The 64,815-nt window shown below is 40.5% G+C and overlaps 7 protein-coding genes across 9 annotated transcripts; 2 read left to right on the forward strand and 5 right to left on the reverse strand.

Moving 5' to 3' along the window:
• Window positions 1-3,426: 3,426 nt before the first annotated feature.
• p3h1 (prolyl 3-hydroxylase 1) lies at window positions 3,427-17,261 on the reverse strand. Its single transcript, XM_029502227.1, has 15 exons — window positions 16,716-17,261; window positions 11,837-11,989; window positions 11,337-11,526; window positions 11,127-11,258; window positions 10,099-10,238; window positions 8,772-8,861; window positions 8,622-8,674; window positions 8,412-8,539; window positions 8,196-8,323; window positions 6,242-6,337; window positions 5,932-6,082; window positions 5,705-5,822; window positions 5,533-5,608; window positions 5,275-5,415; window positions 3,427-4,900 (listed from the first exon to the last, which is right to left on the reverse strand). The coding sequence occupies exons 1-15, from the start codon at window positions 17,175-17,177 to the stop codon at window positions 4,376-4,378; spliced, it is 2,583 nt and encodes an 860-aa protein (XP_029358087.1). The 5' UTR covers window positions 17,178-17,261; the 3' UTR covers window positions 3,427-4,375.
• A 4,655-nt stretch (window positions 17,262-21,916) lies between these two features.
• c5h1orf50 (chromosome 5 C1orf50 homolog) lies at window positions 21,917-24,024 on the forward strand. Its single transcript, XM_029502696.1, has 5 exons — window positions 21,917-22,053; window positions 22,445-22,560; window positions 22,646-22,732; window positions 22,835-22,966; window positions 23,265-24,024. The coding sequence occupies exons 1-5, from the start codon at window positions 22,005-22,007 to the stop codon at window positions 23,448-23,450; spliced, it is 570 nt and encodes a 189-aa protein (XP_029358556.1). The 5' UTR covers window positions 21,917-22,004; the 3' UTR covers window positions 23,451-24,024.
• Window positions 24,025-24,599: 575 nt separating this feature from the next.
• Window positions 24,600-28,636, reverse strand: ap5b1 (adaptor related protein complex 5 subunit beta 1). The gene is made up of 3 exons (XM_029502533.1): window positions 28,382-28,636; window positions 27,140-27,934; window positions 24,600-26,650 (listed from the first exon to the last, which is right to left on the reverse strand). Exons 1-3 carry the CDS (start codon window positions 28,517-28,519, stop codon window positions 24,707-24,709), a joined length of 2,877 nt encoding a protein of 958 aa, XP_029358393.1. The 5' UTR covers window positions 28,520-28,636; the 3' UTR covers window positions 24,600-24,706.
• A 2,255-nt stretch (window positions 28,637-30,891) lies between these two features.
• On the forward strand, window positions 30,892-36,488 carry nuf2 (UF2 component of NDC80 kinetochore complex). Its single transcript, XM_029502719.1, has 13 exons — window positions 30,892-31,090; window positions 32,380-32,454; window positions 32,789-32,865; window positions 33,337-33,398; window positions 33,515-33,612; window positions 34,014-34,087; window positions 34,547-34,640; window positions 34,727-34,789; window positions 34,906-35,043; window positions 35,129-35,269; window positions 35,431-35,606; window positions 35,702-35,837; window positions 35,938-36,488. The coding sequence occupies exons 1-13, from the start codon at window positions 30,968-30,970 to the stop codon at window positions 36,043-36,045; spliced, it is 1,365 nt and encodes a 454-aa protein (XP_029358579.1). The 5' UTR covers window positions 30,892-30,967; the 3' UTR covers window positions 36,046-36,488.
• A 922-nt stretch (window positions 36,489-37,410) lies between these two features.
• pdrg1 (p53 and DNA-damage regulated 1) lies at window positions 37,411-41,601 on the reverse strand. Its single transcript, XM_029502722.1, has 5 exons — window positions 41,489-41,601; window positions 40,227-40,302; window positions 39,959-40,033; window positions 39,052-39,132; window positions 37,411-38,413 (listed from the first exon to the last, which is right to left on the reverse strand). The coding sequence occupies exons 1-5, from the start codon at window positions 41,570-41,572 to the stop codon at window positions 38,331-38,333; spliced, it is 399 nt and encodes a 132-aa protein (XP_029358582.1). The 5' UTR covers window positions 41,573-41,601; the 3' UTR covers window positions 37,411-38,330.
• A 623-nt stretch (window positions 41,602-42,224) lies between these two features.
• Window positions 42,225-46,144, reverse strand: LOC115043890 (uncharacterized). 2 transcript variants are annotated; one of them, XM_029502660.1, is made up of 4 exons: window positions 45,745-46,144; window positions 45,580-45,628; window positions 44,546-44,613; window positions 42,225-44,466 (listed from the first exon to the last, which is right to left on the reverse strand). In XM_029502660.1, the coding sequence occupies exons 1-4, from the start codon at window positions 45,831-45,833 to the stop codon at window positions 43,110-43,112; spliced, it is 1,563 nt and encodes a 520-aa protein (XP_029358520.1). In that variant the 5' UTR covers window positions 45,834-46,144; the 3' UTR covers window positions 42,225-43,109. The 2 variants fall into 2 exon arrangements, with proteins under 2 accessions (XP_029358520.1, XP_029358519.1); XM_029502659.1 differs by having other exon boundaries at window positions 45,580-45,631.
• A 2,197-nt stretch (window positions 46,145-48,341) lies between these two features.
• On the reverse strand, window positions 48,342-60,686 carry aldh1l1 (aldehyde dehydrogenase 1 family, member L1). 2 transcript variants are annotated; one of them, XM_029501529.1, is made up of 22 exons: window positions 60,560-60,686; window positions 59,646-59,880; window positions 59,396-59,561; window positions 59,193-59,294; window positions 58,852-58,941; window positions 58,236-58,373; window positions 56,817-56,942; window positions 56,626-56,717; window positions 55,702-55,849; window positions 55,490-55,609; window positions 54,586-54,713; window positions 53,849-53,999; window positions 53,674-53,744; window positions 53,245-53,350; window positions 53,069-53,156; window positions 52,898-52,991; window positions 52,714-52,813; window positions 51,858-51,956; window positions 50,600-50,765; window positions 50,393-50,498; window positions 50,094-50,293; window positions 48,342-48,412 (listed from the first exon to the last, which is right to left on the reverse strand). In XM_029501529.1, the coding sequence occupies exons 1-22, from the start codon at window positions 60,684-60,686 to the stop codon at window positions 48,357-48,359; spliced, it is 2,709 nt and encodes a 902-aa protein (XP_029357389.1). In that variant the 3' UTR covers window positions 48,342-48,356. The 2 variants fall into 2 exon arrangements, with proteins under 2 accessions (XP_029357389.1, XP_029357390.1); XM_029501530.1 differs by having other exon boundaries at window positions 56,626-56,713; window positions 56,813-56,942.
• Window positions 60,687-64,815: the final 4,129 nt, after the last annotated feature.

Below are 64,815 nucleotides of genomic sequence, written 5' to 3' on the forward strand. Positions count from 1 at the left end.
TAGCACTATGGCCACACTGCGTTCGAATCTTGATAATGCTGCCCCCTCAAAAAGAAATATTCAATCTGAGGAGGATGGCTCCCTGGTTACCAAATCCGTACCTTGAAGCAGACATCAAGGAAATAGAAAGAAACTGGCGTTCCAGTAAGTCAGAAGAGTCTCACAGAGCCTGGAAAGACAGCCTAAAAATGTATAAAAAGCTCTCCGCAGTGCTAGAAGTTCATATTACTCAGCATAGAAGAAAACAAGAACAACCCGAGTTTCTCTTCAGCACTGTAGCCAGGCTGACAGAGAGCCATAGCTCAGTTGAACCAGTGATCCCCTTAGCTCTAAGCAGTATGATTTTATTATTTTTTTTTCAGACAAAATTCTCACGATCAGAGAAAGAATTTATCAGCTCTTGCCTACGTTAGATAAAAATCCCCTTCTGAAGACGGCAACTGCTGAATCAGCTGCGGCGCCTCTTTTACATCTGGAATCATTCTCACCTCTAAATCTCTCAGAGCTAGCTTCTATAGTTTTCATCACCAGACCGTCAACCTCTATTAGACCCCTACCACTAGCCTCTTTAAAGATCTTTTATGTAATTGAGCCGTTTATTCTAGATTTGGTAATCTGACTTATTTCTGGGTTATGTACCTCAGGCACTTAAGACTGCGGTCATCAAACCCAGCTTAAAAAGCCTAATCTTGATCCAGATGTTTTGGCAAACTATAGACCCATATCGAACCTTCCATTTATTTCTAAAATCATTGAGAAGCTGTAGCAAAACACTACACACGAGCATCTGGATGGAACAGTTTGTTTGAAGAGTTTCAGTCAGGATTTAGAGCCCATCATAGCACAGAAACAGCGCTGTTAAAGTCTCCAATGACATTCTAATGGCCTCAGACATGGATCAGCCTCCATACTTCTCCTTCTAGATCTTAGTGCTGCATTCGACACCATAGATCATAATATTTTACTACAGAGACTGGAACATGAAATTGGAATTAAAGGAACTGCAATAAAGGTGGTTCAATCCTACTTATCAGATAGACATCAGTTTGTTCATGTAAACAACAGCTCCTCCTCATGTACTGTAGTCAGTCATGGAGTCCCGCAGGGTTCGGTACTTGGACCATCCTCTTTACGCTTTACATTAGTAATTTAATTTAGTAATTTTTGTGACAGCGATGGACGGGCACCTGTCCAGGAGTGACCCCGCCTTCGCCCAATGTGAGCTTGGATTGGCACAAGCAGCCCCGTGACCCGGAAACTAAGTGGTAGAAGATGAATGAGTGAGTGAGATTATAAAAGTGGAAACATTGTCTTTCAGAAGTTATGTCCTGTGCTTCCACCTGTGAGTTACAGGTTATTTTGCATTCTTATGTCAAGCACCTGGTTCGGTTGAGCTCAGGCAGGCAAAACAGACACTGTTTACTGTATTCAGCTGCTGTATGTGTCTCTGACACGCTCCTGCCCAGGGAACCATTAGTCTGTCAGTAGTATGTGTAAAAGACTAAGATTAAAGCTATCATGTGGGTCTAGGATTGACTGATAAGATGAAGTGAAATATCAGTTACCCCTCCTCCTCAATCTATGTCATGAGGAATATGAATATGAATATGAATATGAATATGATTCGGGGGTGTTGATTCATTTAGACGAACACAATCATCCTGCTGCAGCACAGTTTGCCTGATGATACAGAATGGATCAATTAGATGATCATTTGGATTTAGATGATAGTGATCTAATAAGTGATTTAATAACTCACACTTAATTGTGTTATGTATTTTTTTGTTGTTGTTTGTTTGTTTGTTTGTTTGTTTTTCCTCCAAATAAATGTAGGTGGTTGGGAACAGAAAGTTTCTAGTTTTATAGGATTCTGGGCAAACAACCACTCCAACTGAGGTACAGTGAATCACGTCAGACTGCAACTCTGCCTCCTGTTGTCAAGTCTGGAACACTAATTCACTTCTCTACTGAATTCTTTCGGATTTTTAGATATGTAGATGCCTAAAGTCCCAAAAGGTGTTTTTTTTTTTTTTATCTTGTGCACACAAGTTAATATTTTGTGAGAACAAGATAACTATCTTGTGTGAACAAGTTATTGATCTTGTGTGCACAAAATAATGATCTTGTGGGAACAGGTTAAAAGTAGGCTAAAAGCGTGATAGGCCTATGCTTTGAAGACCACAGGGGTAAATTGCGTTTATAGCTTAGAATAATTTGTTGATTTCTCAGGTATATTTGAAACATGGCGGCGTTCATTGCTTTATCTGAATGGTCAATTTCTTAGGTGGGTGAGATGGTTGAAGATTATGAGCTTCGGAGCCCCTAAAGTCCCAAAATTTATTTATTTTATGCACACAAGTCCATGAAAGAAGTTATTATCTTGTGCAAACAAGATAATTATCTCCATGGAAAATATTAACTTGTGCGCACAAGATTAAAAAAAATACCACCTTTTGGAACTTTTGGGGCTCCGTAGATATGTGAGCAGCACCAACATGGTGGGATGAATCCAATCTCTCCTAATCAGACCAGGTCTCCCCCCGGAAAGTCCTCCAGTTGTCTATGTAGCCCACATTGTTTTCTGGACACCACTTCAACAAGCAGAAAACTAGACTCCAACATTGTCTTTGCGTAACACATCAACTCCATATTAATCTTTGGGACCTTTGACTGGTGTCATTACCGACAACATGAATTTCAATTCTGCTATATTGACACTTATCATTCGTTAGCAGGTTCAAATAAGATAAAGGATACACTAAATTATGGTGTTACTAGATTCATCTTTCTCAGAAAAGAACTACCTATCACCAGATTCTGTTTCTCCAGGAGTGTGTCAGGTGGTCAGGAGGGAATGCTGCCTACTATGACTCTTGGCGCAGAATGTCACCCAGCTGCCTGAATACATCCTGACTGCTCAAGAGTTTTTAGGGCACGATACTCTAGGTGCTATACTCTGAGCTACTCTGTTAACCTGCTCTGACTACAGGGGACTGGCTCCATTTGATGTACCTTTAGCATTAAAACAGGCAGAGAAATAACTGAACATGGACACACAGAGCAGGAAAGAGGGAGAGGGCATGGATAATCGCTCAGGTCTGTCTCAGAGATTATGGTTCTTCTGTTGGGAACACAAAGAAAGTGCCCTCACTGCCCTAAAGTCTGAGGACCATTTGAGTTAATAAATGCATTTAATAAGTTAAAGATAACAGCTAGTTCTATTCTGCAATATAGGCTTTTAGCTACTGTACTTTGGTAATTAAGCTGTTTCTCACATTGTACAGTGCTCACTTTGGCGTGGTTTAAATGTATGTGTATGCCATTTCTACGTGTGCATGGAAATTCTTGTGTACTGCTTTATGTTTTATTTCTGCAATGTACCAGCTTTACAAACAAATCAATAAAAGGGAACAAGTCTTATTACAGTACTTTTAAAAGTGGTATGAAAGGGAAGCAAGAAAAAGCTAAAGTTAGTTCATTAATGGACAGAAGAGTTTTATTTTGTTTTTCAAAAGAAAACTGCTTAGTGAGCTCTGTGTAATGAGAATGTTTTGTACCAGGCGTCAAATGTTAGTCAACTTTTTGAGACAAAGCATGAGAGGACTTTCAAAAACCAAAGAGACTGTTTCAGAGTCTTTTCAAATGTTTAGCAAGCTGCTCATATTCAGATGAGGGTCAGGATTAGACTATTTTATTTGTACTTCCCCTACCAAGCACGCTATGTTGTTTTCACAAATATGGGCATGAACGTCAAAGATGCTGTTTTACATTAAACAACATATTTTCAACTTTTCAGCACTGACACAGCAGGGCAGCAGTAAAATTCAACATATGCATAAATTCAGTACCTGAATGTTTCAATCTAAAGTGAATGTCTTCTATTAAATGAGCTGTTTGTCACAACTGACTGACTAGAACTTTTATGCTGCCACCCAGTGTCACCTTGGAGTGTTGCATAATAATAAAATCTGCTCATATTAACCCCCCTCCTTGTTACCCATTCAGGCTTTCTCATCACATTGCAAATAAAAGGACATTCAAAGAATTCAATCTGAGATGAAAATATGTCTAATCTATACAGATACACATCTTTGGATGCCAACAAAGGTGTTTACAGTGATTAAGCCACATTTGCAGTTTGTCTCCAAGAGTATACTTGGTTTTAAAGTACTCAAGTAGTAATTTGATTGACATCTGCAGTAAAACAGCAGTCCCTTGGTATCATTCACCACAACTGAGTTGTTTAAAGACAAAAAAAATTTTAGAGATGTGGATACCATTTCCATTCCATACCATTTCGATCAACGACAGAGAAAACCTTGGAGGAAAGATGAGAAAAACAGACAGCACATACATAATCACGGGTGCCATTTGATCACAGCTCATCTTTGCCATTGGGAGAGTCTGATGCTGACATGCTGTCAGCTTTTTTGGAGTCCTTCTTGGTAACAGTTTTTGCAGTCTCTGTCTTCTTTGAAGCTGGTTTTGTGTCCTTTTTGTTGACATGCTTAGTTTGTGTCTTACCTGTCTGTTTTCCATCTTTTTTTGCAGCAGGTTTGCCTTTGCCTACGGTCTTGTCCTTTCCCTTGTCACCAGCTTTGGCAGTTGCTTTGGGAGCAGCTTTGGCCTTGGCACCAGTGGCTGCCTTGCTACCTGGTTTTGTCTCTGTTTTGTCCCTTGATGAGTTAACTGATTCGTCATCTTGTGTGCCAGCTGCTGCATGTGTTTTCTGTGCAGCTGGTGTATCATCTTGTTTTCTATCTGTTGACTCCTGGTCAGCCTTTCCAGGAGGCTCTGGTGTCAATGGCTGGGTTTCTGAAGTGTCTCTGTCCTCCTCACTGAAGTCTTTATTCACAGGTGTAGAAAACATTTTCAGCATGTCCTCAGCTTGGATTCTCTCCTACAGAACCAATGGAACATTAATAAGAAACAGAATCCAATCAGGAATCAAACTACTGCAACCTGAGTCAAATGTGGAGAGTATTTTATATTTTATTTTTTCTGAAACGATGGTAGTCTGTCTAAAAGACCCACGGCTGTGCCTGTGGGTCTTCCACTGCATTCATTGGTATTTTGTTATATCATACTGTATAAACAGAGAATCTACCATCTAATTTTTGTATGCATTGTCTCTTATAGATAGTAATAAACCAAAAAGTGCACGTAGTATTTTACAATATCTTTGTGTATATTCTTATGTATTTTCCTTATGAGTGTGGCACATTATTACATCACATGAAAATTTCTATTGAACTAATTGCTTGTCATCCAAACCTTCTCCTCATGAGCAGGATCCAGCGTGAACCACAGCGCTATAGCACACCTCTGACCCTTAGTAACTGCTCGTACACCATGGGGGTTTTCTTTCCCTGAACCAAACCCAACCACTCTGCCACACTGTGGACGCACCTCAGCCTAGATAAAAGCAGAAAAATATAGAATACATTTAACAGTGGCTTGAATTTATAGATGCCTTTTATTTGGATTTATTACACAATACTACATACTGCTGAGGTCAGATTTTGCATTTACCGTGACTGTTTTGGCATCCAACTCAGTGAAGATGAAATCGCCTCCTTCAAAATCATCATTTAAGTAGAGAATTGCACTGCATGAGGGAAAATGTTGAGATGTCATATGGGTGCTTAGCATCAGATTTTATGATTGATAGAATAGACAAAGCATTTTCCTTGCATGTGCTCACCTGTAGTCTCTGTGTGTGTATGCAGGAGGCTCCTTTATACACTCGTTCATTTCAGAGACCAGCAAACAGTTGTCCACATGAACAGGGTGACTCAGGTCATTACGCTCCTCCTGCTTTGCTGATTAAAAAGAGTAAAGAGAGAAGCTGAATTTTAGGCCAGAACAAAATACATTTAATTCTGTCTTTTCCACACACACACAACGCCAGCAAAAAATTGTTCGACTTACCATCAATGGCAGAGCGACACACCAAGTGGGAATAGGAGAAGTAGAGCTTTGTGGCCAGATTAAAGTACGACTCTAACACTTTCCTCACTCTTTCACTCAGGTCAAAGAACAAGCGAGCACTCTTCAGCGGGACCTTCCCCTCCTGCCCGAGCTGTGAGAAATCGAAACATCTTTCAAAAACAGGTACAGGGAGGAAATGTGGTTCTTAAATGTGACTGCCCTCACTGGCATGCCAAAATTGTGACTGAGAACATCACCGGTTTGACCAAACACTGATGGTTAGTGCTTTAGATGCAGCAGAGCCACAGACCTTTACAGCCTTCAGGACTGTGACTCCCTGGAACGTCTCACTGGGGGAGTGGGGAGAAGTGCGCCCCCTGTAGCCATCTCCTTTCAGGGCCGCTGCCTGGAAAATTAGAAAAAACTTCAACTCTGACACACAATGGAAAAAACACAGGCACACAAAAGAACCACAGATCCAGTGACACAAGAAAAGGATCTTTGATTATTTTTGTAAATATAGGCATGTTTGTATTTTATTCTGACAAAATATCACATTAATGGCCTTGAATAAACAGGCTGCTCTTATATAGACCTCCTCTAGTCCTATTTTCCATTCTTTGCTGCACAATACAAGCCATAAGCTCACACATACATTCAAGCTCCTCTTACAGCAGTTTTTGCCACATATACAGTACAAACCAAAAGTTTGGACACACTTTCCTTTTCATTTGAATGAGAAGGTGTGTCCAGACTTTTGGCCTGTGCTGTACATCTGTTATATCACATAAAGATGACGAAATTTAGGTTTCAGTCTATTTTCCAAGTTTATCAAAATGAAATCAGATACAGAATCAACTAATCAAATAGCTCCAAGATTTTTTGATAATCTTACTATGGTAAACATTATATATTTAAAAAAAAAAAAAAAGGAAGGGCAGCACAGCAGTATGTTAGTTGCCGGGCACCAAGAAAGTTGTGGGTTCTTGCAGCTGCGTGGGTTTACTCCAGGTACAGTCCCAAGAGGTTAATTGTTAACTCTAAATTGCCTGTAGGCATGAGTGAGAGTGTGAATGTGAGTGGCTGTTTGTCTTTATATGACTTTATCTGTTGGCCCTGTCATAGACCTTTCGCCTGAGATCCCAGCTGGGATTTGCTCTAGCACCCACTACCCTGATGAGTAAGTGGTTTAAAATGAAATTAAGTTATGCAAGTCACAGTCAGATAACCTTTTCCTGGCTTGTAGTACTGAATTTGGGTGCAAGAAAACAAACAGAGTGCCAAGAGATGCTTGGATGCTTCATCCATCCATCCATCTTCTACCGCTTTTCGGTTTCCTGGCCACGGGTGTTGCTGGAGCCAATCCCAGCTAACTATGGGTGAGGGCAGGGTTACCATGGACAGGTCGCCAGTCCATCACAGGGCCAACACACAGAGACAGACAGAGACTAACAACCACTCTCTTACCAATTAAACTAAACATGATATGCTTGGAGTGGGGGCTAACCAATATGCCGCCGTGCTGCCCAAGATGCTTCATAGCACTCCAAAATAAGAAGAACCCCTTTGATATTATATATCTGATACAGAGTTAATAAAATATTGATTTGTGCAAATGTAGAAGTTTTGCCGTATAACCAGTGTGACATGCATGTGTTGCCAGACGGCATGATTTTGGATGTTAGCTGTGTCGATGCTACCTATGACAGAAGCTTTATCAGTTTTATCAGAAGTAAAGCTTTTTCTCTGAATCAGCTTCAAATTTCCTGACTTTGGATCAACTCACAAAGGTGCTGTGTTTTAAACGCCAGTAATCCACAAGAACACAATCATAGGAACTGTTGTCACACACTTTTAACTTTGATTGTTTTCAGTTACTTAATTGTGCATTGATTCCTTTATTTATTCATCTTTCAAGTTAGTCATCGTTGGAGGTCCCTACAAGGCCCTGATTTGAAGAGCTTCATTATTAAAATTCATTTATAAAACTAATTAATTTATAATTGCACGAGCCCTGATACAATACAATACACAATATCTGATACATATTGGTACTTTAACTTTAACTGTCTGGTCTGTAATTACATGTAGTATTTTGAACTATTTTAATATCTTTCTATACAATATTTAATTAGTCCACAGTTATATGTTAACCCGTCCGCTTGTTAATACACTACAAAAGACATTTTTGAATAGGTTGTATTGTGATGGTAGTAAACATGAATTTAACGAAATGTGAAGAGCTAGATCATACTGAAACTCACATTGGAGAGGCGGTGCAGCTCTCTGCACTCATCCTCACTTATCACCCCATCCAGCAACACGCGCTGAGAGCCATTAAGCTGCTTGGACACCATGGTTACTTTGATGTCATCGTACAACAAACTGCCGCCTAGAGGAGGGATGTCACCGTCACAATGAAGCATACTTTTGATTTATACATTTGAATACCATTTCAATTCTTTGGGTGACATGTTTACCTTCTTGAGGAACTATAATCTTGGCCATGTCCGAAGAGTCCTTCTTTTTCTCCTCAACCAGAGTCTCAATCTCCTTCATTAGGTTTCCTATTTCCTCTGTTATCCTCGCTGCAGTCTCCCTGTCAGCTCTAAGGAGAAAAGCAATGGCCATAACTTTACGTTCATACCTTCTTAGCACAAATGTGTTTGTGGCAGTGTGCTCATTCTTACTTCTGCTTGTCTCTCAGTTTCTTCGGCATGACGTCTTCAGGAGTCCATATGTCCTAAAATGGCAGTAACATGAAATGTCCAGTACCACCTTTTGTTTTTCAGCACTGCGTGAAATGTGCACAATCGATAATAAATGATTCATTCACTCACTGGATCTACAAAGGTGATTCCAAAAGCTTCATATCCAAAGTACAGGAGTTCTTTCTCTAGTATGGACTGCTGAATGTACTGTTTCACCACCTGAAGGTAAAGAAAATCCATCATATTTTGACTCCAAAGGTTTTATTCTATTTAAAGTCTATATTATAATTATGTAAAGCATACTCCATTTTTAGGCAGATGTTTTATGACTTCATTGCTATAGCCAATGGAAGGATGGCAGGAATCAAGGGGACAGGCACCCAACTATGCAAATCAGTGTGTCAGAGTGTTTTATTTCTGTAAAGCACTTTGTGTTTCACTATTGTGTGAAGGGCCTTGTACAAATAAATTGATTGATTGGTACAATTTTAATGTTACAGGTGTTACTATGACATCAAAAATGGTCCCATTGTAAACCATGTCAGTGTTCACACTGAAATACAGTACCACAACCTGGTACTGCAACCTGATGCATTCATTTATACTAAACTAGTGCTTTTTATGCAAAAATTTATTCGATTAAAAAAATGTCTCTGACAAAAATTACAGAAGTCTAATGAGCATTGATATTAATTTGCATTGGCCAAGATTTGCATTTCCAATTTCTAAATATTTACAGGCAACAACATTTAAATTGGCTAATGCTTGTTTTGGCTAAGAAATGATTTTTTGGCCCATTCACACCTACATCATTGTTTTTATTCTAAAACTGGCAATAGGAAGAAAGTGGGTTCAGCTGCGAATGATTGCATCTTAGCACCATGAGAGATAATCAGAGTGATAAGTATTGACCGGTGGTCCCATTGACCAAATATGAATACTCGATTATGTGACCATTTAAAGGCTGGGGCAGTAACAATCATATCTACTGCTTCTGCTCAAAGCAAAAGCCCCAATTCATGTGCTTCTTTAAAATGTCTCTTTTATGCCATAGATTATACTAGTGCTAAAGGAGGCAGTTTTTCTGCAAGCACATGTTGTGTGAATCAGACATGAATTGGAATAACACATATGAATATACATTATTAAATAAATAATAATTTCTTGGTATCTGTCTGTGTGACAACGTAACCTGAGACACACATTTCACTGTGCTGCACTGTGAATCCACAGTGACAAAAACTTGCATATATGAGGTGAAGATTGAGATTTGAGATTTTTTGTGTGATTTGAGCATAACATCCGGTCACGTCCAATCTGATAAATGCATTGTTTTGCATGGCAATGGATGTGCGATCAATGTACACCTCTTTTCTAGCATATGGTCTCTTAATAAATGAAGGCAATGGAATGGTGCTTTGGAGGAAATCTTGTACGCCATATGATGCTACAGTACCTGTCTGGCTGATATTTTTTCAGCTTTTTCTTCACCCAACACGACAGAATAATAGGCCAGGTTCTGGTTCATCACTTTGTCTTCAGGGTGGAACAAAAGGTAGGTTTTAGCACACTCTATGGCCTGCTCATACTTCTCACCTGAGGGAAGAGGACAAACACAAGAGGGAGATCATAAAGTATACAGTCTGAAGAGTTTTGCTAGTCAGAAAAAATGCAAGCAAATGTATCTATCCATCTAAATTTAAATTATATGAACATTAATGTATTTACTCTAGAGCATGCTGTGTTGTTTAAAGAGTTTTTCACTCTACTAATTTTACTCATCACACTGATCTTACCAGGGAGAGTATACTCAATCTGTATTAACAGTTTTAGTGAGTTCCAGTAGTTTGATGAAGTCTGGAAAACCCTAATGATGTAAACTATGAATCTTGGTGTTCACCTAACAATGAGTTTGCAAATGAGAAAAGATAGATTATTGGTAGTGTAGAATCAAGTGTTTATGGAGCTTGAGTAGGATTTGGACCCACAGCTGTAGCTCGGGCAGCTGTGGCTTTGGGGACACCCATTAATCAGAAACCCAACGCCATGATTAGTCTTCTCTAGAGGAGTGATCCAGTGTTTAAGGAATTACACCATCACACAGATGATTATCTTAATGGTCCTGTGTCAGTACCACAAATATATGGATCCATAGCTAGTGTTTAAGTTCTGCCAAAAGGGTTCAGTTTACTCTCATTCGATCAGAGAATCAAAAGAGTTATGTAAAATGTGCTCCCTTAAACAGGATCATTGACATGCTTGCCATTTGAGAAGCAAAACAATAAAGTGGGTTACGGTTAGTCTTGATACACTGATGAAAAGGCAAGTGGACCTACAATCCCATGCCTTCTCTGAGTACAGTGACGTCCCAGATTCCAAGATAATGATTAATCCATTAACAACAATGGGTGTCAACAAATATTTCTTCACTGAGCTAAGGCGCACAAAAACCCGGGCTAATGAACAAAATGCTATGAGACTCACTGTTGTAGTAGGAGAATTGCAGGTAGTTGAAGTGTGATGGGAGGAAATCTTCAAAGGGCTTGTCTTTACCGGCAGTAGAGGCCAGCTCCACAGAACAGTGCTGCTTACAGTTCAGTACCTGCATGTAGTGGTCTGACACAATCACATGGCGATCAGTCACCAAACTCTCAACATTTCAACTCAGAAACCAGCAAAGATGTACAGTCTCACCTGTCACGGTCTGGAACAGGTCAGCAGTGTACTCCATGTAGTTGTACCCATCATAGTTGTAGACTCCCTCACATAGAGCTCTGCACTCCTTATTGGCTATGAAGTAGTCATCTATGGCCAGTTCAAAGTGCTCAGATGCCAGACCAAATGAATCGTCGCTGTAGTAACTCTTTCCCAGGAGGAAATTGGCCTGGAGCAAATGAATATGTATTCTCAGTTGAGTTATAGATATAAACCAGTCCTTTTCTAAGGAATTGTCATAATTAGTCCAAGTTCATTTTCATTTTGCTAGTCAGATAGGCAGAGGTACATGCATGTCTACTCAGCTTTTATTTGACATTTTATTCACTCTAGTGATAACACATCCAGTATGTCAAGTTTTCTGAAGTAAATTTCTAAAAAAAATATAATGTGAGCCAAATATAATTGATATGTGAACAGACAAGAAGCTGATTCTTGGCTAAATGGACAAAAATGACATGTAAATCATTTGCACTCACCATATGTGGACTGGCCTCCAAATCTTTGAAGTCCTCTGCCTGTACTCCTGCCATCATTTTGTAGTAATCCAGGTTCTGTTTCATCTCCATGTGGCCGGGATTGGCCTGGAAGAAGGTGTTGGCTGCTGCCACTGCTTTGTCCAGTTTATTGATCTGAAATAATACGAGTTCATGTCATTCCTCTGAGTACTTTTGCTAATCAGCAAACTAGCTGGAAGGGAAACACAGACACTCCAATTTCCTGTTACATGACTGTTTACTATTGTCAATAAGATTTCTGTGTTATTCTGTGTAAATGAACATATTATTTGGTGGATTATGAGAAGCAAATCAAGCTATAACAGTTGACACAGTAGAGTAGGAACAACATTAGTATTTATTTGGAGTCCCTCTGACCAGGAAAATATAATATTCATCTATACTTAGCTCAGCCCTTAATGAAAATGTCTGGTTGATTTAGTAAATAGTACACCTCATTCAGTTCAGTAGGTAGCTGGGCAATTTCCAAGCCTTGTTGCTAGCAGCTGGCTAGATGAAAGGTGTAGTATATTTTAACTGATTTCTCTGGTTTTTAGTAATGGGCGGAAGTTGAAAGTCGTTCTCTACACACAGCCACTTTCATATGAATTATTGACTAGTATGGTTTCTATAGCCATATTGGGCAGCATATAATCTCACTGATTCTTCTTCTCTGTAGTACTGTATGACAAAACTGAGTATGTGTTCATTTGTTCACTCATTTAGTCAAACTTAAGATATTTACACAAAAACTCACAACACAGTGAAGTAGTCTCACATTTCATTTGAGAGACAACCGAGCTCACTTCAGGCTGGTTTTCAAACCTTGTTGATATCAAGCATCCTTACACTGACACACACTGTTAGCCTTTTATGTATTTTTTTGAAGTACAAAAAAGTACCCTAAAATGTAAAATAAGCCTACCATAACTAACCTTCACAGCAACTTAGTGTAATTTGCCTAATATTATGTGTATAATGCCATTATTTACGGTAACCCATTTTATTTTTTGAAATTGTGGTAATTTACTGTTTACACATTTGCATTTATATGTTATTGTGCTGTGAAAGGATTTGAAAGATCTCACAGGCTGTTTTTGTAGCCTATTGTTACTGAAATAAAAGAATTTCATTGCTACAAAGATCTAGTTTTAGATTACGCCATACTTCCTCCTAACATTTCATGGCTGGTTGAAAAAAAAAAAAACATTTATTCCAGTGGTTCAAGGTAAGAAAAGACTTATTTTTAGCCAGTGTGAGTTAATAGATAATAATCGTTCTCCCTGATAAAAGGGTCCATTCCTGTGAACTAAACTGGTTTTGTTTTTAAAAGAGCAATTTCAGAGAAAGGGTAAGCGGGTGGCTTACAAAAAATTGTAAGCGTTAAAGCAAACGCCACAGAAAATGGAAAGGAATGGGCGATCCAGTAATATAGACAAATGTTACTTAGTCTGGAAAGAAATCCTAAAAACATATAAAAAAGCTGGTCGCATTGCCAAAAGCTCCTACTATGCAGCATATGTAGAAAACAAGAACTATTCCAGGTTTTTCTTCAGTACTGTGATGGAAAATTTCTGACATTTAACTGTTCTGCTAGTTATTGTAATCTTCATCGTATGTTCATGTAAACATAAATTACTTGTGTAATCCAGCAATAGCATTGTCAGACACAGAGAAGTGATGAACTAAGTGCCCCTGAAGAGACCCCAAAAGTGTTGACTGACTGTTCATGCGGTCGTATGTGTGTGAGTCTGTTTACTGAATGCTATTAAACTCAAGAAAGACAGCTGAAGTGTGCAGACTTTTTCCAAAGGTCTTTGTCAACGTTTTGCTGCAACAGCACTGTAGCCAGGCTGACAGAGTCATAGCTCAGTCTTTAGCTCTTAGCAGCAAGGATTTTATGGGCTTTTTTTCTAATAAAATCAGAACAATCAGAGCCAAAATTCAACAGCTTTTACCTCCGATTGGCAGTAATCTACTATCAAATGTAGCAGCTTCTCAATCAGCTGTTACTGCTGCTTTTTATTTGGAATTTTTTTCACCTTTAAGTCTCTCTGAGAGTAGTTTCTATAGTCTCATCAACTAAACCACCCACTTGTCTTTTAAACCTGATACCTACCAGGCTATTTAAAAGATGTTTTTCAAATATTTAACATGTATATTCTCGATCTGATCAGTGTGAGTTTATCTTTCTGTGGTTATGCACCACAGTCTTTGAAGATTGCTGTTATTAAATCTCTCAAAAGACCTAATCTTGATCCAGATGTTTTGGCTAATTATAGACCCACATCTAACCTCCCTTTCATCTCAAAAATTCTTGAAAAGGCAGTTGCAAGCCATGTTCAGACCAATCCTTTTCCTCCTATCCTTCCCCGAGACAATATTATCCGGAAGCACAGCATCAATTTTCACTGCTATGCAAATGATACTTAGTTATGCTCGTCAATGAAGTCAAATGAAACTAATCAGCTAATCTGACTTCAGGCATGTCTTACAGACATAAAGACCCGGATAACCTGAAACTTTTTACTTCTGAACTCAGACAAACTGAAGTTATTGTACTCTGCCTTAAGCACCTCAGAGAAACTGTATCTGATCATCTAATTAGTCTGGATGGCATCACTTTGGCTTCAAGAAGATGCAGAAAAACTAGCCCATGCATGTGTTACCTCTAGACTGGACTGTTGTAATTCATTACTATCAGGATGTCCCAACAATCCTCTGAAAAGCCTTCAGATGATTCAGAACGCTGCTGCATGAATATTATCAGGAACTAAAAAGAGATCACATCTCTCTTGTGATAGCTTCTCTACATAGGCTGCTGGTAAAATTCAGAATGGAATTTAAATTCCTTCTCCTAATGTACAAAGCTCTTAATGACCAAACTCCATCATATCTCAGAGAGCTCAGTGCCTTATTGTTCCAGGAGGTCACTTCACTCTCTGGATGGAGGTTTTCTTTTTCCTCCTAAAGTCTCAGAGAGTAAATCAGGAGGCAGATCTTTCAGCTATTAGGCTCCTCTTCTATAGGACCAACTCCCAGTACTCCCTGCAGTGCACTCTGTCACAGCTTTCCAGATCTGAATAAAAACCTTCATTTATGACAAATTCTACAGTTAAACGTTTACAGTTTAATTTGTATTTTTCTTTGAGTTATATATAGTTCAAAGCTGCTGGAGGTTGCTTTCTCTCCCTCTCACTCTGGTGGACTGGCTTATGTTTTAGCATTTTTATTGTCGCAATAAAACAAAGCGTCATTGCACCTCCTCTGCAGCAGGTGGCAGTGGCGCTGCCATTAAACGGATGGACATGAAGAGAGACCCGTGTGTGTCTGTTGTGTCTGAAAACTCTGGCACCGCACAGCATGAAGCCAAATAAATTAAGGCGGCACAACCCGATCAGGCCGATAAACCACTTAAGTTTTGCCATTAATCCTATGAAAGATCTCATCGTTTTGACTAGAAATCAGCGACGTTTCTTCTTTTAATGTTAAGGTGTTTTATTTGCATCCGGCATAAAAAAAAAAAAAAAAAACTACTACCAAATGAATCAAGCAAATCACCTAGATGACTTTAGCAACACCGATCAGGAAAAAGCTGAGAGGGGAAAGAAAGAAAGAATTAATTAACGAATGAAAGAGAGAAAAAGTAAGAAAGCGTTTAAAATGTTTTATTTCTTGTGCTCCTGGGGTAATTATGCTGATAAATTGTACTTATTACTTCATAAGTTTATTTTGCACAACAAATGGTTCAAACAGTTGTTGTAAGTTTATGTTATAACTAATTTCCTGCAGATTGATGCAGCAGTCTCATTCATCTTGTTGGTTTAAAGTGTTTAAGGTTTAAAAAGATTTATCTTTGTCAAAATGAATGGAAATTGATGGACTTTTAGCCTTTTCTGAAATGCACTCAGACTGAAAAACAGGGTGAATAAAGTCGATCGTTTTGTAAGTGGCTTTTTATTTGTTAAGCTTTAATTATTTTTATTTTGAATTTTCTTTCATTTTAATAAGCATACAAGGGTATGCAGATGTGAAATTTAAGATTTTTTTTTTTTTTACAAATACAAGTCTATAATATTACTTGTATAGTAAGTAAGTAATACTACACTACAATGGAGTGGGGTGGGGGTGGGGTGCCGTAAAAGAAAACATTTGAGAACCACTGCATTAAAGGAACTGTTGGACCAAAGTGTGGCCCAACTTACTTGGTTTTTGTTCAACCAGATGCTTATGGATAAGCTTTGTAATGTAATTAAGCACACTAATGGCTTTTCTGACCATCAACTTTGAAATGCTTCCAATTTTACAATACCTACTGTTGCAGTTGCAGATTGAAATTCTGTACCAACTTTTTTCACTATTTTGGTGCTTTCAAGTTCTTTTCTGAAAGCTTGACCTCCCAAAACCAACAAAGAGAACCGTCCAAGAAGAATATGAATGAAATATTGAAAGCGACGTGATTGTGGAAGCTTACAAAAATGAAAGAAAACAGCTTCCCGTGATATTTTAACGCAAAAATCCCTAAAGTGAGGCACTGGAACCTTATTTCTTCTTTGACACGTATGAAGTTAAGAGTATCTTTAGAAAGTGGCGGTTTGGGCCTTTAAATCCAAAATCTCCATCCTCACGTCAGACCGCACAGATGCTGACTCCACCTTAAGACGTGGCACGGCTGTGTTAGGGGGCTAAGGAGTGGGAGTATCCACATCAGAGACACAGTTTCAAAAGAACTGTAACTAATATGAACTGAAGCTCTCTCCATTCTTGGCATAAATCAGAACAAACATTTGTTGCACTGGACTCTACGGAAGCACCAACACTTAGACTTGAAGCTCTCAAACCACTGAACTTAGTTAGATACCTTAAAATAAGCAACTTGGAGGTAGTTGTATGGGGTCCTCTTCTTGAACTCCAGCTCCACTTCTTCACTGACTAGATGCAGATTCGGCGAACCGAGTTTCTCAGCCTCACAGGATTTCACGCAATCCGCCCGTTTCAGTATTTTCTGAAAAAAGCCCAAGTCATCCAGGGACCCGGCTCCCGGTACGGGAACTCCCAGACCGGCCATAGGGTCAGCAAAAGCGGTGTGGTTGGCGCAGCTCAGCCGGCAATGAGCCTTCACATTGCGCACTGTAGCTTTGTTCCGGAGAGCCTTCTCCATGTTGAGGATCACCGACAACCAGTCCCCCTTATAGTAGGCTTCCACCGCCGTGTCGAAGAGGTAATCATACGGCTCCAGCACCAGGCGGCTGCTCTCACTGCTGTCTGCTGAACACGATCGCAAAGCGAGGCACAGCAGCACAAGCACATAACTGAGTTCCATGATGCCAAAATGTGAAGGCTCCGTACGAGAGCAGGGACAAGAGCCTGGTCCTGGGACAGGAACCGGCAGGGAGAAGGGGTACGAATCGCGTCTTCTTCCGACAATCACTTGGCTGGAGGTGGGGTTTGAAAAGTTGTGTCCCCCCCGGTAACACCTCCTCATCCAGCCATTCACATATACGTGTAGAGAAATCCCTATAATGGCATAGGAAGGTCCTACTGTGAGCCTGTGTGAGAAAAAATACGTACTATACTGAAATGTTATTTGGGATGACCCAAAAATCAAATCAAGCCAAACCATCGTCATTACTTCCCTCAGGGCCAAACAGCTCCTTTCACTTGTTTCCAGATGAATTGTCTAGTATAATAAAGTTACTGAAATTGTGGTGATGCCAAACATGGCAAATCTGTGAAACTGAACCTCCAACTGACACAAATATTTTAGTGACACCATAAAAATTTGGTTCAGAGCTGCTGTTTCATGCATTTCCTCAAATGTGGCTGTTTTTGTACAGCTAGGATATCAAATTCAAAATTAATGAAAAAACAACTTCCATTGGATTTCACATGGAAGTGAGACACCAGTGTGTGAGATCCTGCATAATAAGTGACTTCCATGGCCATGGACGTGTCCGCAGATGTAAGTTTAAATTGTTTATCAAGTCAGTCTTTATTTGTAATATGTCAAATCATAACTGAAATTATCTCCATATATTTTGATCAAACACAGCTGGTTTTCTCTAGGATATTATTAACAATGACACAATAGTTATCCCCGAGAGCTTTCTCTCTTTGTTTCTTTTTTCTTTCTTTTAAAATTTGTAGTTTTTGCCAGGTCTGAAGTTGGTGTTCGTATTTTTTGTTCCTGTTCTTGCCCACTTTGGCTTGCTTTGGAGGCAGTCTGTCCACTGAGGAATTTGACCTTGTGTTTCCCGTTTTCTCTCTCTCATTTAAGTACAAGAAAGACTTGAGACATCTACAGCTACACCAACTCATCTTATCAAAAACTGAAAAAAATGGGTGCCAATAAGTTAGGGTAAAGGACGTCAAACTGGTACAGACCATAAGCTTTGCTAAAGTTCAGCATATGATGATTAGTGTCGTACCTGTGATATTAAAGGACACTGGTCGAAGGAAGGAAGAAAAGGCAGTAGCAGAAACATTCATAACCCAGTCACTGTTAGAGAGGTGAGTCTCGACCACCATAAAATAAATACTAGAAAAGCATTTACCAGCACCAGCCGTACAAAAATGACCACAAAAAACTAGGTACTAGGCTATATATACCAGATAATCTAGTGAAGAAGGCCTGTAAAATATAATCCAAATTACATTGCCATGGGCACCGCTTTTACTAAAAATTAATACCAATGAATGAGCAAATACTCTTTGTGTGCATACAGACAAATGGCAGAGGTCATCATGGCATGAATAGACCAAAAAAAAAAATGCAAAATTATTGGCCTTAGAATGCATTGCTATGGGAATATAGACATTCTATGCCGGTGGAAAGACTACAGACGGGCCAATGGAAAGTATTATGTTGTGGATGTACCACAATCAAGCCAAAGAAGGCTAAGCTGCTAAAACACATCTAAAGAAAGTATACCCAGACTATTTTGATAAAATTGGTAACTTTAGAATGAATATGAATATGCCTTGACCCCCCAAAGCTAAACAAATAGCTTAAACATATAGCGACAGAAATTTTGAGCTGTGGGGGAACTCAACCCAAATTTTGCAAAACTATTTAGCAAATTTGAAGCAAGAGAAGGGTAGTCCTCAATGTATCTGGACCATGAGTCACAACATTTAATCACATTTTGAACTCCATTTGGCAGGTAGTGATGGAAACGCAAAAGCTCAATTTTCTTTGTCACCTATAGTTTGAAAAAAGTGAACTACAGGAGAAACACGAATGATAATGGTGAGGAAAAAAATGACAAACAAAACACATCAGTGCACGATGCATTAAGTAAGTTTATAATCAGTAGGGAAATAACACAGAAAAGAAGATAGTTCTGGCTTTTAACTGTAGTATTTTATAAGTCAGGGGTTTTGTCAGTGACAGCACAGCTGCCACATTAAACTATCACACCATTTTGCTATGGCACTTTATAGTGGCAGTTCCCTAACTTCTTCCAAATAGTAGTTTTCAGCAGTGACAAATCTTTTCAGTACTGAAAAGCTTCCAGGCTTATAGAATATGCCACACGTGGATTTTACAGTCAACCACATTATATTGGAATCAGAAATACTTTATTAATCCCTGGAAGGAATTCCATTGCTGGGTAGTTTATCTCCTAACAGTTAAGGATCTTTTAAGTCTCACGACAGTGACAATGAATGATTTTCTGTATCTTTCTATCCTGAATTGTAGATGGATTAACCATCTGCTGTGGTTTCTCTGACCCACCAGAGTTATGAAGTGGATGGTTGGATGGAACATGAATGTTGTAGGAAGGTTTCCGCCACTTTGTGCATTGCTTCACCAGAACCCCCAGTGAGTCTAATCTAGTTTCAATTTCAGAGCCACTTTTTTTCAACCTGCTGCCCTGAATCCTTTTGTTTTATGCTGCCTCCCCAGCAGACTGCAGCATAGAACAGTATACTTGCCACAAAAAAATTGTGAAACATCTGCAGCATCTTTCTGAATATTCTTAAAGATCTTAGCCTCCTTAAGTGAAAGAGGCAGCTCTGCCCCTTTAGGGTGCATCTATGTTAGGGGACCTGTCCAACTTACTGTCCAGGTGTACTAGATATTTATAGGTTGGCAACCCCTTGATGTCCACTTCCCCAGTGTTCACTGGCTGAAGAGGGAGCTTGGACGTTTTCTTTGGAGTGTTCCGTAGGAGGCAGTTTTTGTGGCTCCAGTCACTGAAAGCTTTTATCAGATCCCTGTATTCAGATTCTAGTCTATAGCATTAGCAGTAGCAGTTTCTGAATGTGGCTGTAATCTTATGGAGGACCAAAAGGGACAGAATGAAATATATAAATAAATCTTTAAATAATTACTTAAATGTGTCATGAATTAAAATGGGAAATAAACTGCTGCTGCAGTTTGACAAGCTGGTTTAGCAGAAAGAAGTCGGTGCTCCAGAACTGCAGTCAATTTGTTAAACACCAAACATCCTGGTCTTTGTGTGAGTTGTTGTGTCTGAAGCGGTGGAGTACTTCCTCTAAATTTGCTGTCATTATCTTGGTCGGAAAGTGCAGAAATAACGCCAACAACTTTAAGAAATTCCTCTGCTTTACACGCTACACGCTCTGAGTCAGCAGGTCCCACTTCCACATACTCTAAAATGTCTTTCACCAACTCCAGAGAAAGTTGAAGCGCATAGGTTTGAAAGACTTCCAGGCTTCTGACCAAAGCAAACAATTACACTTGATTTGTGTTAGCCCCGCCCACTGACTTTGATGGTTGAGTTTGACAGATAAAATTACTTCATGAAGCACTGCAACAGGGCCATGAAATAATTATATTTTTACATTAAATGAACTGGTAATTATCAGTTAATTAAAGACACATTTAAGTAATTATATAAAGATTTATTTATATATTTCATTCAGTCCCTTGTGGAGCACCCATGCTGATCATTACTGTCCCTGAGAAGTAGTTTACCAACCTGACAAACTCTGGCCTTTCTGTCATGTAATCTGTAATCCAGGAAACAAGTGAGGGGTTAACTCCCACTTCTTTAAGTTTGTCTCTCAGCAGGTGTTGTAGGAACATGGGATGGTGATGATTCACCTGCAGGATGGGGAGAGGGAGAGAGAGAGAGAGAGACTCTGTGCTTCCCCCAGCAGTCTAGGCCTATAGCAGCATAGCGAAAGAGTAAATGAACTTTCACTTTTTAACTATAAGCTCTGTCATACAGAAAAGTTTTAAGCCTGGTCTTGAATATTGCTGAAGAGTCCCCTCCCCAGACCGATAGTGAAAGTTGGTTCCATAGAAGAGGAGCCTGATAACTGAAAGATATGCCTCCTGATTTACTCTTGGAGACTCTAGGAACCACAAATAAACCTCCATCTAGAGAGCGGAGTGGCCTGCTAGGACAGTAAGGAACTATGAGCTCTCTGAGATATGATGGAGCTTGGCCATTAAGAGCTTTATATATTAAGGGAAGGATTTTAAATTCTATTCTGAAAGTGGAAAAACCATCCCTTAACAGGGGAGGGGGTTACACCACCTATCTCCTATTTACAATGTTGCCCTTTCATCTGCACCCAGGAGAATCAACAGCTTAACCTCAACGATCGTCGTTCACCAGGGGTACACCTGACCCTAACGACGGTCATTCACGTGACCACAACGATGGTCAAGTGAAACCAGTACTTTCACAGGTACTTTGGTGAACACACCCACAGATAAATATCTGGGTCTTTCTCCACTGTCTTGGTCAGACTAGTGCGGACTACTAGACCAGCAAGAATGAACTGATGAAGCCCTTTGGATAAGAGGCGAAACGTCTTCATAGATAAAAATACAAGTCCAGTTGCTACGAATCAAATTTGAGAGCGGGAACAATGACCTGGATGAATGAGAATATTCATAGAAAACTTTTGAACTATACATAAACTACAAATTATAAAACTAACTATATATACAAACTTACAACTAAAAGGTTCGGTCCGGTTCGATTTTTCATGTTTTTATACAGGCACCATTTCGGCCACCCGTTTCAAGCAGGATGGGGCCGAGCTTTGGGACCCAACCGGAAGCCACTGGTATTTTTGGTCCAGTATTAAATAGTTACATAAGCAGCTGACTTCGTCCCAGTGCGAATCGTAGTGATCGACACACAGAAGATTGTAGTGTGACGACAACATGGACCGGACGGTCAGCCTGCCCAGTCAGCCTGGCAAGGCCACCACAGGTATAATGCACACACTTAACAGATTCACATTCTCCAAACGTGCCAAACATCGCTGAATTAGCGATAACTTGACTGTATGAGCAGCTGTGGTCTAACGACTAAAGCTGTACACCACAGTTCAACGTTACAGAGAGTAATGAATTCATGTTTCTTTCTTGATAAACATTTATGTGACAGCTCAAACACTGTACAAGCTGAGCCCCGAAAAATGTTGAAATGATTATAAATCCAAAGTGGTGGCCATTTTCAGTCATTACTACGTTGTATTTATAAATGTGTGGTATTATGATTCAGCAGCAGTTGCTGTCATAACGTAGGTGTCTCTTAAATAAACGTGCTATATTCTGGGTGTTTCAGTTGCATGTGATGTAACCAACTATGTGTGCTTTAGTTACTCTGGTTGAGAGCACTAGCGCCCCCAGCGGGCTGGAATTGGTCAGCTCCTACCAGACGCACAGAGTGGGGGACCCCATGGACCTAGTGGCCCTGGCAGCTCAAGTACAGAAGGTGTGGACTGTGGTGGTGTGTTATTTACATTATCACGTGGGTCAGTGCAATAGTCCTGGTAATATATTTAAACTGCCTTTATCAGGGGGACGATTTCATAAAAGCCAACGCTAGCAACAAACTGACAGTCATCGCAGATCAGATCAGATACCTACAGGAACAAGCCAGAAAGGTAAGAGTATCACGTGAACCATCCTGCACTATAACATATTTGAAAAAGGCAATGGTAGTTAAAAAAAAAAATCCAATACAAAAATCTTTCTTCTGTTTTTAGGTTTTAGAAGAGGCCAAGAGAGATGCTGATCTTCACCACGCTGCCTGTAACATAGTGAAAAAACCAGGCAACATGTACTACCTCTACGAGCGGCCGTCTGGACAGAAATACTTCTCCATCATCTCTCCTAAGGTTGGACATAATACTGCTGAATAGATAATTGTTTGGCTGCCTTAAGTGTCATGTCACCCTGTATGTGCAGGAAGAGTTACAGAACACCAATGCAAAGCCAGTTATTTAACATGCCCTCAGGGAGAGTCCCTAGAAAAGCAATACACGTTGTGAAACACCTGAAAGCCTGGGCTTATACTGTGGGGAGCTGCATTCAAAGTTCATCTAACTCAAAAAACAAGCTGATAGTGACCAGGGCACCAAAACACAGTCTATGCTGCATCTCATGACATTTCCATATTTGTCCTCTCCTCTGAAGGAGTGGGGTCCAAGTTGTCCTCACCAATTTGTCGGTGCATTCAAACTCCAACACGACATGTCCTGGACACCCATTGAGGATGTGGAGAAGAGGGATGCAGAGATCGCTATCATGGACAAACTTCTCAGCAAGCAGACGGCCTTACCTCCTTATACAGAGCCTAATTTCAAGGGTCTTGCTGATTAAAGGACTGCTGTCACTGGACCTTTTTTAAAGGACATTTGGGGATTCATTTAGAAGAATCCACACATGTATTGTTGAATCACTGATAAGTTTCACTGTGTTTCAGTGACTTTCAGATAATGCCTTAACTAGTGCATTACTAGTTGTTGTTAGGAAACAGTCACAAGTCTTAAGGATGCTTCCAACAAGTAAGTTATTCTCAAAGGTCTGAGAGTTGGCACTTTGACAAGATAAATTCTTAAATACTTTGGAGAACAGCCAGTGTTCAAAGGCTTTAAGATTCAGTTGTTATCTCACAAACTTTCATCAAAAGGATTAGTAAAAGGTTTCCCTGTGGAGTTTTTACTTGCACAAATAAAGATCAGTTCACACCAGAACAAAGTGCTTGTATCCTTCAGAACAATATTGATGAAATGATATAATAAAAACTAATTTGGAAGTATTAGGTAGGTACATTTCCTTCCTATGGAGATATTAAATTTTTGACCATTTACATGTGGGTGTAATCTGACTCTTCATTATGGCATGGTGATCTACTTTCTTACTTTTCATTAAAATGTTCCACAATTAGAAGACAGCCCTTCCTCTGTGACCTAGTTCTTAAAGCAAATTTCGGTTTGTTGTCAAGAACCACTGTAGTCAGATCAAAACCAAGGTTATGAGGATTATGTACTTACAAAACCCTGTCCAAATACTCACCTAAGAGAATCAGAAGCTTGTGAATGATTGTTACAAAATATTTTAAAATAAGAGCGACGCATTGTGGCCAATAAGTAGCAGAGTAGCATCACCAGAGTGGGAACAGCCTGAAAAATAAGTGGATCAGCTTGACAGCTTTGGGAAAATGTGAAGGATTTGAGTGAATTAATAGAAACAAGGACACACTTGTGAAAACACAATCACCACCATTAGGTAAATACTCTGCCAGGCCCCTTTACCATTTTCTGCAGTTTACATGTGAAGGATTATAAATGTTTTTAGATTCTTGTGATCTAAAAGATCCACCTTCTATTGATTAAGGAGATTCTGTGCAAGTCAACGTAAATTCACATTAAGTCTTTTATTTACATGATGTAACCAATAAGATTTTGATAAATAAATTACAAAATATTAAATTTTAACTTCACAGATTAGTTTAATTCCAGGTTAAGAAAGTTAATGTACATTCACTTTATTTTAAATCAATTGTTCATTTGCAACATTTGCAAATTTGTGATTTCGTTAAAAGCCAGTATTTATCTGAATTTAAAAACATGTCACTAATATGCCTCACAGTTGTTGTGACAGCTGTGAGCATCTTCCTTCGAAGATATGAGGGTCTGCAGATAAGAGCTTAGGTAAGGCAGAAGCTGCCAGTTGTCTGTGGCAATGTCAAAGTGCACGGCATCTACCTCAGGCCTGATTTTCAGCAGCACATGTGACTGTGGAGGGAGGAAGAAAATCACTTTAAACTCCTCTTTATGTGACCAGTCTGAGATAAGGAATGGAAGGAAGTGTTTCTCCACCAAAGAAATCAGATCAGATTCCTTCAGCTTGCAACAGAACAGGGTGGTAGCACAGTCCTGACTTTCTGAGGAAAATTCATCCCATAATCTCTCAAACAGATTTAGTTTGCATTCTTGTCTCCAGGCTAGGGGAGCAGGTAGAGGTGTGAAGGCCTGCTGGAAAGCCACATGGATGTCAGGTAGGATGGTGTGCCAGGACAATCCATCCTGGTTTGTAAAGATGGCGCTGGCATGGAGGGTGGTGGGGAAGGGTTGCCTAGGCTTCAATCTCAGCTTCACCACTGGTGACGGCCTTTCTCTGAAGAGACAAGGGACGCTGATGTCTCTCAGTTCTTCATAATGCTCATCCGTGAGGGTGAAGTGCAGCCGGATGCTGAAGAGTTGATCAAAGCAGGAGTCGTAAGTCTCAGTGTGAACCAGCTGGTAGTTTAAGGTTATTTCTGACGGAACATCAGGGCTGCTCAACTGACATCTGTAGGCTTCCAGTGTTGTGTTCACCTCATCTGTACAGATGTTAGTCTCATTCTGGTTTAGGAGACTTTCTCTATATTCCTGTGTCTCTTGCTGTGGGTCAGAATCCACCTCAACCAAACTAAATATAGCTTTCTCTGTTTGGTGAATGGTCAGAAGGCTTGTCAGGCCCTCGCTGTCCCCCATAAGGCATGACAGCGAACGTTTCTTGACCCAGCGCCCTCCTTCAGTTGCACCCTGGGCCAACAACCCTGCCAGCTTCTCCTGGGACAGTGTGGTGAGGAGTGTGTAGTAAAGACGGGCGTGGTCCTGAATGTCGGTGTCACTGTAGTGACAGGCAAGATGCTGCAAGATGTCAGCCAAAGGGATAACCAGTGAGTCCAGGCTGGGGTGAACAAGCAGGCGGCGGCAAACTCTCAGCACACAGTTCCCAAGTGGCCAATCTCCACTTACGCACAATGAGGACGAGACTGGAGTGATGACACTATACAGGAAGCTGAGGGTGCTGTGCTGGGGAGCTTTTCCCTCCTCTGCCACACGTGCCAGCATTTTGAGGTGCCAGGGGAGGTTTTTCAAGGTGAGCTGGGCAAGAGGCACATTAGTGATGACTCTCTGCAGCTCTTTGAGAAGGTCCACAGCCCAGTTAGACTCAGCTAGTCGGTCCTGAGTCTGGTCGGCCAGGTTAATGAGTTGAGGGGCCAGGCGGGTGTGGTGGCGGTAGAGCTTACACAGCTTTTCTATCAGGCCATTAGAAAAGCACTCCATGTGGTAGAAGTATGAAAGGAAGAGGAAGACAGCCCTGAAAAAGGTCACAACAATCTCTCTGCCTCCTCCATTTTCCACTGTGTGCAGCAGTGAGATGATGTGTTCGTAGAGGTAGTCCAGGCCCCTACCCTCTTCCTCCCCCTCCTCCAGGTAGACCAGACACAGCAGGTTGAGTCGGGCCAACATGGTGGCACTGTCATTGAACACGGTAGGCACAAGTGTGGAGGCCAACTGAGGTGTAAGCAGCACAGGGAGGGACTCCTCACTGCCGCCACAGTTGATTGGACGGTTTTCAGGGAAGTGCAGGATACAGTCCATATAGAAAAGCTTTGTGGGTGTGGTCAGCAAAGGGTGCTGGGAGAGCACAACCAGTCGTTTGAGGATGAAAGCTTCATCTTCTGCACTGAACAGGCTGTCTGTGAACGCACACTTCAAGAGCAAAGTGGTATGAAGGAGACAAACCTGGAACAATAGAAACAAAGATATAGGTTGTTCAGATTTGCTATATGTTCATATTTATTGCATGGCACAGTCTAAACATACAAGTTACACACATTTTTCCTTTCCCGTGTATTTAACCTTTGTAAATACTGGGTGTAAAATCCACTTCAGACTATACCACAGTTGTTAATGGCATGGTGAACAAAGGCCAATAATAAACTGGATTTTTGTTAAAGCGATTGATATTCCCTAAAGAGATGCACTAGCAATTACAGGACAAATTATGATGAAATATGTGGTGTAATCTAGCCCTGCAATTAATTACATTTTAGCGCCTTATGTTTACAGAAAAGAGTATTTTCTGAAAGAAAGTCATAATTGCGTAAGACAATCTGAAACCCAGTAGAGATAAGTGTTTTTTTGTTTTGTTTTGTTTTTTTTTTTTTAAACACAACCACTACTCATAAACAGCAAAAAGCTATTTTTGACTGCATTCTATTTGACACAAACCTTGCTGGTGCCAAGCAGTCGCAGAAGCTGAGCTCTGAATATGGCTGGAGCGACACCAGGAACCATGGCAACCACCTCTGTCAATCTATAGAGTAGTGCAGCCTGAGACAAAGGAGTGAGGATGTAGGACTCTTCTAGGAGGGAGGACAGGACTGAACGTAACTCCTTACAATCAGGCCCAGTATGTAGGGTGGGCACTGTACTCATGGACCCCAGGATGACAGAAGACAGTATGGATGAGTCTTTGATATTCATCAGGCCTGAGTCCTGGTCGGCTTCCCATGCAACAGATGTATTCCCTCCCAGGACGGCTTTAAGTTGCTCAGCACCTGCTCCGGTTTCCTGTGTTAGCTGATACACTGCGTTTCTCAACACCAGAGAATGAAGTCCTGCATAGGCCTGGTGGAACCTGAAGGTGTCTTGTTGCCTGAGCCCACTGAAGAGCTCGACGTGCTGGGTGAGAAGACCAGGAAAACAGGCTTCCAGCTCTTGCAAACACTCACAAGCTGTGACGCGGACAGAATGAAGGATGCCATCGCTATGGAGGTCACTAATGTCCTGGGATAATTGAAGAAGCAGGTCCAAGAAATCTTGAGATGCACGAGAAAGGCTGCTCATACATGAAGTGCAGATGAGCACCGAGGTGAGGGCTACGAGGAGGTGACAACGGAAGTGTGCATATTTAGGAGGACACTGGGCAAACACTGACATGAGCTCAAGGGCCGTCTCCTCACCCACACAGTCTGAGGGGCACAGCAGAGCTGGGTGCTCACAAATTGGGGACAACAGAAGGACCTGAGGTGGGGGTAAAGCATAAGAACAAAACACTCATAAATAAATTGGAACCTATGGATTTTATTATATTTTCGCCTAAAATACACACATCCATCATTAAACAAACAATCTTTTGTCACATCTTAACACTACACCCTCCTGCCATTCAGGCCTATTTATATCCCCTAATAATCCCTTGTGATTGTGTTGAGCATACAGCGCACCAAACTCCATTTACGAATAAAGCATTTTAGTGATGATGGTTGTACATATATACATAAACTTAAACTTAAAATAATTCATTCAGCATTTGGTGCATTTCGGTAAAGAAGTAGCTCCTGTCCGCATATTTGCCCAATACTAATTAACAGGTACTGCATTTCCCACGGCGGTTATAATTAAAGACTGGAAACGGGCACAGAAGATTTGTCGGGTTCCGTTTTGTTTCTTCTTATTTTGATTTTTTACCTTGACGTTGTAGCTGGCCCTGTCATCTCGAAGCTCCCGGAGCAGCTCTGCCAGGAAAGTCTCCGCAGTTGTCGCGGAGAGGAAGCGAGATGGTTTGCTCTTGAAGGTGGAGACCCTCTCGGCCCACGCCGCCGCCATTGCCGGCAAAATGCAGCTTCACCCCAAAATCATAAAAGCATACAATAATATTTTACTGTAAAATGACACACACACACACACAAGAATCCGTCAAAGTTGATAAGCAAGCAAGTTCCGTGTTGTGTCACGTGCATATGTAACGCGGCAGTGCTATATCTGCGCCCTCTGCTGCTCTGGGGTGGTGTTGGGGGCGGGGGGTTCATTATGCCGGTATTATTCTCTTCACATTTTCACTCAAAACTGATCAGCTATGACACACTAAGCAATTAAATTGGTAAAAAAAAAAAAATTAGCCATCTTGGACTCTGTGTAATCTGTCTGACTGGCGCATTGATTTTTTTTTTTTTTTTTTGCTGCAAACGTCTTACATGCAGCTTTGATAGGACACATGGTTCGGCTTTTTTCAATATTCATAGTGGGTTTAACAGTAATAGAATATTCTGATGTATGATAGGTATTTTGCAAAACACACACACAAACACACACTAATATATGATAGAGAAGCAGATAGTGGCAATAAAGTCAGCTATTTTGATAAGTTGAAGAAACAATATATGAATACATTATATATCATTTGAATTAATTGAGGAAGTATTTATTTGTTGTGGAGATTTTAATGTTCATAGCATATTATGGGGTAGCTATAATGATGGGAATTGGGAGGTGATTGAAGAACTAAAAGAATTAGAAAATCTAGTGTGCTTGAATGATGGATATGGGACAAGAATCAATGTCAGAAATAATACAGAATCAGCTATTGATCTTACTTTAATGTCAGAGACAATGGCAGGTAACTGCAATTGGGAAATTATAATAGATACAACGATACAAAGTGACCACTATCCAATAATAAGTGAAGTAGGAGTGGATTTAGAAGAGAATGGAAATTATAGATTAGATAGATATAGATTAGATGGGCTTTCAGCAGTGCTGATTTAGAAAAAATTAAGCAAAGAACTTAATATAACAGCAATGAACATCAGTCCAACAGTTCCACTTTCAGTGGCACAATCTTGGATACTTCCTGAACTTAGACCTTAGACCTAACGCTGTTATACAGGAAACATAAACATAAGGGATCTTGTGGATAAAGGACTATATAGGACGTAACTACAATGGTCACATTCAAATATAAACAGATTCATCAAAAAGTTCAGACAGCTAAATATGTATTTCATTTATAATTCCAAAATGTAACATTAAAGGTTTCAATAGAATCAACAATGAATTATCAGCGTATACAGGAGAGATTATGGCATTGTTAGTGGCAGTCCAGTGGGTAGAACAGGTGAAACCTCGGAAAACGGTAGTGTTCTCTGACTCCAGCTCATCTTTGATGAGCATAAACTACACACAATCAAACTGCCGAAAATATATTGTAGTGAGACAACAGACAGTGAAGACTCTGAGGGGTCTTTGATAAGCTTTGGATGATTGGTACTCCCCCGCTTCCTGGCCGTTTATTTAGCTCCCTCTGTGTCCCATAGTGCCGTGATCCTGCACCCTACATTGTCTAATTTTAAAGAAATAAATACAGCTTATATTTTTATATTACTGTTATCTCCTGTGTGGGTTTGTTCCGGCCTCTTACATATTGTTGAATTTCAGGTGGTGGCAGCATCCATATGCCCTGTTTATAAGGTTGATTACAATATATTACTGGAAATCCAACAAACATTCTTCAGAACCCAAATGAGGGGACTGAACATTTAGTTTGGATACCAGCTGATATAGGAATAAGTGGGAATGAAACAGGTGACAGGTGGGCAAATCCAAGTTCCATTTACTGAAACCGAAATGAATACCAAAATTAAGCACAATTTAAAAGAAGGGTGGCGAAAGCAATGGGAAGAACAGACAGATGGTACTATGGAATTCAAAAGAGTTGGAGTCACGAGAAAGACAAGATCCCGCAGAGAGGAAACAGTAATGTCAAGCATGGGCATAGCGGACGCGGGGACATGTCCCCCGCACTTCCTGTATCTGTGCCCTCTGTCCCCCGCACTTATTACAACCATTACAACCACTTAATTCATTTTTAACACGGGGAATGGGTTTTTCCGAGTCGCCTTTAAACGCATCGTGACCAGGCAGTGCTAAGGCTGCGAACAAATACCGCTGTCGTGTGTGAGCTTTAGTGTGAGTCAGATCTCCACAGTGCTTCAGACATGTTCAGCAAGCCAGCCAAGAGGCAAAATAAACTTTAGACAGTTTTTTCAAACAAACTGTAAATTGAATTGTCTAAGTTTCCTTAGTTCGTACAAAACTCCACACCAGTAGGTGGCGGTAATTCACCATAACGTTTTTTGCCAACCGCCGTGAAATCCAACTAGAAGAAGAATCAGACACCCACTAAACAAGGAAGTCTTTTCAAGGCGCCAAATTTGTCTGGCCGTTGAAATCGGAGTTGCGGTGTTTTTGTTTTTCTTCTTGTTTGGCACCGAGAAAATGACTGAAAACACCTTCCCTGTTCATTCGGCCGAGGCGCTAGTGAACTTCTACCGGACAGAGGTTCTTACCGGACAAGAAGCGAAACACTTCACCAAGAGCGACTTGACCCCGACCCCGAAGGTAACGTCCGCTGGCCGCTGCTGCCGGACGTGAAGGGGCTTGACTTTAAGAAAGCCCTGTTCAAAAGTGTTGATGAATCAGGCATCGTTTTGTTCATCAACCAACTCATAGACTTGCAACATAATTTGCCGAGTTGTTTTCATGTTTCTAAGCCCAGAAGTCTGAGCTCTGAACGCGTATAACGACAGACGCAATAGAATAATACATCAGCCGTTAAGTTTGCCAGTGCATCACCACATCCTCTATGTTCATTCAAATTCATTTGTATTTCGAGGTACATTTCATTGAATAACCAATTTAAATATTACAGCTTGCACACAAGATAGGGACGAGAGATGGAAGTGAGAAAAGTAACTGTCTCTTCTTCGAAAAGCATTATTTACTCTATCTTGTCACCTTTGACGTAGATAATGTCTATAATCTATAGCATGGAACAGCCGCCTTAACTAACCCTAACCCTAACACCTATTATTTGATTTTTGATTTTATCACATATAGTTTAATCTTGCTGTTTTTACATGAGTTCTGGCATCCTGGTTATACTTGTCTTGTTGGGACATCCTTCTTCTGTTTTCCATGCAGTGGATCTCCTGAATAAGTGAAACCAAAATAAAACCTTGTCCCTGTGTTGAGGAGCCAGCACACTAAGCCATATAAATACATATCCAGGTTTCTGAACCATAAAGTGATATGAGACATAAAAATATACTTGGATGCAAACAATGAAAAATATGGATAATGATAGAATGATTTATTCGGGGCTATGAATAAGGAGGCTTCCTTCTGTCTCCTATATTATTTACAGAAATGCAACTAGGACCATATGTTGAATAGAACCAAATATTAGAAAATATAAGAAAATTAATACACAGTTTAACACACAATAAATACAGTATTGTAACTCTTAAAGTTTGCATTAGACCACAACCAACTCCAGAAAGAGAAAGTAAAGATTTGTTTAGTTTTTTCCATTATAAAAAATAACTCATTGTGATCATGTTCTCTGGTGTAGCTTAGAAAGTGACAACTGACAACACAATGGATTGGAATTTTTATTTTTGATCATTCAATAGTCCAAAACCCTAATATATTTAACTTACAATCAAAGTGGGAGTGAGTCCTCATTTCTTGAACATGAAAGATGTCCTATTTTGAACACTGGGTGGGACTTACGTGAGTCAAATATCTGAACTAAATGTGATAACAGGCTTGCTTTATTTTGCAGTCATTTGTTCCCTCTGGTGATATAAACTGGAGAGCATCAACTTAATACTTATTCTTTCTTACAGCCAGAGTCAGTTCAAACATTGTACATGAGAGTGTTGCATCTCCTGTATCGTTTCAGACCTGAGTGTCACTCCATGGTAAGTACTGTATTTTCCTTACCATTTTGCATTCAGACATATCTGCTACTACACACAAGAGCCGTTTGTTTCATGCTAAGATATATCCAGATTTGTCTGTTTTTGTGTCTGTGATATTATAAATGTAACTTTTAACACCTGTCTAGCGACATCGTAAATGTTGTTCATTTCAATTAAATGTTGTTTGTATACTGCAAAATCGCAATGTACATTATCTCAAGGCATTTCACAAGGTAGGGCTTACTTTGTATAGCGAGACAATATCATAGAGATTTAATCATGTTGTACATTGTTCTTTCTTTTGTTTGAGAGCTTTTTTGCTTATTGCTAACAGGTCCCACTTCTGGAGAATATTCAGTATCCAGTGTATCATGAGGGGACAACTGCAATCATGAGTGTCTACATGCGCATGTAAGCTTTCCTGCTCTCTGCTAGATAAGCAGGAAGCCAGTTCACAACAGTCGGTACTGAGTAGATGTACAAATGGATGCAAACATTTTTGTATCGAGACATATAGAGTTTGTCTTGTCTTTGAAAGCAGATCAAAGCTTTTGAATTTGTGGGTAACAAAAGCAGACATAGTGTTTTCTCCACATTTGCTGCATTTTACATGAGTACATGAGTCATGAAACACTATCAGGTTGGGGAGGCTTGAAAGATATGTTAAAGATTGCACTGTATGACAGTCTTTTTTCCCCTAAGATGTTTTTTTGTTTTTTTTTTTTTTCAGAAAGGTCAGTGGTCAGATGTCATTCATAGATGCTTGGTCTCAGTGACTTGGCCATGGAGATTTGTCATTTGTTGGTTGTTTTCTATTCAGTATAAAAGGGCTACAGCCCTGCAACCGTTTGTATTTACCACCATTGTTTATCATCTTTTTAGGCGGCAGTTTCTGCCAATGTGCTTGGTGTATGATTTCTCCTTGAATGACCTTCTAGCCCCAAGTAACTATGTTTTTTGACATCATCTATCCAAAGATTTCTTTAAAAATTCCCAAATTCTTGTCAGGCTAATGCATATTTGACAGTTTTTGCCTTTTGGTCTTGCTGTTCCTTTCCAGAAAAACAGAAGACCCTGACTATTCTCAGCGCAATTATGAACTTCCTTCATTTCCGGAAGCAGAGGATGGACATGATCTTGGAGAAACAGGCTAAATTTGTATGTTATAATGGGGAAACTAGGGATTTAAGACACCTGTAGTGTTAGTTTTTTTTTTTTTTTTTTTTTAAATCAGATGAGTTGTTTTTGCATTTGTGTGTCCCTGTTTTGTTTATCACGCATGCACACACAAAGGTGAAGTGATGAAATTCTGCTTTAAGTCCTACACTACTCTACTAATAAACAGCTAGAAGTTAGATCCAAGGATATAAAAAGGTCTATATATAATTCACTGTAGAACATGATTCATTACAAAGCTCATGGTAAGTGTGATTTATGAAATCAAATCTCATGCTGCTTAATATTATGTTTAAATTTTGGCCATTTTTATCTGACTGACTGGTTGCCAACCTTGTCCTGCTGTGCGTTGCATACTGAAACAGTTGATTCTCTGTTGGCAGAGGTCGGACATGGACAGGCTGCAGGCTTACAACAAACACAATATAGAAGCAGAGAAGAAGATTGAGATGCTGACGTAAGTTTTTGAGTTACTGTATATAAAGTCTTTTATTGTTGCCCATAGAGAGTATGTTACCAACAGTATCTAACAGTAACTAATGTTTAAAGGTATGATCATAATGTCCTGAACAGTCTCAAACTCAGAGACAGTTAATTATGACAGAGAGCAAAAAAATTCAAATAAAAAAACGATTAATTGAATTCACATTTATTTCATATGGTTGTAAAATAAAAATGATTACCACTATCATCGTTGCATTGTTTCTGTAAATAATATTATTTGGGGGGGTGGGGGGGCTGTAAAATCATGACATTTCGTATTGTCAGTTTCAGCTTGAAAAGAAAAATAAATTTCATGTTTAGAAAAAAATGCAGAGAAATTAATTGATAACTACACTAATACAACTACGCTAAAATTGAACATGTGACAGAAAAGATAAGAAAATATTTCACTGTGCTCAATCTGCTTGTTCAGGACCATCCCGCCGGAGCAGCAAGCTGAGGCAGACGAGCTGGCAGCTGCACTCTCCGAGCTGCACACCACCACTGTGCATGAATACCAGGAAGTGGTAGGTGATGATGAAACACAGTCAGAATACTCAAACCTGTTGGGGTGTGAGCCATAAGTCCAGGTGAAATTACTCTCTCCTTACAGAATGCAAAGAATGAATGCATCTCTGAGTGGAAAACTAAAATTGCAGAGAAGTCTCAGAAACTGGTATGTGACTATTACCCTAATACCATATTACTATTTGATATGATTTTGAGTCAAGAGTCAGGGGTTTTTGCTACAAAGATGGATATTGTTTGAATACATGTTTGTATATGTCACAGGCCCAGGTGAAGGTGGACATCAGCAACCTGAAGGAGGACATTACCAAATTAAAATCTCAGATCGTGGAGTCTCCAGAGGAACTGAAGAGTCAGATGGAGAAGATGAGGGACAATGTCAAAAACATCAAGAACTCCACTGTTAGTTGAGAGAAAAACGACAGAGCTTGTTGACATGGATGGCACATCAAGGAAAGGTTTGAGTTTTTGATGGCTCTGATTTCAGACATACACAGATGAGCGTGTAGTGGAACTCCAGAACATGGTGCAGAATGTGATTCACACTGAGGCAGAGATACAGCAGACATTCAACCTGCTGCAGGACCTGGAGAGCAGCATGAACAACGCCAAGCAGAGACAGGATATGGTAGGAAAAGTTTCATCTGGCTTTAGTTTAGTTTTTTTTTTTTTTTTTTTTTTTTCCCCCCCCTCTCTCTTTCTACTAATAGTAATATACACATGAGGGATAGACATATCTGTCAAATGGGTGATGAAGATATTGGGGTGTGTGTGTGTGTGTGGGAGTAGCACCAGGAGCTGACAGCTCAATACGAAAAGAAGCAGAAGGAGCTGAAGAATCTGTGCATTGAAGAAGGCCAGTTAAAGCGAGCTCAGGCCATGAAGCTGGACAAAGAGTCCAAGCAGAACATCCGCAGACAAATGAAGAAAGATATGAAGGAGCAGCACGTTCAAGACATTTTGGGGTATGTAAACTACGCTACCGGTCCCATGTTTATGTAAATCTCGAATTTAAACAAACTGTAACATAAGGATTTTTAATTCTAAACCTTTTTTCTAGACAGTGCAACCAAATCCACCAGAAGCGCGAGGAGATGGCTGACAAAATCCAAGAGATCTCCAGAGAGACGCAACAGCTGAAGGCCAAGATCAAGAGCCTGAGAGACGTGTGCAGCAAAGAGACAGAGAAAGCTCAGGTACAGTCCACACAGGGAGGATCCATCTCCTGCACATCCTATTCACTCTGCAGTGTTCCATTGTGGTTTTTGAGACTATGTTTCACCTCTCTATGTCCAGGCTATGTACAACACCCTGTCAGCTGCAATGGAAGATTTGCACAGCAGAATTGAAATGCACATCGTGGACCTGAAACAAGATGTTTTCAGAATGTCTGCAAATTTTTAAATTTGCAGTTTTTGTGGGTTATTACTTTGCCTACTCACCTGACATGTAATATTAGTGAATTAATCCAAACTTTAGGAAATAAAGTGTTAATATTGGTGTAAAGGCATTTAATCTCACTGTAAAAGAAGATGCATTCCCTCAGGAGAGGTTCAGGAAAATATAATGGAAATAAAAGGAAATAGAATCTCAAGCAACTAGAAATAACTACAAATAACTAATGTTAAATCATTTACCAAATATTTCTCAAGCAAAAGGAATTACTTTTGTTGGAATCATTTAATGGCAGATTAATACTTTATGGAGGCAGGAGAGCGTGATATCAAACTGTTGCAATATTTCCTCTGAATTGGAATATGAAAGTGAACTAATACAGGTAAAACAGTTAACATTGTCTCATGTCCTTAAAATAAATAGAATAAACAGTTCTCAGAATAACAATATTGAAATCAACCCAAAGAAAGACACTTAAATGAACAAACTCATTTAAGTAAAAAGGGAAGTACGAGTGACAACGAGCCTGTCAGCCTGGCAGCCCCAACCTGGTCTATACATTCCTCCATCCAAGGCAATGGAGAAGAATCTGGCTTTGTGACCTTGTTGACCTTTCTGAAATCTGAACGAAACCTTGGTGTCTTGTCACTTTTAGGCACCAACAAACACGGAAAAGCCCAGCTTGAAGAAGGCACTGCAATTTCATTGTGAACCATATACTTGACCTTAGCATCTAGAGATCAACACTTCTCAGGAGAAACTCTAGGCTGCCCATCACCCACATCAATATCATGCTCAGCCCAGTCAGTGCGGGAGGGCACAGCAAACAAACCTGGATCAAAATAGTTTTAAAAAATTCCAAAGCCTATGCTTCTGTCAAATGGCCAAGCAACCCTTTCAAGTTCTTAAGGGCCTCTGAATGTTCAACCAACCCACCCCCTTTGTGCACCACAGGTTCACAGCCAGGCTCCCCAGGCCGGATTTTATGAATGAGTGCATACTCATCTGCCAATCCTGCTGCCTCTGTAACAGTTGTAACCAGACGCTCATTCAGATATGTCAACCGAACTAGGCAGAGAGTTTTTAAACTGCTCCAAGATAACCAACTCACACAACTTTTCATAATCATCATTTGAAGCCATACACCAACGAGTGAAATGATTAATCAGCTCCCTTGCAAACTCCATATGAGACTGAGCAACCCTTTTCCCCCCACATCATAAAACAGTGATCTACCTCTGGGACCAACTCATATGCCTTCAATACAGAAGCCTTAACTGATTTATAAGTTAGATTACCACTGTTTAAAGATGCATAAGCCTCCTCTGCTTTCCCTTGCAATATGCATTGCAGCAGCAAAGTCTGCTCAGAGTTAGACCAGCTCCTTGCCTCTGCAATCCACTCAAAAAGAGATCAGAGATCAAAGTATGAACATGTACAGAATTCAACACTTGGTTGGGTCTCCTTTTGCCCAAGTTGCTCTGATGGCAGATTGCAGCTCTTCTGTGTTGTTGGATCTGGTGTCTCACATCTTCCTTTCCATGATAACCCATAGATTGTTGATGGGGTTTAAGTCAGGTGAGCAGGTGAGCTATACAGCACAGCATTGTGCTTTTAAAAACTTTTAAAATATATTCTCATAACGTTTGACCTCATCACCACTTCAAGCTGTAATTAGCAATACATCTTTAACGTACTTGACAATTGTAGTTTGTAATTAAGTCTATAGAGCACAACAACAGAACTAATAAATTGGGAAGCAACAATACTCAAAAGAAATAAACCAAAGGCAAGGTTTATTACAATATATCTTACTCACAGTAGTAACTCACACTCTGACTCAGGGACAGCTTGGTGTAAATTATACATACTGAAACTCATGACAATTGTTTCACTTAATTTGCTTTACATACATGCTTTACATGTGCATGTTGGACTTTACAGCGTTGATGCCCATCAAGACTGCTTACCATCAACCATAATATTTTATTACAAAGACTGGACCATAACATTGTGTCAGAGTTGTGATCAGGATTGCATGTATTGTTTGTCTTTAGTTATTGGTTACTCTTTTATACCAACAAAACTATGCCCAAAAAAAACCCTGAAAAAATCTAAAAAGTTCAGATGGCAGGCTTGAAGATGGGCATATGACTACATGTGGAGACATTCCCCCTCATTTTGGGTGCTCGTTTCCTGTGATGACATCATCCAGAGGACCACATATCATGGGACTGTAACAACAGGTGAAGCTGTTTGTCCTCAGTGCGATAAAGTGGTCTGCAAATGTGATGTCACTTATTGAAAAGACTGGTCATAGCTTTGATTTCATCAGTTGTCAGAGGCGACAGGTTGTAGCCCTGCAGCTCGGGTTTACCTGCAAACAAAAAGACACATCAGGGTCACCTTTAAGAGGACAGTGTGATGATGGGCCAGTTTTGACTTCAGCTCTTCTTAAATCCTAACAAATGTTCTGTGGCAGCAGCTAAATTGTTTCCAGGTTGGATTGCTTGTACATTTCCGTTTTTAACAGTTTCCCAACAGGAACTAATATTGAACAAAGGCCATCCCGATTTATTAGTCCTCTATCTGACCACATCGGGCTCAGTTTCCACTCCCTCTTCTAACTCTGAACCCCTGGCAGACATTCAGAGTATAATATAAAAAAAAAAAAAATGGAATTTACTGCACTTGACATTTTTCAGAAAACCTATTAATTTATGTAATTTCTTGAGAATTATTTTATGCCTTCAGGGGAGAGGAAAGATTCTGACTGCCTGGGAATTGACCACAGAGTCGATGTGAGTGCACTTTGCTATCAGGCCACCCAAAGAACTGTCTGCAGACCAGACATTCTCTCTATGGAAACAGCTGAGAGCTGCTTGATTTCACTGCAATTTTCATGGGACATTGGAGTATATGATCTGACTTGTTGACGTGTCAACCTCTGCAGCGTAAGACGTTTGCAGCATTTCCCTTAGCTGTCATTAAAGGCAGACAAACTGGGCTTCATACCTTGGATCTCATTCAGATGATTGACTTTAGCTTTCAGTCCTTTGCGGAGGTCATTGATCTCCTTCTCTAGTTGGTCCTGGTCTGTGGATGAAAAAAAGAGCAAAACACATCACATTTACTGACACGAGAAAGGTTTGCGTTGATTTTGAAAGGAAAATAATAAAAACCACACTTGCACCTGCCAGACATTAAAGTAAACCATTCTTTAAAGTCCCTCTCCAATATATTGTTTAACACTGTTTTCCACATGAAAAGTGATGAAAAAGGCAAACTGAAGTCCATCTACTTGTCTTCCTTATTGAGAATCCTGGATCAGGCCCAGAGCCCTGCCCACCACCCACCTGCTCCAGGCTGACACTGACAGAGCATAGAGTATGAAGGCACTCAGAAAAGGAAACATCAGAGGAACTCAACATATTTGAGCCTCAGACAGACACATACAAATGCCAACTCACAGTGCTGTCATATGTTAGCTTGTGAACTGAGGAGGGAGGGGATGATCTGACCTTTTCTGTCCTCTATCTTAATTGGTTGGCGCAGCCTGTCAATCACACACTAGCCACACCTTATTGCATAACCTACTTTGTGGTCAATCCACCCCTAAGAAGGGTCCATTACAAAAAATAAGGATCCTGCTGTACCGAAGAAGACTTGAAACTAGAAATTGTGATTGTGGGAAACATTTACTGTCTGAATCTGTTTTCATGATTGGCATTGGTTCACTGCAGTCCAATGTGGAAGCTGTCAGTCATCGTGACGACTCATTAATTAACTCACTTCATCACCTCAGAGATCAACACACAGAGTTTACCAGAGGTATATCAAACAAATGCTTATAACTTTTTAAGTATTGATACTCACCTGTAACTCTAGTGGCTATATTTGCATATTAACTGCTGGTGCTCACCTTTCTGAATCATCTCTCTTGTCTTTGACTTGGGGAATTTGATGAACATGTTTCCAAAACAAACCTTCACTTTCTCTGGAAATGACAGCAGATGTTAGCTTCATGTCATGTACAGCACATTTCCAACCAGCATTACAATATGCACCCAACACATTCAAGAAATTAAACTGTTAATGTCACTTAGGGCCCACTAACCACAAACCAGGATGCACTTGTATCTCAACACTACGTCTCCTGTGTCATCACCTCATGATGAGATGTCACTCACCTGAGTCTGATATTTCAGTTCTCAGCGCGTTCAGTGCTTCTCTGTTCCTGTTCCTCTTTGAGTCCAAGTCCACAATCTGGAACATCAATAGAGATCCATCCACATTACACCACAGGCTGTCAATTCTTTTTATTTGTATATAGCACCAGTTTGCAGCAGAAGTTACATCAAAGCCCTTTCCTAATAGAGCAGGGCTAGACCAAGCTGTGTTACAGCATCAGTTCTTTACTGCACTATGTGGAAATAAGAAAAAAATAACTAATTATAACCAAAATATAGTCACAGTCAATGTTTGACAGGTATAAAGCGGTTTTATTTTATAGTAGACCTATAGAGTTTCAATGGGATAGCCAATTAAATAATGCTAGATAGTATTATTCTAAATAATTGTTACTGTTGTACATCATGTTTTATACTTTGTAGCTGTCACAGTACAAACCTCCAATAAGTATAACCTCTATGCTCCTTCACATTGATAATTTATTGTGATTTGTGATTAAATAATATATTGTCCTATTTCCATTGCAGACATAATCACAATTGAAACACTAGTCAAAGTCTATGTCAGCTTTATTTTCAATACTATTATAAGCACAAGACTAAGGATCTAATTCATATTTCTCTCACATCCACAGTGCAGGAGAGTAAGACTAACATAGAATATATAAACATGAAATATATATCAGCAGAGAGATGTTTAAAAACCAGTATAAACAGTATCAACAGTATAAATTATAAAAACAATAATATATACACAATTAAGACAATGCAAACACTAAAAATATGATAGTGGTGATCAGGCTGCATCTGCAACCAGTTACAAATGACATCCTCTCATAAGTCTGACTTGAGTATAAACCACTATGAGACTTGATGTGGATTTGTTTTCTCGTTTTTAATACATGCCAAGGTTTGTATTCTAATCTCTTCACATCCTCCCTACAGGACCAATCTATTCTCTTGGATTAGTATTTTCTCTTCTTTTCACCATGACGTGAGAAATCAGAAAGCCTCAGAACTGACTTTCAGATGGGGAAAGATGGATTACAGAGTTTCTATGTGAATTACGCAAAAAATTGAGAAAATAAAAACTGCTATCCACTTCACACAAACACTGGCAAATACGACAATTGGTTAAATTCCGTTTTCTCCCGACAGCCCGTGCAGCCATTAGCCTAGCCGCTAACACAGACAGCTCTGTTAGCTGGCCTTCCCTCACTCGGCGTGATACACACAGCTTGTTGTGATCCGTATTCATCTACCTGGTGTTTGGTAGTGAGGACATCCTCCGCCGCATCCTCAACTTCTATCAGATACTCCAGAACACGCTGAGAAACGGTGTCCATGTCTGCGTCGACACAAAAACACGTCCGGCCTGAAACAACAACCGGACAAGCTGTAGGAAAGGTCCGACTTGGTGCCGCATATAAACACTTTCCCCACACAGACTCCCCACCATATTTCAACATTTCCTTTAATAGTGTCCAAGAAAGGCTCCATAGTTTTAAGTCACTGCAAACATTTGTAAATTTGTCTATTTTTTTTTTATTATTATTTGTACTTTGTCGATGTTTAAAGACAGTTTTTTCTTCTGCCAAATAGTGACACTGACACGGTCTCATAAAACACCCAGATTAATCTGTTGTGTTTACAAAGGTGTAAGCAAAGCATTTAGAAACTACATCAGTAATACAACTTCTTGTTTTGATTTGAGTTGTGTAGTTTATGCTGTAGATGCCAGATAACATAGAAACATACAGTATGTCAGTGATCTAGATCATATTGGGAAAATGCACATGTAAAAGTGTAACTGCATTTAATGAAATACATTCACATTTCCCATAGTGACGTAGGAGAAGGCATTTTACCGGCCGGCCCCAGATAAGCAGATGAAGATGGACGGAAATGTGAATTTCACATGGATTCTGTAGTGACTTGGTCCTTCTGAACTCTTGTATATTCAGAAATGTAAAAAATTACACTAGTCATATCTTTTAAGGAACCTTTAATAACTTCAGTAATTATTTGCCTTTTGCTGGAGTGATGGTTCCAACATTCACAATTATAGTAAAACTGATAAAATTGAAAAATGTTCCATAAAAACATATACATAATGAATTGAAAAAAGCTTAGTGCATTAAATCAACACTACCCAGTTAAAACTTAGAATAGAACCACATTTTTCCTTCTGCCCAGTATCTACAGGATACAGCTCTTCATCTATACTTCTCTCCCCCTCTTTCTGCTCCAATATGCACTATTTTATTACAGCTGAACTCCCAGTGAAGCTGTTCTTATTTACATGTTCCAGTTTTTGTTGTCAGACAACAGATCAAGTTTGAAATAGCGACTGAAACGTGGCTCATCAGGACATTTTAGCCAGAGGCAACCTAAAAGCTGGTGCTAGAAATCCTGATTTCATAACCAGAACATTGTTTGACAAAACCACCAAACACATCAGTTACAATACTGAGCTGTGATTTCAGATGAATCCTTCCTCGGAAAAGCCTAGAAGTTAATTCCCACAAGCTGCTGCGTGATCAGCACAAAGAGGTGTGTTTGTTGAGGAAAAGCTAGTATTGACAATTCTTTACAGACTTTTTATATAAACATCCACATGCACATAAAATTCATGTATGATATACAGTTCGTGTTAAAGCACACTGTAGAATTGGTCCCTACTATCATCTGCACGGTTCTGGATTAATAATGCAACATACGGTGAAACCAAATAAATATGGAAAGACATCATGTTCTCTGGAAACGCTTTGTCCATCTGTTCGAATAAAAATATATTTATGCGATAGTTCATAGTCAAATTTCAATAGCCAAAATTATAGCTGTAGTGTACACAAAATGCTTCCAGAAATCAAATTGCTATTATCAAACAAATTCAACCTGTTTTGGCCTGCTTGGCCTCTTATCAGAAGAACAGCTAGATCCATTTAAATTGTCCATTATTGCAGTGACAGCATCTGGTTTTATTTCTTTTTCCTTGAGCTCAGCTGTTCTCCTTCTCTCACTTCCTCCTCTTCTGCACTCAGAACCACTCCTCCTTTTGTCTGAACCATTTTGTTGTCTTTCTACCCCTCCTCTTCTCCTCTGCTCTGACCCACTCCTTTTCCGAAGCCCTCCTGTCCTCTTGTCCACGACACCCTCCCCTACTCTGAAAAAGTCTCTCTCAGCCCCAGTGCTGGAGTCGCTGGAAGAGGAGTGAGGTTTGCCGTTAACCCTTTGAACATGGTTGCGGATGTTGCCTGAGGCCTGCATCCTCCTCAGGTGGCTGATGGCCCTCACAGGGCTGCTTATTCTCTGAGCCTGGGAGACCATGCTCCTGTCTGAAGAGTGCACCCGGCTCTCACTGTAGCTCCTTCTGGGGAGTGATATGGGCCCCCTGCGCTCCAGCATGGGACTCAGTCTGGACTGACGGGTGTGGCTGAGGGTGGAGCGGCAGCATGAAGTGCTACAGGTTGAATAGCGGATGCGGTAAGAACTGCAGGCACAGGTGGAGAGCAGGTTAGAGTGGCTGGCCAGGGAGGATAGGAAGGTGAGAGGGAAGGCACGCTGACACTGCAGGATGCACTTTGGGGAGCTGAGGCGTGATGAGGCAGCAGCAGGTGATCTGTGGCAGCTGGGTGTAACATCTGACACAGCTGACGTCCCACTCTCCTCCTGGACAGTCTGGATCTGACGCCACTCCAGTTGCAGCAGCCTCTCCAGGTACCTTTCCAAAGTTCCCACTGGCCTGGGCCGAGGGGCCCCCAGGCCCTCCATGTTGTGAAAGACAGCCAGCTGACTGAGGCTCCAGGAGTTAAAAGGGGGAGGAAGGAAATCTGGGAAGTCAAAGCCACCAGAGATCTGTCTTCTGGGTCTATGGTGGCGAGTGGAGCAGTCTTCAGCCTTAATGACATCTGGCCTTAGCTCAAGCTGAGGGGGAACCAGACCAGAGGGCGACACAGGAAGTCTCTCTGACTCAGACAAGTCGCTGTCACTGTCTCCTTCTCCATGGCCGCTCATACTTTCTGCCTCCATTGTAGGTGACTGGCTCACCTGTGGATGAGGGCTCAAACCAGTCTGGCAGTGGTCAAGTAAGATTGGTGTGTGCCTGCTCCCTCTGAATCTTGCATGCTTCTGATCTCTGGAGTCAGAGCGCTGAGGAGCTTTGGTTCTATTCTTTGATTCCATCCTGTCCTCTGCAGGGGGCCGTGGATGGGAGTTTAACTCTGAAGTTCTCTGAGCACTAGAAGGAGAAAAGAAGGATGTCTTATGTCTTAATGCTCAAGCCACAAATATGATATTTGTATAAATAGCAGTCTTACCTGTGCTGAAAGGTACTGCGTTTAGTCGATGGGTTGTGAGACTTGTGCTTCCTTTTTTGCATCAAATTCTGTGATTTCATAAAGAAACTGTTATATATCTGTAAACATTTTCAACCATTTACTTCATAGCAATTTATTAAACAGTTAAAACTGAAATTTGATCTGGGCAAGAGATGAACTTAAAATCAGGTCAGGATTATCCTGTTCAAAATATTTATTGCCTCACATTTGGCAGAATTAACTATTTTTATTAAGGACACTGCCTATCAACCATAAGGTTCTCCTGTATATATAAATAAAAATAGCAACCCAGAGTGAGGACATCCTGAAGATTGAAATTCACCAACAACTTATTCTGAGTGTCTGTTCTCACAGTGTAAAATTGGATATCATCCCATCTCTAGTTGGAACTAATGATTGTTTCCTTGATACAGTTTTTGTCATTCATTCTACCCATGGCTGACTAAATCCAAGCTCCCTCAGAGTGACTCCTGGATCTGCAACATCTACTTGAACTCAATCATTCGGCTCTATGCTCTTTCGCTGCCTCTGTGTTCTTTAAAGGAAAGTGGTCTGGCATTATTATCCCTGCAAACAAGACCATCTCAGTCCAGACTGCATTGGTGTGTGGTTCTCTGATGGTAGAGCCAGCTACTAAATCCTAATCAGAGCAGAGGCTTCCCTCACGCTCTTCAAGAAGCACTTGAAAAAGAATTCTTACACAATCAAATAGCACTTTACTGATGTCCCTCTATTGTACAGCTCAGTCACCTGGGATCAAAGCTTCAGCCAAATAAGTAAATGTAAGATATCTCAAAGATCTAAAAACACTCATCACAGAAGCCAGCTCTAAATGTTGTGTTTTCATTTATTCCCCATTCAATAGTTTCGAGCTCCAAGTCAATCACCATTTCTGAAAAATCGTAGTCTCTATGTTTGGTATTTCATCTTGATGATGAATTATGTAGCTAGTTTCAATTTCTGAGGAAATGAACGAACCCGCTCATACAGTGTCAGTTCTCCCTCACACTTACTCTCTCGTTGTTGTTTTCCTCAGTCGGGAGCTGCCGCCTTCCCATCCTGCTGCTACACAAACACGGTCAGAGGAAGCACAACGGCAGACAGACACAAAGAGATTATTAAGGATGATTATGATGCACGAACAGAGAGCAGCCGTGTCTCCAGCAGGGGGGCAGTACCTGGACACGTTCGGCCTGTTCGTGCTGTTGGCCCTCCTTCTCCGCTCCCTGTCCCGGAGGAACAGCCTCTCCTGCAGCATGGAGCCCATCCCATCCCGGTCTGAAGCTCCCTGCCGGGACTGGGTGAAGGGGGACAACCCGCACCGCCCCTTTCAGATCCAGATATGTGGGTGTGATGGTGACCCAGATGATTGTAGGAAAGAGGTCGAGTGTGGCAACACACCAAAATCAACCAAAATGCGTCCCTAGGTGAATCTACAGGCGATCTATACACAAGCAGCTGCTCTGTGTGCTGGCGTGTTCCCGGCGGAACCGAAAAACAAAACCGTGGTTCAAGCAGTCTTTAAGGTTTCGCTGAATTTAGAAATATGCTGGCGACATGCTGGAGTCCTTGTTGTGATGCGTGTTGTTCATAGCAAAATATGAGTGTGTGAAGCTACTGTCAATTCAAACAACTGCGCATTCACGCTAAAAGCATTTAAGCTGTGCAACATGAACTGGCTTTTAGTTTGAAACGATTACAGGAAATGCGACGTATTCGCCAGTGACACCCCAAATGGCATTTTCAGCATTTTGGATCATTTTATAAAAGTCAGCATAAAAAAACCAAAAACAAGCCAGGATTTTTTTAAGAGCCAGAGAGAGAAGGGCACTACAGTGAGCTGCAGGGTCAAAACATAGAAAGAGAAGGAGCCTTAGTCCTTCATTCCATCTACTGGCCATCATGGGTCAACTCCACTAGTTGTGTAAAGTGGGCAGATTGTGTTGAAGCCTATGGGAAAATGTCCCATTTAGAGGAAAATAGACCGGAAAGCAGGGGATTAATTTGCTCCTCCAAATATGGTTTATACTTGGTTCAAAAACCATAGGTGGCCAACTACAATCTGGAGGCTTCAAACAAGCAGCTTAAAGACTGATGGTTGGCATCAAGGTGGGTTGACAGCTGTTGCACAACTCCTGCTTCTTAGTTGCAGGTATGTTGCTCCTGCCATGTGACCTGTATGATCAGGCATTTCGTTATTTTGGCACAGTGATGGAAAAAGGCCAATTGTTGCCTCACTGCTTCATTGAAACTTACATAAAAAAAATTCTTTTCAGGATTTCCCCTATTTGGAGTCACCGTAGCAAGTCAACTCTGTGACTTGCATCCTCCATCCAAATACAGCCACAACATAAAAAAAAAAAATATTGGGTATACATTGGAGAAATATATAAATGAGTCAATATCACTATGAAGTTCATTTGGTGTCCTCATCAGTCTCACTCAGCCATCGTAAAAATGTAGCAGAATAATGGAAGTCTGAGATCTTAAGTCTCTTGAAATGTGCTTCCTTCATTTTATACAAATTGTTTTCATTGGATGTACGTGATTTTAGCATGTCCCACACACTGCTCTGCTAAATACAGTGTGTGCAATAAGTGGTTAAATTATATTAAATCATTGTTTTTACATGGTTTCATTTTCCACAATAAGTTATTTGATAAAACAAGTCACTTTGAACATGTATATTCTATTTTCATTATCATATATGGGGTAACTGCCCCTATAAGAAACCCACTGATGTTTTCAGTGACATCACTACGAGCATTTTTCTTTCTTCAGTGGAGGCTGAAGCAGTGGCTAGTATTTACACTTATGTTTCGGAACTTTCATTATATTATGTGTGTAGTTGGATGTTGTCAAGCTTAACATGTCAACTCTGTCACAGTGAAATATCGATTGATAGAACAACCTATCAGAACTTTGAAATACATTTCTACAACAGTACACAGTCAGCTTGCTAACTACAGCATGTTGCTCAGTGAAAGTCCCCCATGTGCTCATTAAATGCCAACATTAGCCAAAAATGTCCACCCTGTCAGTAAGCCTTCCATGACAGAGTGAACATGGTTCATGACAGGGTGGACATGGTTCATGACAGGGTGGACATGGTTCATGACAGGAAGGACATGCGCACAGTTTAGGCCACATGCTGATAATGTTAAACATATTACAACAGCTATTACACACATTTTATGACAGCACATGCTATACATAGTAGGAATGGACAATATGGACAATTTTTTGGCGATATTGGTATCAGAAAGCCTAGTTTGATAAGGCAAGCCTAGTTTACAGTGACTGCCAATTAAAGTAAGAATTTACTTTTTCAAGGAATGAGATCAAAAGGAGCTGAGATAGCAAGGAGATATCGAGAACGTCATGATGCTGACCCCGACTGAAGAAGAAAGTACCTTGAGAATGAAAGGGGCAAATGGAAAAAAGATGGAGACTGGAAAGAAGAAGGGTGTCAATGAGCTCAGCGAGAGAGAGAAGAGGGCAAAATGAAAGAAATGGAGAGAGGCAAAAAGTCAAGCCAGAGCCAGAAACAGGGCCAGTGCTTTGCTACAGTCAGAGACACCACCCAACTCGCCTGCAGCTGCTGAAACTCCTGAAAATCAGCGTGATTAATGAAGCATAACACTCCGTTGTCATTAGTGAGAGGAGAACAGTTATGAGATGACATCACTCCACATGGAGATGTACATCTGTCTACTGACAGAGTCCACACACAAGTCACTGCATGCAGGTAGCTGATGTCCCCACTGCTGTCTGTCCTCCGTAATGTGGCTTAATACTCAATGGTCACTGCCTTTGTCTTCAGATATTCATTTAGAGCTTCTTGTCCTGTTGGAGAGACAGAGAGACTGTCAGTCAGTATTGAGACAGACTGCTGTCTTATTTCATTTCCAACAGGGGGAACACAGATACTGTTGTATTAACCAAAGTTACAGTATGTTAAACAAAACAGAATATTATATGCAATAATAAGCAAACTGTCCGGTGTCCACTCTATGCAGTCTATGATTGTGATGTTTATTACAGTTGCAAGAAAAAGTATGTGAACCCTCTGGGATTACTTAGATTTCTGCATAAATTGGTCATAAAATGTCATTCTGATCTTCATCTTGGTCAAAACAATAGACAAACACAATTTGCTTAAACTAACACTGCACAAAAAAAATATGTTTACATTTTTTTGTTGAAGACAACATGTAAACATTCACAGTGCAGGGGGAAAAAGTATGGGAACCTTTGGATTTAATAACTGGTTGACCCTCTTTTGGCAGCAATAACGTAAATCAAACGTTTCCTTAGCAGATAAGATGGTCAGGAGGAAAAACTGTTTCAGTGCAGCAATATTCTTGGGATGTCTGCTGTGAATATCTCTCTTGATGTCATGCCACAACATCTCAATCGGGTTGAAGTCAGGATTCTGACTGGGCCACTTCAGAAGCCGTATTTTCTTCTGTTGAAGCCATTCTGTTGTTGATTTACTTCTATTCTTTGAGCCATTGTCCTGTTTTATCACCTATCCTCTGTTGAGCTTCAGTTGTCGGACAGACGGTCGTAAGTTTTCCTGCAAAACGTCTTGATAAACCTGGGAATTCATTTTTCCATTGATGACAGCAATCCGTCCAGGCCCTGAGGCAGTAAACCATTATGCCCCTTCCACATTATTTCACAGTTGGAATGAGGTTTCGATGTTGGTGTGCTGCGCTCAATTTAGGTTTCATCTGTCCACAGAATATTTTGCCAGTAGTGCTGTGGAACATCCAAGTGCTCTTTTGCAAACTTCAAACATGCAGCAATGTTTTTTTTGGACAGCAGTGGCTTCCTCTGTGGCGGCCTCCCATGAACTCCATTCTTGTTTAATGTTTTACTTATTGTAGATTTGTCAACGAGAATCCTAGAGTCTTTAGCTGACACTCTAGGATTCTTTTTCACCTCATGGAGCGTTCTGCGCTGTGCTCTCACAGTCATCTTTACAGGACGACCATGCTTAGGGAGAATAGCAACAGTGCTGAACTTACCATGGACACATGAACATCAAGGCTTTTAGAGATACTTTTGTAACCCTTTGCTGTTTAATGCAAGTCAACAATTCTTGATCATAGGTCTTCGGAGACCTCTTTTGTGTCACATTGATTGGACTCCAGGTTGGCTGACTCCGGGCTCCAATTAACTCTTGGATAAATCATTAGCCTAGGGGTTCACAGACTTTTTCCACCCTGCATGTTGTGTTCAATAAAAACATGAAAACATAATTTTTTGTGTGGTATTAGTTTAAGCAGACTGTATTTGTCTATTGTTGTCACTTAGATGAAGATCAGAACAGATTTTATGACCAATTTATGCAGAAATCCAAGTTATCCCAAAGGGTTCACATACGTTTTCTTGCAACTGTACCTAAATCTGTGAGGGCTTATTCCACAAAACTTTAAAATCAACAGTGTGACTAAAACTATGACCTAAATGTGTTTATGGGTCCATTTGTGATACAAATCCTTGCAGCAGTTTTTCTTACCCAGGTCTTTGCCAAAACCAGACTGTTTGAAGCCTCCAAAAGGCGATGCCACATCTGTTTTGTTGTAGGTGTTGACAAAGACTGTGCCAGCATTTAGTCTTTCACTGACATACAGAGCTTTGCTGATGTCCCGTGTGAAAACACCTGACGCCAGGCCATACTCTGTTGCATTGGCTCTTCTCAGCACGTCGTCCACATCACTGAGATGGGGAAAAATTACAGTAGGACAATCAGAGCAGCCGAAAAGACTCCAGCAGGGTCACACAGATTCTGTGAGCCGACTCTTGAACAAGCCTTACCCGCCCTTGAACTTGGAAATGATCATGACAGGCCCAAACGACTCTTCTTTAGCGATGTACATATGGTCTTGTACATCAGTGAACACTGTGGGTTCAAAGAAGAAGCCTGGAGGGAAACACAAGACAGCAAGCTATGTAGAAAGAAACATAGACTCAAAGGACTTCATCAGAGATCAGCAACAGACCTGCAACTCTCTACAGCTTTACCTGGGCGCTGGATCTGCTTTCCACCATAGAGAAGGGTGGCACCCTCCTTAACACCGGTCTGACAATACTCCACCAGTTTGTCCAGGTGGGCTTTGTGGTTCTGAGGACCATGGTCAGTGGAGCGGTCCAGTGGATCACCAATCTTCATCTTCTTCACTTCATCAATCTGAGAGAAGAATTGAGAAACACAATCCAACAGGAATCACATTTTATTGATCCTTTCCCCTTTTTTTGTTTACATTAAAACTAAGGAAAAAGGTGTGTCAACATCAGAACTGCTCCTTTTCCTTTTTTCACAGCAGAAAGATTGTGACTAACCAAACTTACAAGCCATGGATGGGTGTGTTGTGACAAAAACACTGTAGAGGATCCACATTCCTACGCCGTGCAATCATCATGAGACATCTGAATGTACAATGTACTACATGAGTGGTGCCTTTTTAAAAACGGAACCATTATCTCTGCATCTCTGGTGGAGCACACTTTATGCAGTTTCATCTTCTCAGCTTTCTCATGACCCTGGCTAAACTTAGGCCTCAGATTGATGCCAACCTCTTTGGTCCACTGAGCCTTGACATGGAACTATATGTTAAAAGTTTTTCCCCATACTGCCTTTATCAGTTACCAAATATTTCCCCATCATTTGTACCATTCACTGATCTGAAATTTATTCATGCATTCATCCTATTACATATTACTAATGATTACTGAAATTCCCTGTGTGTGCACCTCTCCCCCGAATTTTTTTCTGTTCCCTACAATTTCTCAAAAGTCCAAAAATATATATCATAATTCAAAACTGCTGTTCCCTTATGAGCAAAGACACAGTCTGAGAGTCTCGGGTAGAACTCTGTGTCTGTCTCAAAGTCAAAGCCTTGGCAAAAAACAAAAGGTGTACTTTTATTATTGGAGCCCTCAGAGTTCAACCCATGTGGTCATATGATTGTCTTTGGGATTGCCAGACTTGCAGCATCATCTAAAATGGGACAAAGCCATGCGCACACACACACGTATACATATATTTTTGCCAGTCATTTGATTTGCTGGAGCTAATTATCAATCTAGCTTATTAATAACAAATCAAGCTGCTGGATGATGGGTAAAGCTCAACTGGGCTGTGTCTCAGAGCATTTATTAATTGTGTTGTCATCAGCAGCAAATTGTTGTTTAAGTGGGATATTCAATGAAATTCACATCAGAAGAGAATGACAGACCTCAGGGCTGGCAGATATCACTGGTGTGAAATCAGGACACATACCACTTTCTTCACAAACTGGTCATGAATGGTGTCTTCCACAAACAGTCTGCCGGCAGCGATGCAGTTCTCCCCCTTGTTGAAGAACACTGAGCTCATACCCTGGAAAACACATGAACAACACAGCAGCTAAAATCCGGAAATCAAGTTAAGGGTGCTTCGTCATTGTCTCAGCTAGTGGAGGAATCAGGAGCCAGAATGTAAGCCATAGCAACATATTCCAGCAGCTAATCTCAGTGTTAAACTTCCATTCAAGTGGAGTAGAGAGCAGAGAGTATTAACATCATCACTGGAGTCAGTTGTGACACATGCTGAATACATCTGATACGTATGACTACTATCAGAGGCCAAATGGCCACAATTTTATAACAGGGTCAACAGAAATGCATCCTGGGCCACATTCAGATTTGCTCACACCAGTGGCAACCTCTAACAGTGTAAATAAAACTTTATTTGACTGTTCAGCTCTCTGTGCCCAGATTGCTCTCTTTCTCTGTAAAGGCCCAAACTCGTATGAGGATCACAGTAACCATTGACAAGCACAACCAACAGGAAGGAACACAACTTCCAAACTCCTACAGAGACCTGTTTTCATCTATTTAACTGGAGCGAAGCCAGTGTTCGGGGCTTCAACCTGCAACCTATCTAATGTCCTTTGAGGGTGATGTCTATGGGAAAACAGTCCTAATTCTGAAGATATTTTTACCCATGGAATATTTTCTCTTGTTTCAACTCTCCTCCTCCAAATATGTTTTTCTCTGGTTTTGAAAAAATGACAAAGCTAATGTTTACTCTCACAAGAATTATAAAATGATCAAATGCTCTAGTTTTAAATATCTGCAATATGACAAAAACTCACCATCCGCACAGCTTTATCCATGTCACAGTCGCTGAAGATAATGAGGGGAGATTTTCCCCCGAGCTCCAGAGAGACTTTCTTCACGTTACTGACTGCACAGCTTCAGATGGATAATACAAATAGAGACATGAGCAGCAGTGTTGAATTCTGCTTTGATAAGCTTTTCTAAACACAGTTTATTCACCTCTTCATGATGTGTTTGCCGATTTCAGTGGAACCTGTGAAGCCCAGTTTACGGACGTCAGGATGGTCAGATAGACGCTGACCTACCAGAGCACCTGAAAGAAAAGGTGAGAGCTCATTTGGCTTCAACAGTCAGCGTCGGGGCCATGGCTGAAACAGACTGTCCGCCTACCTGACCCAGGCAGAATATTAATGACACCTTTAGGCAGTCCAGCCCTTGCTGCCAACTCAGCAAATTTCAGAGCCGTCAGTGGAGTCACCTGAAAACAGAAACATTCAGAGTCGTTTTAATCCACAGTATCTCTGCAGACCCTGCTGTCATTTTCATTCAGCCCGATGGAGGCTGACCTGAGCTGGTTTGAGGACTACAGTGTTCCCTGCTGCCAGGCAGGCTGCAGTCTTCCAGGCCAGCATCATCAGAGGGTAGTTCCAGGGAATCACAATGGCACACACTCTGAGAGGAAAAAATAAGAACAACAAAAATATTAATGACACAAATATCTTCTCTCTTCACTTTCAATTTAAGTTACATGGGAAAAAGACATTAGAGTGTGATATTTAAGGCATATTAAATATTTCAGTATTTTTGTTTCTAATCAACATCAGGGCATAAAACCTACATTTGTGATACTATGTACACTACACAGAATAATTATGAATGATCCAAATACAGGAATGAGGAGCATCCATTACCAATGATCTCAAACATGTAACGTAATTTTTTTCCCTCTGTGATTATTCATACAAACATTTAAGTGCTAAAACGCAGATTCTCACCCTATTGGTTCCTTCTTGGTAAAAGTCAGGTTACGATTGGGCCTGGCCTGATTGATGGGGATGGTGCTGCCCTGTGGACAGAGAAGATTGTTTATGTGTTCTTTCTAGTCTATTGTTGAGGAGCTATAGCAGTCTTTGTGATGTGATTTGGTTCTTTGTTTTATGGGTGGCTTACTTGGATTTTGTCACACCAGCCGGCAAAGTAGCGTAAAGTTTGGATGGACATGCCCACATGGGTCTTGAGGGCGAGTGTGTAAACAGCTCCCGAGTCGATGGCTTCGATGGTGGCCAGTTCCTCTTGGTGCTGTTCCATGAGGTCAGCCAACCTGTGCACAAATACTTAATTTAGTTTTTTCTTTTACTTTATTAGTTATTAGTCTTCCACACTGAATTTCCTGCCGTCTTTGTATTTTCTCTAGGCATTGTTAGCATTGTGTCTATATGAGTTCTTGTGGAAGCACATTGAAATACAAACTTAAGGAGAGACCCAGTCATGAACTGTCCCATGACACTGAAAAAACTAAACAGGACTGAATGAGCCAACATTTTAACCACAGTGCACAGCAGAGACTTATGAAGTCACAAGGCTGAAGTTGAAAAGAAAATGTCAGCAGATATTATTTATTTAGGAGATGAACTATTCCGTGTCCCCAGTCCATGTCTTTCAAAATGTTCAAAAAACTGTCCAGCTGTCATCAGATCCAAATGGAGCTTAATCTGGTGTTTCTAGGTACATAACATTGGTTATATTGCTTTTATCCCAACCTCAGCTCAGAATAAAGAATAGAGATAATGTTTATGCGAAGTCACTAAAATTGTTTTAACTTTGGCAGAAAACTGAGTTAGTGAAGGGATCCCATTACTCAAAGTCAGGGGTAGATTATCAGGTGCTTGAAAACTGCTGTTACTGACTTGTAGATGAGTCTGCCTCTGTCTCTTGGATTCATTTTGCCCCACTCTCCCTCCTCAAAGGCCTCTTTGGCAGCAGCCACCGCTTTGTCCACATCACTCATCTGGGCCAGAGACACGTCACAGATGTCCTGTAGGACAGACAGACATAGGAAATACAGGAGTGTTCAGAGCCAACCTGAGGAACAATTGTTCCTCTTCCTGCTGGCTCAGTTTGGTAAACAAAAAAACAAAATACTAGATGATGTTTTGAGTGATTCGGGTTCTTTCTAATGACAGCAATTCATTAATCTATACTGAGCCGCCGTAACATTATCACCACTGAACATGGCATTCGTCAATGGGTTGGATCTACCTGGTTACCGTGGATACCTGGCTGGGGTCTATCAGGCAGCAAGTGTACATTTAGTCCTGAAGTTGATTTAGAAACAGAAAAATGGTCCAGTGTGAAGATGAGAGATGCTTTGACAAGAATGAAACTGTGATAAGTAGAAAAGTCACAGCTTGTCCAGGGAAATGAACGCACTTTCAACAAACTGTTGCAGAAGCAGTTCAATGTGTTGACTTGGCTCAAAAGGCCCAAGATCTCAATCCAGTCCAGTATCTGTGGGATTAGCTAGACCGACAAGTCTGGAGGCTCCATCTCAAAACTTCCAGGACTTCAAGGATCTGCTGCTAATATTGGTCTAGATCCCATATCTCAATCTTGAATCTTGAGTCTTATGACTGATCAGCACAGTTGCGGCTTTAAATGCCTGTGACCCAAAAGCCTATCAGCAGCTACTACCACTGTCTCAGATATAACAGAATATTTTTATTTCAGCAACCCTGGAAATAGATGGCGTTTAATGAACAGCATTGTTCTCAACCTGATACTCATTTCGTCGTCACTCTCAGCTTTCCTTACTGTGCTGTCATTAGGGTTGATGGTCTTGTACGTCTTTTCTCCCTCTGCACTGACAAACTCTCCGTTGATAAACAGCTGATGAGGCATTTTTATTGTCATGTTGTTGATGTTCTTCTCCACCTGTTGAATTAAACAGCGTACATGACAATGATCACTATGCTGGTTAATCAGCGACAGTACCTAAATGCTGGATGAATTTAAATTTCACCTACATAATCAACAACCAGCTCGTTTTCATCATCCTCCCCGCGGAGCTTCCTGACACACATCTGGATGAAGTCCTGAAAGGTGGTGTTCATGTAGATGTCCTCGTTCTGCAGCTGACAGGTACTGGCCCGGAGCTTCACCTCCTCCACCAGCCTGACAAGCCACGGAGAGTGAGTGACGAAGAGGAGGAAGGGAGAGGAAAGGAAATGAGTGATGGTAAAAGTCAGAAAAAAATTATTTGGGAGTTTATAGGAAATTATAGTTTATTATTATGATTTCATATATTTATGTTGTTCATTGCTGACATCACACTGTATCACTCTCGCATAAAAAGCATATTTTTTTTAATCTTTTATTGGAACTCTATAACAACTCTATAACAAGGCCTTATATCATGTAACATGATATAAGGCCTGTTGTGAACTGGTGCAAAATAAATAAAGATTTAATTGACACTAAAACAGAGGTTAAAGAAAACAACCAATATATTAGTTTCATTGCATAGCATATCACCCTTAAACTGACAAACTAGTCAGCTCTCTCTATGAATAAAGCAATGAAGGCTTCCAAAGAATACAAAGGAATATGGAGAAATTAGTTCTTATGTAGGGGAAGTTTTTATTTATCAAATGTATTATTTTGTATTTCACACTTATTTTTCTACTGGGAAAACTCAACAAAGTCATTGAAATTCCCAAAATGAACCCCAATCTAGCTGCAGTTGTTTGTTCACACAATCTTTTGGTTTTATTTGAAATTTCAAAGTCCAAATTCTGGACTCTTTCAGGTGGTTTCAATAATGGTAATTTAGCAGTCCGAGAATGAAAATATATAGAAATGCAATTCTAGTTAAAAGGGTTAGGGTTAGCACAGTTGAATAGAATCTAACCTAAAATAACTGATGAACAAGAACAACAGTCATTTCTTACCTGACCACATCCATTGAAGCAGCACCAGACTTGAAGAAGTCTGTGGAGTCTTCAATGTGATCCACATTAGTCAGAATGCTCTGCCAAACTGCCTGTGAATAAATATTGTTCAAAGTCAACATGAGATAAATGCATATTTCACTGGCAACTTCTTATTTATATTAGTTTCCCACGTCTCTTAGGAAACTTACTCTCATTGTTTCAGCAAACGCTTTCTCCTCCTCAGTGAGCTCCACAGCAGCACTGCTCCCTGAGCTGAAGTACTGTGCTGCAGCAATCATCTTCCCATCCTCAAACTGCAGATTCTTCACCAGAAGCTGTAGAGAAAGACAGATAGAGTGATGGAAAAAAAGCAGCACACAAAGGGGGGATACAGGGCTAATTTCACTCCGTTCCTCTCAGGGTGTTCACATTTCAAGGTTTTCACAGCTTTCCTCTTACATGAGGTAGACAACATATCCAATTTTGGACTCTGTTTTCTTTCTGAAGGCTGAAAAAGGGCTTTAGTTTTTAACAGCAAAAAATACATAATGTAAGAAATACACAAAATCATCATAAATATAGTTCAGAACAAAGTCAGTATTCATGGTCATATTATTCCTTGCAAAGCCAGAGGATGACTTGATTAGTGTTTGTAGGCTTTATATTCATCATCACTGCCCAACCTCACACAGCTGAGGAGCTGAGGAATGATGCAGATACAGAAATTCAGCTTTATATTTTATCCAACTTGACCTCCTTGTTTATTTCAAAGATAGAGTTGGCAGGACAGGGCACTGTACAACTGCAAGTCCGGTACTCTTTATCCAGGACACGCATGACAGTTCACTTGCGTCATTATTATTATTTATTATTATCATTCATAATAATATTATTTTAGAGGCTTTTTATGCCTTTATTTAAACAGTAATTGGCAGAGATGCCAAAGGGAAACAAAGACCTGTTGCTCTCTGCTCTTTCAACATGGCAAGCATGCTAACCACTAGACCACCCAGTCTGCAATCTGGAACACATAACATTTGTCTCAACATCCTCTCGGCCACAACCAGGTCGTTTGCCAGGACGGTCTAATGTTAGTCACATGTGGCTTAAGCCATGTTCACGTCATATCAGGGTGTAAATCACATTCATGTCAACTTCCATCAGAATGACACACAGGAAATGCTGGCTTCTCTGGAAAGTCTGATAAATCTGACACACCGACAGACACTGATGGCAAGTCACTGCAATATCCAGTCTACAGGCCATCCGACTGGACTGGATGAGACTGAAATTATAGCTCCTGTGAAGTGGATACTGCATATGGCCATGTTAAGATTTCAATTATATTGCTTAACTGTGCAGCTATGTAAACGTTACACCAGTTCAAGGTGTTAAAGTTTTATGTTCACAATGCACACACACACTTGCTGCTGTGAATTTATATTTGGAGGAACATTACTAAGCTTCAGTCAAACACCACAATCTAACATGCAATTTAGAAAAATGCTTCAGAATTTGTGCAGTGATGACTTCTCGTGTTAAATATATTCATTTATATTGAGGCCAAATGCACCAACTTCTTACCATTAAATATCATTAAAAATTAAAGATTTAATAGGCTGGCTTACTGAGTTGTTGTCATTGCCAAACAGCACGAGGCCTGCCTTGGTTACAATTCCAGGCCGGCTGGCTCCAGGGATCTCCAGGGACTGACCGTTAGCTGTGGAGCCTTTACTCATCAGAGTGGAGCCATAGAAAGTCACTTTCTACAGGAACAGAGACAGATGGCATACACATGGTTTATTAAATAATGCATGATGCAAGACCACAACAGCAACAGGAGCATTCTAAAACGAGAAGGTCTTATGAAGTTTATCAGAGGATGTCATCGTCCCTATAAACCACATGAAGGTCTTTATGAAGAAACATCTGTGGTTAGTTTCATTAGTTTTTCAATTCAATTGCTGGTGCGCTGCTGAGTGATTGGTCTACATGAGGAATCATGACATTCCACTCATCCCTCCTCCCTGAGGAACACCCCCATGTGCTCAACACTCTCTTTCTTTTTTTGAGTTATTTGTTATATATTTAACTCAGAAATGCCATAAAAAAATGAAAGCCATTTTAACTACATCTTTACATCCTTAGTAAGCTCAACTGTTTTCAGGAAACCAAAAGCACGCTTTGTAATAGTATCAAAGTCAAACAGTTGTTCAAGCTGAGTATCCAAAGCTACAGTGTTACCTGCCCATCCACCTCAGCCCAGGCCCCGGGGACTTTGTCATTTCCTCTGATCCAATTATGGAGAGCTTCAGCAGTCTGATTCCAGTCGATCTGTCAACAAGCAGCAAAACCTCCATTATGCCATCTGTTTGTATTTCATCAACCAATACCAGCATAACCATCTGTCATATGTAGCACATAACACATTGATTGTAGTTTATTAAGATGCTATGTATCATTTTAAATACTATAGAGGATAATATTGTTACTAATAATTTTAGTAATAACTAGTAGCCAACGAACATGTAAAGGCAGGGTGGATTAAGTCACAGTGGGAACTGATCTGGCTCGTTTTGTTGTACCTTAGCATTTTCTTTCTTCTGGATACACTCATAAGTCGCTCCGTTCTGTGGCTGGATGATCCTCGGTGCTTCTCCTTGTGCAATCAACCTCACTGCATCCACCTGGAACCAGAACAATGTAGTTCAAGTCATTGCAGCAACATGTTCATGTTATCTCCATGGACCTTGCTGTGTTAGTGTTTCTTGTGTTTCACCATACTCACTGTGCCTTTGATTCCTTCTGGAAAAAGGAATCTCTTGTAGATTGTGTTGACAGTGTCGTTGGGTTCAACATCACACTCCCTCTGCAGCAGGATTGGTCCAGTGTCCAGTCCATCATCAGCCCAGAACACTGTGAACCCTCCCTTTTTGTCCCCATGTATCAGAGTCCTGTGTAGTCAGAGACATAAGCTGAAAGACTGGATGTGACGCCCTGCTCCACCCACCTCAAACAAATCTGATGACATCACTCACCAGTTGATGGCAGAGGCACCCCTGTGGCGGGGCAGCAGGGAGGGGTGGTAGATGATAGAGCCGTGTTTGGGGTGGTCAATGACCTCCATGGGGATGAACTGGGAGCAGAAGGGCAGGACGTTGAGCTCAGCACCTGTGGCCTTGTACTGAGCCACCACCTCTGGGATGGCCTGGCCCTTTACACGCCAGCGGGGTAACTTGAAAAGCGGGACACCATCCTTTTCAGCCTGTTCAGCTGTGGAAAAAAAGAATGATCAAACTCGTAGATATAAACTTATTAATACTTACTAATACAAACTCTATGAATAAAGGATTGATGGGATTCTCTACATCATTTAAAATTCAACATTTCAAACGATGATGCATGGTGTACTTTATTGCAATTTTGTAAAGATGGTAAAACTACACCTGTTGTATTTTTCTTTTTTTGCCATATCAATGAAAACAAGATCTGAGATTAGGCTATTAATCTGCTATTTATCTACTGGGCTAAAATTACAAAATAAGCCCATATTAATCAATCACAGTTGTTGCTTTATGCCCCCTTATGAAAGAAGCACACAGCTAAAGCAGAGATGGAGTATCAGCCCCTGTCGAAGTTTAATTGATCTGAGCGGAATACTAAATAGTCGGACTTGCTTGCTTTCTGGACTGTTTGAGGGCACCATTTAAAAATTAACATCATGTTGTATTAAGACTTGAAACTAGAGACTGAGACCATAGACTCATTAGGAACATTTTTACTGAGCCAATAAATGAAGGGAGGAGGAGGGACATTATCCCACAGACAACTAGAGATGGTCATTCCACCCTGTCAGTTCATTTGAGGGCTATGATTAAATATTGCTTGTACTCAACATGTCTTTAATGGCATTAATATTTAGTTTGGAGGTCCTGGTCAGTAAAGGTCTCACCTAGCGGGTCAGCCTTGCCATCCTTGTCAGGGATGGTGAAGACTCCGACTATGGTGTGGCCATCCTTCCTCAACTCCTTGTACACCTCCTGGCCGAACAGACTCTGACCAATCACGGCAATCTTCATCCTTAGACCTCACTGTGGAACAATAGCACACACCAGGAAAGTTAGCATAAGAGAGTGAACGTAGATTTTGCTATGTCATTAATGTAATTAATGACGATAAATAGACAATTTCACACATAAAGTGACATCTTCTGGGGGATTAGGTTGTTTTTTACACTTGTGAGTATTTGTATCTATGAAAGAAGTGAGCAGTATCAATCTGCTGCAGTCATTCTTTCACTGAAGTACACTTGAGCTGCTAGAAATCATTCAATTCCATGTATTTCATGATTAATCTCTGTGTGTCTGGGTTCAACCAGCCTTTAGAGCAAACTGAGCAGTCAGCACATTTTCTATTGAAGCAACACTTCAGCCCATTTGATTTTGGAGGATTTAGTCAGCCTGGATATAAACTCAGTTCAACAGGACAACAGCCTGCAGCCAGTCAAACAATAAGCATGGTGAGTCAACCTGCAGCAAACAGCTGTTTGATACTTTTTAGAGTTCCTGCATAACTAACACTAACCCTCAAATGGATTTTACATGCGGCTGCACAGGTCAGGTATGATCACAAAAACAAAAATGCAAACAGATAAACATATCCACAGCATGGCTCTTGTCGGACACACTTAGTGACTAACGGTTTGACACTGTGCACTAAAAGAGGCGGGGCCTGCCTCACTCTTTCACTGCGGTGTCTCTGCTGTTGGCCAATCACACAGCAGAGAAGTTAGTTAGACTGACCTGATGGCGAGTCAAGTTCAGATGTTTCTCTGCAGACTGACGCGTTTAACATCTCCACTTACCAGACTGTAGTAGATGTCCACATGTTGATGCAAACACCGTGAGTGTGTGTGCGTGCGTGTGTGTGTGTGTGTGTGTGTGTGTGTGTGTGTGTGTGTGTGTGTGTGTGTGTGTGTGTGTGTGTGTGTGTGTGCGTAGAGCAGCAGTTACACTCACATGACTGATTTCATGCAGCGTGCGGACAGACTGAGCTGAATTCTCTCTCTTCTCTGCTTGTGTGGAAAGAGACTGCAGGTTTTCATTAGCTCCGCTCGGACACACAATTATTATGTAACAGGGACACAAAACCTGCTGATTGGACAGGGCGGGGCGCATGCCTGCAGGGGTCGGCCAATCAGCGGGCACAGAGCCATGAAGGGCCCGTCACAGGGAAACGACCAACTTCAACAGTAAGAATTCACTGCGTTTCTGCACAATGCTGTTTTCATCCAACCTGTGTGTTAATGTATTACAGTAAGAATAAATCGTGTTTATACTATTTAAAACGTCAAAACAAATAAGAGAAAAGACAACCTTTCAAACTTTCAATTCAAAGATTCAACTACATCAAAACTTCCTGTTCCATCACTTTACCAAAGCTGTTTTATTGACCTCCTGAACATCCTGGCACAGAGTCCTTGTGAAATATTTGATGGCTGCAATGAGCTGTACACAAACACTTAAACACAGAGCAGAAATAGAAGTGTGACGACAAAAACTCATCATCCCCACAACTAATTCACAGAAGAAGCCAATAAGTAACTGTGGGGGTGATAAGGTTGTTCCTGTTCAATACTGCGGACAGTATAGAGGGAGGTCAGAGTACAGAAGTCACCGCCATGGAGCAGAACTAATTCTTAGCTTTGGCCTTTTTGTACAAATTGTTTTCCTTTGCTAAGCAGCATAAAAGTTTAGAAAGACAAAGCTATGCTAAACTGTGCATATGTATATTCTGAGCAGCCTGAGTATGAATTTTAGATGTAAGCACCAGTTTGTGTATATAACAACAATAACAATAACAATAACAACAATAATAACAATAGCACTTTTCTTAACAATTTACAAAGAGGAATTAAAAATAAGAAACGCCAGCACACCATAAAAAGAGCAAAGTAACAGTGAAACATGAACCTTGAATATGAGGATGATGAACCCCCCCAAATCCATTTATCAGTACCGGTTGGTTCTAGTCCTCAGTAATCCTACAAGTTAATGATCCACTCAGTTTACACTAACTGGACGATCAGACCAGAGGAGTGTACTACAAAGGAAGCTCAACAGAGTTGGGCTTTTTTTGGGTGAGCTGGCTCGACAAAGCCGAAAGCTCCAACCAGATTATGTGCCGCATATTTCAGCTAAGAGGAGCAGATTATGATAATAGGGAGCTATGAAGAATTCAGGCCGATAAGAACAGCTAAAAGCAACAATCTTTCTACAAACAAGGCAAGAGAGGAAGCCTGACAAAAATTTCATAAGTTAATATAAAAATATAATATATCATTTTATAACTTTAATTCCCTCCCTGACATTGTCTCACAATAAAGGATACATGGAAATCATTTAGTTTAGGGCCAAATGAAAGAGAAATTCATTTGATTTGTTTTATTTGTGATAAAGTCAAAGCAATTTTCTAACTGGTGTTCTATTAGTTGTAGTGCCAGCAGGGCAAAATGGTCTTGGCAGCAAATCTGGACCAAGCACAAGAATATCATCCAAAGTGGTATGCATTCATCACTCTTTTAGTATAATGTGGACCCTGTGTAACATATTACATGTTAATATTATCTGAAGCAAACAAGAAGAAAAATGAGAGGAGAAAGACTGGAGGGGCCCGCTCCAGCAGATTACGCAGCCTCACAGGAGCTGGATCATGGAGGGGATACAACGGGGTATTCAGTCAGACCCTGGAGCTGGCAGCTGCCAGCTATGCATAAGTGCTTTGGTGGTAAAATACTAAATGCATATTTATTGTTTCTCAGATGAGACAAGTCTTAGTCTAATTTATAGTTGAAGGAGACATTGTAGAGTTGCTCAGGGCACCAGCACACACCCTTGCTGACACCCACACAGAGTTAACTGCCAAAGAAAGTTGTCATCTTTGTTTTCTGTGTTGAATCCACTTTATTAATTTCTCTTAAACTATTCCACAGGGGGAGATCAATGATTAGGAGACATTTTCAGTTTATTCAGAGGCACATTTGGGGTAGATATTTTAATAATCTAAATACGAATTGAAATAGAATTTTAAATACATTTTAAATACATCTTTTAAAATTATAAATAATTAAGTTTTTTTGCTCATTAATGTCACAGGGAGGGGACATTGTGCAACCCTTCCCTCAGCCTGTGGCCTCCAATTCTAGGCCCACAGAAAAAAGAAGAGCTCAGGGTTTTATCATTTCAGTCCTATGTCTACTTTTTAAAGTAATCCTGACCAAGAACACACAAGTCAATGATCAACACAGTACACCAACATAAAAGTCTATCTCACTTATCTCTGTTGCTTGATGTCCTATTAATACATGTTGGAGCAGACAATATGAGGGCCCTTAATAAAAGGAATCTAGAGCTGGATAATCAGAAAAAGGAGCTGGAAATCAAGAAACCAATACTTGAGATCGGGCAACTGGAATAAGGGGAAAGGGTACTGCAGTAAATGGTACTTTAAAATATTTTATACTTATGTCTTTTGATTTTCCCAGGAAAGGCAGAACTTTAATAAATAATAAAACACATCCTGTGATTGGTGGTACATGGCTTCGTGTGGTCGCATTACTTCCACAAGGTTCAACAAGATTACATATTCAACTTATTCCCTCAAATGAGAATCTGTATGGCTCATAGAGAATATCATCGGAAAGCGCCAACAGATCACTCCGGTCTGGAAGAACTCTCTCCCTCCGAAGAGCACCTGTAATAATTCGGTCACCTAAATCTGGCACACCATGTTGGAGCAGGATGATCGGTGAAAGGGGACTTTAAGCCGAAAGTCGCAGCATAAGTTACCTGGTGATGTATATAGTATAGTATAAAATGGCTCGCTAAGGCACCCCTCAGTTCTCCAGACATGCTGATTGGATGTGTTCGTGTGTGCATTTGCGCGTGCATGTATGAGGACAATAAATATTACAATTCAAATCATCAGCTGGATGAATTCTGTCAAACCGTGTCTCATAGTGTTGTGTTGTTGTTCCGGTCTTCCTCCACAGGGGGGCGCACTCCGCCACAGAAAAAACTCATCCCCTTTACTGTTATGTGATAAATCATACAAATGTTCGGGTTTCGTTGGTAGCTTCTTCGGGGTGTCGTTGAACTGTATTGCAGATGCAGGTTTCTCTTATATCAACGATTTTAATGGGGCTGACAA

This window comes from Echeneis naucrates, chromosome 5, assembly GCF_900963305.1.
Source record: "Echeneis naucrates chromosome 5, fEcheNa1.1, whole genome shotgun sequence".
NCBI classification, from domain to species: domain Eukaryota; kingdom Metazoa; phylum Chordata; class Actinopteri; order Carangiformes; family Echeneidae; genus Echeneis; species Echeneis naucrates.

What these genes read in the sequence shown, in the direction of transcription:
- p3h1 (XM_029502227.1), bottom strand. Translation starts at nt 17,177, where the DNA reads ATGGAACTCAGTTATGTGCTTGTGCTGCTGTGCCTCGCTTTGCGATCG. An exon ending in GAATCACCTTTGTAGATCCA is followed by an intron (nt 8,675 to 8,771) that starts GTGAGTGAATGA and finishes CTGCCATTTTAG; the next exon opens with GACATATGGACTCCTGAAGA. An exon ending in TGGATGCCAAAACAGTCACG is followed by an intron (nt 5,416 to 5,532) that starts GTAAATGCAAAA and finishes GCTTTTATCTAG; the next exon opens with GCTGAGGTGCGTCCACAGTG.
- c5h1orf50 (XM_029502696.1), top strand. Translation starts at nt 22,005, where the DNA reads ATGGACCGGACGGTCAGCCTGCCCAGTCAGCCTGGCAAGGCCACCACA. An exon ending in TGGCAGCTCAAGTACAGAAG is followed by an intron (nt 22,561 to 22,645) that starts GTGTGGACTGTG and finishes TGCCTTTATCAG; the next exon opens with GGGGACGATTTCATAAAAGC. An exon ending in TCTCCATCATCTCTCCTAAG is followed by an intron (nt 22,967 to 23,264) that starts GTTGGACATAAT and finishes TCTCCTCTGAAG; the next exon opens with GAGTGGGGTCCAAGTTGTCC.
- ap5b1 (XM_029502533.1), bottom strand. Translation starts at nt 28,519, where the DNA reads ATGGCGGCGGCGTGGGCCGAGAGGGTCTCCACCTTCAAGAGCAAACCA. An exon ending in GGGCCAGCTACAACGTCAAG is followed by an intron (nt 27,935 to 28,381) that starts GTAAAAAATCAA and finishes CCCCCACCTCAG; the next exon opens with GTCCTTCTGTTGTCCCCAAT. An exon ending in GACTGCTTGGCACCAGCAAG is followed by an intron (nt 26,651 to 27,139) that starts GTTTGTGTCAAA and finishes CTATTGTTCCAG; the next exon opens with GTTTGTCTCCTTCATACCAC.
- nuf2 (XM_029502719.1), top strand. Translation starts at nt 30,968, where the DNA reads ATGACTGAAAACACCTTCCCTGTTCATTCGGCCGAGGCGCTAGTGAAC. An exon ending in AAAACATCAAGAACTCCACT is followed by an intron (nt 35,044 to 35,128) that starts GTTAGTTGAGAG and finishes CTCTGATTTCAG; the next exon opens with ACATACACAGATGAGCGTGT. An exon ending in CACGTTCAAGACATTTTGGG is followed by an intron (nt 35,607 to 35,701) that starts GTATGTAAACTA and finishes CCTTTTTTCTAG; the next exon opens with ACAGTGCAACCAAATCCACC.
- pdrg1 (XM_029502722.1), bottom strand. Translation starts at nt 41,572, where the DNA reads ATGGACACCGTTTCTCAGCGTGTTCTGGAGTATCTGATAGAAGTTGAG. An exon ending in AACTGAAATATCAGACTCAG is followed by an intron (nt 40,034 to 40,226) that starts GTGAGTGACATC and finishes TGTCATTTCCAG; the next exon opens with AGAAAGTGAAGGTTTGTTTT. An exon ending in TCATCTGAATGAGATCCAAG is followed by an intron (nt 38,414 to 39,051) that starts GTATGAAGCCCA and finishes TTTTGTTTGCAG; the next exon opens with GTAAACCCGAGCTGCAGGGC.
- LOC115043890 (XM_029502659.1), bottom strand. Translation starts at nt 45,833, where the DNA reads ATGGGCTCCATGCTGCAGGAGAGGCTGTTCCTCCGGGACAGGGAGCGG. An exon ending in AGGAAAACAACAACGAGAGA is followed by an intron (nt 44,614 to 45,579) that starts GTAAGTGTGAGG and finishes ATGAAATCACAG; the next exon opens with AATTTGATGCAAAAAAGGAA. An exon ending in CGCAGTACCTTTCAGCACAG is followed by an intron (nt 44,467 to 44,545) that starts GTAAGACTGCTA and finishes TTCTCCTTCTAG; the next exon opens with TGCTCAGAGAACTTCAGAGT.
- aldh1l1 (XM_029501529.1), bottom strand. Translation starts at nt 60,686, where the DNA reads ATGAAGATTGCCGTGATTGGTCAGAGTCTGTTCGGCCAGGAGGTGTAC. An exon ending in GCTGGTGTGACAAAATCCAA is followed by an intron (nt 53,745 to 53,848) that starts GTAAGCCACCCA and finishes CTCTGTCCACAG; the next exon opens with GGCAGCACCATCCCCATCAA. An exon ending in ACCAAGAAGGAACCAATAGG is followed by an intron (nt 53,351 to 53,673) that starts GTGAGAATCTGC and finishes TTTTCCTCTCAG; the next exon opens with AGTGTGTGCCATTGTGATTC.